Here is a 72,089-nt window from a genome sequence, read left to right on the forward strand (position 1 = left end):
ATCCCTGTCCCCACCACACTCATCGTCATCATCCCCATCCCCATACCAATCCACACCTCTGTCCCCACCACAGTTACCATCCCCATCCCAATCCACATCCCTGTCCCCCTACCGTTATCGTCATCATCCCCGTCCACATCCCCGTTGCCACCACAGTCACTATCACCATCCCTAACCCATCCCCATGCCCATCCCCATTCCTATCCCTGTCCCCATCCCCATCCCTATCCTCGTCCCCATTGCCATCACCGACCCCATTCCTATCAGCCTTCCCTTCACCGCCCCCATCCCCATCTCCATCTCAAGCCAAATCGCTTCCCCCTTCCTTGTCCTCATCCCTATCCCCGTGTCCATCCCGTGTCCATCCCGTGTCCATCCCGTGTCCATCCCGTGTCAATCCCGTGTCCATCCCGTGTCCATCCCATTCCCATCCCGTGTCCATCCCGTTCCCATCCCCGTGTCCATCCCGCCCGCAGCCCAAGGCTGCGCTGCGGTGCCCGCCGGGCCCCGTGTCCCGCGGGGCAGCCCCGCTCTGGGCACGGCTCCGGGGCCGCTCCCGGCTCCTGCCCGGGAGAACGGGACGGCGGAGGGAGCGCTCGGCACAGCGGGGAAGATCCCGAGCTGGCTGCTGAGCCCGGGCTCCTGCCGGTCCCGGCGGCAGCGGGGCCATCCGCCCGCGGCCCCGGTGCGCAGATGGCAGCGGGAGAAGCGCCGGCTGCTCCGAGATCGAGCGAATCTAACGGGGGAATGGCAGAGCAGCTCTGATGGAGCAGAGCTTGCTCCGCAGGCACGGACATTTATACAGCCTCTTCCAAAACTTTAGGATAAGCAAGACAGAAAAAAAACAAATACCACCTACAAAAAAAACCCCAAAAAACTAAAATACGGAGGAACAGAGAAGGCAGGGGAAGAGAGCACGGAGTGAAGAACTAGAGATGGAGAAGTGGAAATGGAGCTTGAAACCAGTCTGTCAAAAAAAAAAGAAAAAAAGAAAAAAGGGGAAGAAGCAAAACCGAAGTGTACAAGACTCTTGAGAAATGTCCTAAAATGCAGTGAGGTGGTGGAATCTTAGTTTCATAGTTATCATAATCTTTACACTCTGTGATACAGAACCTGAAAGCAGTGGCAACTATTATATTTTTCCTTCACTATCAACACACTTTGAAGAGCATAAAAAAGACATATTGTGTAGACATGCAACCTAAATTAAAGCAAACTTTCAAGATGTATATGTTAGTGAATAAGAAGCTGCAAAAGGAAATGCTGGAGAAAGTCTATCAAAAATATTGAATTCCACGAACTTTCACGGGCTTAGATGAAACTGCAAAATCAGATTCTGGTCCTGTTTGGTTGAGTTTTGTAGTCAATGTTAGTACTCTCTGTAGTCAGTGTTGATTACTATTTAAGAATTAAGTTCACAGTACCAACCTAAAGATAACTAGGTGTATGTCACATCTTGCAGATTATTCAGTATTCACCTGCTAACAGAAATAAAGCTTTTGGGAAAATTTAGCTATTACATATTTTGGAAAATTTACAGCAAAAACTGTTAGGGAACAATAGGAAGCAATGTATACACATGAATAAAAAGGTGTTTGTTTGTTATTAGGTGATACATATGACATGGTTGTGAAGTTATTTTAAATGCTACTCACACTTACAAATTGTTGAAATCAAACACAATATTTCACCCTTCCTATAGGTTAGTGATTGAAAGAATCCATTCCCTCTCATATAAAAATGTGATAGCTCATCATCATATATCTGGGTGAGTTTTGCTGCTGGGTTTGAGTTATTCCCTGTAGATAAACAAAAGTTACTTCTTAAAAAAACCAAACCAAACAAAAATAAAAACAAAACAACAACAAAAAAAAGACCCTAAACTTGAAGAACTTTTAGTGTGAAACTCGTTTGTGCTTTTTTTGTGAGCCTGAATTTCATAATCCAGCTGTATTTTAATTTGCATACAGTAGCACTAAGAAACACCCAATAAGTTTGATGCCCCATAAAATTAGTTGTTAGAAGCAGTAAGATGCAATCCCTACCCCAAAACATTTATAGCATAAATGACACAAGGACATGCAGTGAATTATACTCTTAGCTCAAACTGTCCTTTTTTGATGTACTCTGAGTGTACATTATAAATAAAGTATTGATTTGTTCTTCTGGCCTCACTATCACTATTGGACAAAATGAAATTGCCAAAATGTGCAGCATGGTGCCTTCATATGAAATTGTGACTTTACAACTGTCTAAAGAGATTTTAGGTAAATTGAATTTCTTAGACAAAGCTTCAGGAAAATAGCAGTCATCTTGATGGTGCATTCTGCAGAATTCAGAGAAGTTGAAAAATATATACAATATAACAGAAAAAACATGTGTGCATCTCACAGCCTCTAATTTTCTTGGGTCTAGCAGATCTTTGTTTAGTATTTATACAGAGACTCAGTAAACTTACACAGCTTGTCCAAGGTCAGTCAGTTCATCAGCAGCAAAACCTGAAGAGAAAACCAAAGAGTTATGACTACAGCACTGTGACAGAGAAATTGCATGCAATACTTTCATATATCTAATAGTGCCTTTACTAAATAATATATTGAAAAATATTATACATAATTTATATTAAAATGGGGGGAATGTTTTATGTGAAAAAAAAAATCCCTGCTGCATTTGAACAGGGAGAATAAATAAGGGAGCAGGGAAGGTTGAGATTCCCAAGCTCTTACCTAATTAAGAGAAAAAACTTGGTTTGCTGCCCCTGGAAAATGCTTTCCCACAGTGATCAGCAGTAGTGATGACAAAATATCTGCGATATGTAGATTTTCTGTCTTTTTATGCTTTAGTCTCCTTTGACAGTGGAAAGCACATGAAACCCCACCTGAATTAAGAGCAGCTTTCTGGGTGTAGCTCCATGTGGCCGCTCATGTGTGTGAGTTTTCTTCTTTAGGAGGCAATGCAGCAGTTTGCACCTCAATATGGCAGCACAGTTAAATCCACCTTGTTAAGGTTCTGATTTGAAGCATCTTGACTGGGGCAGGCAAACAGGAGGGCACTGTTGTCCTTCAGGTGGAGTGCCAAGATTTCTTTGTCATAGGATGAAGCACTTATACTGTGGTTCCTGGGGAATTTTGAGAGAAACAGGTCAGCATTGTCAAAAGCCCAGAAGTTTGTAGTTATTACACTTAAAAATATCACAGGACTTCTGTATTTTTAGCTCTTGATTAAATAATTTGATTTCTATTGTAAAAGTTCACGTGATGATCTTGTGTCTTCTCTGAAATAAACTATTATGAGAATGATTTGTCTTTTGTTTTTACTGTGCCTTTTCCAGGAATTAGATTTTAGTAAACACATGTAATAGAACAATATGTATCTTGAAAGTGTACACATACTGCATATTTATTTTTCTTGCTGTGAATATTTTAGTTACATGCATAGCATTTTTGTTGGCAAAGCAAAATTCTATTTCCCAGCATCACTGTAATATTTTCACAAGACAAAACATCCACAAAACTTGCAAATCTTCTAAATTGCACTTATCAAGAAAATTTGAATTTAGTTTCTGCTTATATATGTTCTACTTACAAGAACATAAAAGCTGATTTGGAAGAAATAGATCAGATCCCAAGAATGAAACTTAATACTCTATTGGTCTCACAATACAGCTCTACAAAGGAATTGAATCTACTTATTTTAGAGAAATACCTCCATCAAAAGGATTTGGAACAGATCTTTGATGAACTAAATGTTTGTGTTGATGAACAAGGCAAAGCAGCAGAAGAAACTGTATTAAAAATTCAAAGTGACAAAGTCAACAGATCAACTTCTGTTCTCCTTAGGGAAAGGACACAGTCTGAGTGTTCAGGAGTAGTAGCTTGCAGACAGGGGGGTGTTCTCCTGTCCTGTTGGGTTAGACCAAAAGTCCATCCAGCTCAGAATCCCCAGTGTTTCATAATGGATGCCTGGGGAAAATGGTGTTGGAACCAAGGGATTTGTTTCCATGGCACATGCTTCTAGTTTTTAGAAACAAATGGGTACCAGCATCCTTACCTGGAAGGATGTAATTCAGCCAATGCATTTAATAGCTCTGATGGACCCATGAATTTGGCAAATCCCTTTTGTGAACCCAGTAACACCAAAGCTGTTATGGATTTACTGAGGCTGTCTTGTGATATAACAGAAAATGTTTTGTTTTGCTTGGGTTTAGGCCACTGGATAATAATCTTGTCACACAACTTGTAATCCTTGTTCCATTTCATCATCTCTGCATTATTTGAGTTTTAAATGTCTTATATTTGTCCTCAACTGTCTTTGAGGTGTTCTCACATCCTAAGTCCAGCCTTGCAAGAAGCCTCTTGTGACTGAGGGAGCGATTTTATTGCTCAGTTATCCTCACTGCCTTCCTTTCCTTCTGGTCCAATTCTTGAGAGGCTGAAATGAAAACATGAATGCATGAAATATAGTTAGACTGTTAAAGTCATGATTTCCAATCAGTTTTCAGTCCCTTTTCTGTGTATTTACAAACATTTTGTGTTTTTGACCTTGCTGAGCTGTCACATGGCTGTTTTCCTAATGTTTTACCTGATGACAATCTCTAAGAAATCTTAGTGCTTAAAAAGGTATTATTTTGAATAAAATCTATGCTGATCACTATGAGAACTACTGATACTTACAGGAAAACTGTTACTCTGCAGATGTAATACAAGAAAAAAAAGCACAAATATTTTTGTAATTTTTTATCAACCATTACTTTTAATAGCTGTAGAAAATTAATTGGAACTGAGAGCTTTTTCTGCTTCCTACTGAACATTACTTGCAAATATTAGCTAGTAATAAAATTACAGATGAGTAAAACAACTCATTTGGGGAACTTGCCATCACTTACTTCAGTCTCTTTACTCTGCTGATTTATAACAGGAAAGAAAACAGGAAGCTTAATTGACAATGGGATTTCCCAGACTGAAAATTATTAAATTGCTATCACTCAATTATTTTCGGTAGATGAGTTGTGATCATTAATTGTTATAAAAAGGACAATTTAAAAACCATTTGCAAGCCTATTCAAGCAAACCAAAAAGTAAATGGAAAGTAAACCTTTTGGAAGTGTTCTGAATTACTGAATTACCATGCCATTGAGAGAAATCATATGTAGGAGTGGACTGCACGTGTAATATTCATGTGTGTTGACAACCAGAGAGCCATTTGAATGCCAGGGCTGGCAGAAATGCATGTGTGAGCATGAATACCTGTCCTGCTGGAGATGTGAGCCAAAAACACCAAACAGGCCTTAACAGAGAGCCAAAAGTGAGTTTTATTTACACTGAATATCCCTATGAAAGCAACTCTTCTAAAGGTCAAGTCAAGCAGTTCTCTCCGCACAAGTCCAACCAGATGGAACTGCTGATAATGTGACCCCTCATGTTCAGAACACAGAACAGATTTTTACATTTGTGCTTCTGCACATTCCTGGGTGAATAATCACAATGATTCAGGGAGGCACATTGCAACATAAGGTGGTATTCAAAGGGAATGGAAGCATTGCCCAATATGGCAATAGGGAACAGATCCCTTGCTGGGAATGCATAATGCTCCAGAGAGGGCAGGGGTTCTCCTGGGAAGGGCCTAAGGCAAAGGAATCAATGTCCCATGAGGATTCTAACCCCAGTAGCAAGGGAGAACTCCTGTGTGTATGTGGGTTCTGTAGAGAGAGCCCACAAATTGATTAAACCGGAGGCTGGTCTGCAGGAAAACACAAAGTTTTGTGTTTCACTTCTTCTAATTTTAAGACCACTGGTCTTAGTGCAGATGCTCTTAAACTGCACCAAAAATGAAATTTTATCAGGAGAGGAATTGCATGGACAGAGCTACTGGTTTGGGGCTTTGCTGGTGCATTATTTTTAGATCAAAAGGTTTCAAAGTGTATTGCTCATAAAGGTCAAGTCTGTTGCTTGTTAGGATGGCACACCAAATTGAACAGGCATGTAGTGCTGCAAATAGAGATTTTAATGCCCCTATTCTCGCAGTAAGGACTAACATAATTAATGTAAGCTGTTTGTCTAGAAGATTTTGTCCAATTTACATATTTATTAGCATAATTTACCAGAGTGCTTGCTTTTAATACTGTTTTTTAAAGCAGCAGAGTGAGAAAAACACTTGGATACAATGTGTTCATTTTGATATATTTTTGATACTGGACACATGAAGACCACATCATTAAAAATTGGCTGTGGCCTTCTTCAAAGACATCCACATGATCCTTACAGCATCAGACACAGCACTGCAGAACTGCTAATCAGCTTTTATACTTTTTGGTGATTCATTAAGGTATTATTTCAGGAAAATTTCCTACAGTCTTTGAGCAGGACAAGCAATTTTATAGAAAAGAGTTAACATTTTCTTCATATACTACCAAACAGAACCAATAAACCCTGTATGGAGGCACCCAGCATTCAGAAATAGTGCTTTGAAATTGTTTCCATTTTGTATGCAAGCAGCATTGTCACTAGAAATAGATTGAGTTATACACTTATCGAAGAACACAGTATTTTTAAAGTGTTCCACTGCTGACTAACTTAAGTGGCATTGTATATTGTTTCTAAATAAATCATACATCTTAATAAGAAGCTTGGACTGCAGATAGCTGTGATAATTGAAAAAGATGCTGCACGAGCTGTTCATTGCCTTCCCCCAGCTCTGGTGGAGGGAACGTTCCCTGTTCTGTGAGAGAACATTCCCCATCCTGCTAGAAAGAAGGCAGCCAAATAATTTAACCCATCAGAAGGAGTATTTTTAGTTATGTCCCATTTTGTCTAGAGACAACTGGAGAGAGCTCATCCATGTTTCTCTGATAGAGCTGAGGATGCTATAATATCCAGATGGCTGATACCATACATTCAAGCAGCACCCTGCTACAGCCAGAGAAGGACACCTGTAAGTTCAAAATTTTCCTCCTAGCCCTCCTCTCCTCCCTTCATTATCTTAAAGTAAATACAATAAGAGTAATGTGGCACCACGACCACAGATGTGATATAATGACCTTATCACATCTATTGTCCTCTGAAAGCTAATCTGAGGAGTCAACAGTTTGGGTCAGCTGAAGAGAATATATTTTTATCAAAAGTCACACGCCAAGGAGAAATTCAAACACATAAAATATGAGTGTTTCCAAACAATCCTCTTATGAAAAGCAATTTAGAATGAGAGGTCAAATATTAGCAGCCAAACCCTCTCAAAAGTTGATAAGCAATGGTGAAAGCCAGAAAAATGTCTCAGAACAGAAACCCATTTGTCTACCTGTCACACATTCAATTACTTGCAGTTTCAAGTGGGTGGGTAGCAAAAAACCTCCCTGGTGCCACTGCACTCTCTATGACTCTTCATGCTGCTTCTTTTGTGAAATGACCCACTAGGTTCACCTTGATCCTCTTTTCCAATCCACTTTTCCTTGCTCTGGTGCTTGGCACTGTTTTAAGGCTCAGTTTTGCCCTTGTGGACTTCTGTGCTCTTCTGAAAAGCTCACATAACAGTTAAACACCTGCTAAACTGCAAACTGGTGACACACTGGTTTTATTTAGCACATTGCTGACATCCTTGGGAAAAAAAATAAAGGACCACTAAATTAAAAGCTGTGGTTTTACATAAATTTTCGAGTTATCATGGCTTTTACTCAAATTAATGTTCATGACACAGTGAGAGTGGAAGTTGATGAAGGTCAGGCATGCACAGCTGTGATTGATTCAGGTTCTCAGTTCAGTTGAAGTGCATAAGTCACATGAAAAGGCAGCAATCCATGTTTGTTCCAGCCAAGGAAGTAAATAGGTGCAACACAGAACACATAATAATGTTTCTATTACACAAGGAAGCCCAGATTTTCTGATCATGGGCAAACTATGCACTGCTATTCCTTGGCTCCCAGGTGTGACTGTGTGGAGCCTGTGCAGTACAGATACAGCTCCAGGACAGAGGTTTGTGCCCTGCTTTGCAGCTGGAGGGATCCTGATGCCATCCTTCTGCTAGTTCACTTTCAGTGGCAATACAAAGGATTAAGAAGTTATGAGTAAGAACAAATAACAGCATGCAGATAGCCAATTTTGAATGGAAAAGCAAGCTCTAAACAGGAATGCCGTTTCCCTCGACTTTTGCAGATTTTGCCTCAGCCAGAACACCAAGTTCTTAAGGCATCATATTTTCAGTCAAATTATTTTTCTAGGTTTATCTTTTGATACACAATTTGCTGTTATTCCTACCAAATAAAATGGGAAATAGTGGTGTTATCATCATAATAGTCCAAGCCCATAAACAAGCCCCAGTTTATAAGTTTCTCTCTTCCTTACACACCTTGTTTCAGTGTACCAAGGATTCTAGCTGGGTTTTTTTTTCCCATCCTACATTTAGAAAAAAAATGAACTAATTATATTTTGAAAGTTAATGGTTTTAGTGTATCTACATTGAACTCTTGGAGAGCAGCCACATCAAATGAGTTCCTGGTAATTTGCCATGACTTCACCATGTGCAGCTCCATGAAATAACATGCCCCCCATATGGCTGTTGCTATAGCTATGCGAAAATCAACCAATTACACTGCAATCTTGCTTGTGGCCCTTCTTGGAGGAAATCTACACACATGCTTTATCTGCGTAGATAAAACGTTTGGGGTATTTTTAGCTCTCTGTAGTATTCTCTCAACTACTGGAAAACTTATTTATATTAAAATACTCAGAACATGATGGTTAAGTGATTAAACAGTGTACTTTATAATAAATACTTGACAATAAAGGAATATTGTCTAATGGATAACCTAGACATGATTTTTCTTGGCTGTTTCTTAACTTTTGTTGTCATGTTTAGCTGGGCTTAAGGGCTGTTCAGTGTGATGTGCTGGGTATTAAGGTGCCTTTTAAATTCAGTTTATACCAATCTGAATGGCAACATGCTGATCCAGGCATCAGACTCTCAGCCCTCCTGGGCATTTCCAAAATCCTTCCACCCCTGGAACCTCCTTTTGGATTGTTTCTTTTTTCTCTTGCACTTTACTGCACTTTCCAGGCCTGGATCTATATATGGATTCACAGCGTTTTTCTTTCTGCATGTTCAAGGGCAGGCCATTAACTGCATGAAAACGATCCAGAGCGAGCAGGATGCTGAAAAGCTTCCCACACAGCTTAGCAAGGGATTTGTAATGCTTTTGTCTAGGTACACACCTCTTCAGGCTGAGGTACTTGTGTGAAATTTTAATACTTAGCGTTGCTGTAGCTGGTAAACCATATAAAACATCTTGGAAAACTGTGGAGCCCCACGACTGATTTGTATAACACTTGCAGAAAGCTGTCTGCAAATTCCTCACCTCTGAATCAAACTGTTAGACTGCATCTCTGTTTACCTGTTGATTAATAGAAACACTTTCCTCCTGACTTTAATCCTCTCATTCCTTATCCATTTGTATTCATCTGCATTCCCTTGCTCTGTGTTTACATTGTAAACTGCCTGGAGGCAGATGGCAACAGAAGGAGGATGCTCTGCAATGGTAATTACTTCTGTTAGCATGGATGTTTAGGAGAAGATCACCTGCAATCCAGCTGTGCTTACAAACGCTGGACTTGGTGCATCATTGAAGGATGCTGTTGCTGGATTATGTGTGCTGTATAGGATTTCACATAATCATAAAGGTTGGAAAAGACCTCCAAGACCAGCCCAGCACCACCATGCTCATAGCTAAACCATGTCCCCAAGTGCCACATCCACGTGCTTTTTGAACACTTCCAGAGATGGTACCAGATAAAGGCAATTCAGGCTTTTGTTCACTCCAATTCCTTCTGTAAGATTGAGAATATACTAAAACATTTCTTCTACACATTAAAAATTTTGTTTCTGGTACACCCTGAAACAATGAAAAGCTTTTCATAAGACAGGAACTGACTTCTGGCCAAATACGGATGAAAAGATTCAGAAAATTACACCATGAAAACAGACTGTAGGCTTTTCTACTGCTCTTGTACTGAAAGGTTGGAAGTAAAGGTTGGAAAATCTTTCCATGAAAGAAATATACCAATCAGCACAGCAATCCTGCTGGATCTAGCTGAATTTCAGCTTTATAAGCTTAATTTTGTAATTTAAGCACAAGACTTCTGTGCTAAAAATATCCACCAAGATAATCTAGATGCCAATGCATAAAACTACAAAAGGTCTATACAGAAACCAGTATTGAAATTTAGATTGATCTGTTTGAATTTGGATGAGTCAATATACCAAACTTGTGTTTATGGTCCAACAATGTTAGATAATATTGCTTAAAGAGAAATCTTGCCCCTTTATTTCATTGGGCTCGTGCCTGTGTCCACAGCCATCTGCAAACTGCATCTGGCAAGGCTAATAAAATGGAGCAGGAGATCTCATGGCCAGGGTATTTCAACCCCTTCCCTGGCAAAACTGTGATTCATTTGGCACCTTGATACTGAGAGAAATCCTATGCTTTTTGGTCCTCAAATGTAAATTCCACTGTAATTCAGTAAACTAAAATGCACCAGCACTGCTCTTTTTCAATGTCATTCTTCATGCAGACTCAGGAAGAACACACACTGATAGCAAGAGATTGCAAAGGAGTTGCTTAACAGAGTTGTTTCACTTTCCATATGACCTGAAGCACTTTTTTGTTCTGCTCAACCCTTTTGTTCTGGTCAGTGCCCCACCATTTCCCAGAAAACACTTGTACTCACAGGGAGGAAAAGATAAATCCAGCAGCGGCATATTTTCTGTAGAGTGCATTACACTAAGTGCTTTTGGGCGTGATTTAAAATTTTATAGTGAAATGATGCTTCTGCTTGCAAAGTCTCCCACACACTATCACAGCCATTCTACTCTCTGTCCTTTGGCCTTGCTTTTAAGGTTAATAAGACTAATCAAGAGCATTATTTGGAAATATTAGGTAATAAAGGCTGACCAGCTATGGAACACTAATTATTGGTCTGCTTAAATCTCACTGCAGCTGGGTAAATTAATTCTGGTCCTGATCCCCTCTGTGCTGTATGGCCTGGACAGGACCTGCCAGCTCCATCCCTTCCACATGCCTCAGGTTTTTGGATCTTGTTTTGTGCTCCTCTGGGAGGATACTTTAACTCCAGCAGCTGGAGCCCAAAGCTGCTCTCTCATTCCGTGATTCCATCTGCCAGATGCAGCAGTTGAACCTGCTGCACGTATAACCCTGACTACCACGTAATAAAACTGAGAGGAGAGTGAAAAGTCCACATGGCAGTTTATATCCTGACTGTATTTATTTTAGATAAATATTTACCTATGCACACACAGCAGCACATACAAAGGAAAAGGCTATTTGCACTTTCTCTGAAAAGCTTTCAGAGATATTCATCTTTAATATTCCAGCTCACCACAGCTCACAAGCTACACAATATCCTGCAGAAATCCCTTTCATTATCTGTAAAATGTCTCATAATGTTCTAGTCATAATTTGCTTTGACATTAAAATAGAAATGTTAATATTCTCAATATCTCCTTCCCTTGCTTATGTTCCTCAGGAAGATCTGGCAGCCCACAGAAGCCAGATGGTGACTTGAACTTCCCAAACGAACTGCCTGGCTGCTGCTGCTGAAAGGGATGGTTTTGCTCCCTCCTATCTCATCCTGAAGGGCATGTACCTAGTCCTTCCTTTGCTTTGGCACTGACTCCAGTCTATCCCTCCAGTGAAGAAAGGCAAAGAGGCTATTAAGAGATAGCTGAGACCAGATGAGGAGAACATGCTTGAAGAAGGAAGCAGGACCACTGTGAGAATGCTTGGAGGGTTCTCTAAGGGACACAGGGCCATCTGCAGCCACACAGCTCCGAGGTGAAGTCAGGATGTCAGAGAAGAACTAGGAGTAGTGTGGAGGCTTCCAGAGGGACAAGGCAAGTCTAATATCAAAGCAGCAAGCAAGGCTAAGACAGCACAGACCCACAGCCTAGCTCAGACAAAATCTGAAGGGCCAGAGCTGAGCTTAGCTGGGTCTCCACTTCTCTGGGACAAGGACTGTGGGGTGGAGATGCCTGGTGATGCTTATTAGAGCCATTAAGATCCATAACTGCCCACTGACAATTACTCATTTTGATCTACTACCAAGTTTGTTCAAAGCTTGACATCCAATTCTACCATGAAGCTCACACCTTCTCATTTCCAAGGCAGGAGCAGCAAGCAAAGGACTGAAATACCCAGTCCTTTGCTTGCTGCTAAGATACTTTGAAAAAAACCAAAAAATAGTGTATGGCTGCAGTACACCACAGGGCAAGGACTGGGCCAGACCTGGTGTGCTCAGCACTCTGTCCTTCAAAGCCTGAAGGGTTGTGGAAGGTGGAAAGAAAGAGAAAAGTGCACATTATATTAGTCCACCTGACCCCAACAGTGCATTGTCTCCTGCCCTCTTTGGGACAAAGATGATAGAGTGAGTCTGTCACATCTCTCTTACAAGGAGGAACTGCAGGAGCTGGGCCTGTTTAGTCTGGAGAAGACTGAGAGGGGATCTCGTTATTGCACATAAATATCTCAAAGACACGTGCCAAGAGGATGGTGTCAGACTTGTTTCAGTGGTGCCCAGCAAGAGGATGAAGAGAACTGGCCACAGTTTCACCTCAGCATCAGGAAGAATTTCATTATATTGAGGGTGGCACAGCCCTGCAACAGCTGCCCGGGGAGGGCGTGGAGTGTCCCGCACTGGAGACATTCCAGGGGCACCTGGATGCATTCCTGTGTCACTGCATGGACCGAATGACCTCCACAGATCCCTTCCAACCCTAACAGTACTGTGACTGCCCGCGGAGGTGGTGCAGCCACATCCCTGGAGGTGTTTAAGGAAAGCCTGGACGTGGCACGGTCCTGTTCGGTCACCGGTGGGACCCGGTGACCTCGGGGGTGCTCTCCAGCCCGACTGACCCCGTGCTATATCCGCGATAACCACCGACCGAACCGCTCCCGCCGCGCTGAGGGCGCTCGGCCGCTCCGCCCGGCGGGCGAGGCCGCGCCACCGCACGTCACGGGGCGGGGCGGGTCAGCCATCTTGGGCTCGCCGGGCAGCGAGCGAGCGGGCGGGGGCGGAGGCAGCGCCCGCCCTGCGGAAGTCCCTCGGTGCCGCCGAGCGCAGCCCGTCGAGCCCCGCCGGAGCCCAGGGCTGCCCGCCGTCCCCAGCACCGCCGCTACCGACCAGCATGGCAGGGCGGCTCCCGGCCTGCGTGGTGGACTGCGGCACGGGGTGAGACACGGCCGCTGACAGCTCGGGGCCGCCCGGGGCGGGGCCGGGCGGGTTCCGCCGCCGCCGATGCTGCTGCAGATGGCGGCGGGGGTCGCGCTGCCGGGTCGGGCAGCCGCGCTCGAGCCGCCGCGGGGCCGGTGCTGGGAGGGATGGAGAGGGCCGGGCTGGGCCGGGGGGAGCATCCAGCCGCCTTCCCTTCCCCGCCCTTCGCTCTCCGCCCGGCGGGAGCCGCGTCCCGGCGCGGCCCCGCTCGCTGCTCTCGGGCCGCCCTGGGCCGGTCGGGGCCGCCCCCATCGGTCCCGGGCCGGGCTGCGGGACCTTGTGCGGCTGCGGGGCCGGGGGAGGCGAGCGGGGACGCGGCTCCCGCGGCTGCCCAGAGCCCCTGAGGTCCCCGGCTCGGGGGAGTCGCCGCTCTGCCCGGCGCCGTCTGGGGGGATCGTGTGTATTTATTTTTTGTTTTAATGTGCGGATAATGTCATTTATTCTGTGTTACTTCTCTCTGTGGAAGAAAAAAAACCCCTCCCCTTCCATGGAGCAGGCGCAGAGGAACTTCCTTAGTTTTGTCAAAGCCTCTTCCTGCTTTCGGGCTTTTATACCTTATAAGGCAGTTTTCAGTGTCAAACCTGAACCAAATCCGCTTTGGAAACGCTTCTTTTCGTTCAGCAGCTGCCAGGCGGTGGAGGGAACGCGGTGCCAGTGCTCCCTAGCCCCGGGAGCGGTGCGGGAGGAGGCCCCGGGGAGCCGGGCTGGCCTTGGCGCGGCCCCGGGGGCTGGGGCAGGGCGGCAGGCGCGGCGGGGCCGTGGGAAGCGGGGCGGGCGGCTCGGCGGGGCCGCTCGCTGCAGCAGCGCGCTCGGGAAGCGCGGACCGCGCTGCGGGGCCGTCGGAAAGAGGAAGCGGCTCCATCGGGCCGCTGTTGTTCATGGGAAGGGAAAGCGCTGCTGTGTTTTCAAAGCTCTTCAGCTACCGCTGATGGCATGCTGCTGCTTTAACAAGTTTTTTTACTTTTGTTTTACTTCTCATCTGTCTTGCGAAAAATAAAAAGAAAATTTTCAGTGAGTGCTCTGTAGATGCAGATATTTATCGTGCTTTCTTGAAAGAGTGTGTTCTGAAACCTAAGCAGTTGTTTCTGAAAGCACATGCTCGTCATCCCCTCAAAAGAATCTGTTTAGTGTAGGACATCAATCTTTAGGAAGAGCAGATATATGTCTGATGTCTGTATGTCTAACACTTGCATGAAGAAGTCATTCCTGTGGTGAAAGCAGAACTAAAACTTTGAGTTCTGTGGGGTGGAGGAGTTAGCACAGTGGGAATGAGGGTGTGTAGCTGAGTGAGTAGAAGTATATGTGACTTTAACATGTATATATGTGCTGTTTGTCTTTCAGAGCAAAAGATCTCTAACTAGTCTTCCACATGCCACCAGAGGCTTTTTCCCATCCCACGTTTGTGTATCACCAGTAGTCCCATTAAAGGCAATAATTATATCTTTATAGGTTTGTAAAGTGCAGGTTGTGACCACTGCATTAGAAATTTGCTTAAGGCTTTCAGCAATGGCCTGCAGGAGCAGCATGCAAGCTCAGAGCTGTGTAAGAAATAACTTTGTGATGTGAGAGATGTACCAAGGGACATGAGTGTTAAAGCAAGTGTTCCTGGGGAAGATGTGTGTGCAAGTACACCATCAATCAACTTCAGATGATGTACTCTGTAATGTTCTTGAATATGATGTTAGCCAAGTCTTGCTCCTGTTTATTTATTTCCCTACAAATCTTGAGAAATGTTCCAAGATGCTGTTTTGTGCACTGTATTTTTTTTTTAGTGCAGCCCAGCCTATTTTACTCTCCAGGCTTTTCATTTCAGGTGCATTTCATCGTCGAGGGTTGTTCTTCTGTTAAATCTGCTTCAAGAAAGTGGGGCAAAGATTTGTAGTACTGTAAAGATTACAGAGCGTTGGGGGGTTTGAATTATATAATTTCAGTGAATTTACAAAAGAAAAATATGATAGCTGAGATGAATAAGAGACAGCTGGGTAATAGTGCAGTGGGTTATGATAGCATGATCATAACTTTAATTTTTTTTTTATGATAGCATGATCATGGCTTTTATTTTTTATTTGGTATATCCTTCCCAGTCCATCTCACTTTTTTTGTGAGAGCACAAACTGTGTCAGCCCTGTGCTCAGTGCAGATCAGCTGAGGTTTCAGTGTTCTGTCCTGTCTGCCAAAAAGAAAGACAAATTAAATATAGCCCCCTAAAAGAGGAAAAGAGGTTTTGAAAATCCAGCCAAAACAGGGTGAAAGGAGCTGCCTTGCTTAGGACAGGCCTTAAATGTGCACTGGTTTTCCAGTAAGTAGGCTTTTTTAGAGGAAAGGGTTGATAGTTTGTAATCTCAGGAGAATTGACCTCAGTCAGTAAAAGGGCAGGTGTAGAAGTGGTATTGAAGAGTGTCTTCCTATGTCTTGTGCTTGTAGCCACAGCTCAGTTCGTTTATCTGAGTGTTAAATTTGGGGTTGTTTGTTATTTTTTTTTTTATGTGTGTGTGCGTTTTTGCCAGCTAAGACAGAGGGATGAGAAAGGCAGCAGAGTTGTGCTTTTCAGCATCAGTCTGCACAGATTATAGAAATGATAAGTATTTCTTTCAAAGCATAAAGAGACAGAAAACACAGAAGAGATTGGGGAGATAATATGATGACTGTTGCTTGAGGTTTTAACAGCTCAGTCAAACTTTTTAGGGGTCATCTAAGTACGTGTCATACAGCTGGAGCTGGGTTTTATCACTGACACGGCAATCTGATGCAGCTGAAATTCTTCCAGTGTTACATTTGTACCCTGAAATTTGCATTCTTTGCTTAAGCAAACTTGATACCGAGAAAATAAGGTAATTGATAGGTAGTAAGAGTAAGTAAATACTTGTGGTTTTAGAAGCTGCTTGTCTGAAGCACTGTCCTTTTATTTGTACATATTGATATGAAAAATCTGAAGAGCCCAGTTGGTTTAACATAACTGCTAAACCCACTATTATTTATTTCTATAACTGATGGCCTTGTCTAGTTTAGTTTTAAGTATGTTATTTGTTGGGTAATCTGTAGAACAACACCGTGGACCTTATTGTCAGGAAGTCTTTTTCCATGTTGGTAGTGAATTTGACTTCACTTGGCTGCTGAGAGCACCTCTCCTTCTCTCCTTTCCACAAAAGATAGGTACCAGGTCCATGAACAATGAGCTATGAATCTATGTGCTGTTTATATCCTTCAAACACTGGCAAATTTTTGATTTTCCTGAAGTAAGTAGATAAGCTGTGAATGTGACTTACTTCATACTTGATGTATCTAAGAATTACATTCATTTTAAAACAAAAATTAAAAATAGAAAAATGAGATGGAGTTCTTCCCATGAAGTATGTGAGCAACGTACCAAAGAAAGGAAAAGGCTGTTAGTCATTTATTAATCACAGTAGGCTGCAGTCTTTTGCTCTGTGCCTTTTGGGTATTTGAATTGTTCTTGCTGCCTCTTCTACAGGCGAGCACAGCACTGCCTGCGAGTCATGATTAAAAGCTCTTCCTACGCCACTTTGGAATTTAGCTTGATTAGGTTGACAAGTAGATTTTAACTGTGTCTTTCTGTGTGAATGCACTTTTTTCCTTCAGTGTGACTTGTATAACATTGAATTAGCTCATTTGGGGTGGCAGATAATTGCAAGTGTTCAAATTAATGGCTCTTCAGCTGAGCTGCAGTAAGTGGCTATGCAACTACTGCACTTCTAAAATGAGAACTTAGTTATAGCACTGAAAGGGATTTACAGAATATTATCTGTATTTTCTATACCTGAGCTTTGTTTTCTGCAGGTTTGTGTGCCATTTTTCAATGGCTGCTAGGTGGATCCATTCAATACTTGAGTGTCAGTGGTGACCAGCTTCTCTAATGTACCCAGGAGTCTTTTGTTGGGAGGGTCATGTCTGTTGGTAACCTTTTCTTGGTTATATGATTGTGGAGAAAACCCAGCCTGTTGTCATGGGTCTTGTTTTCTGCCTTCTCCTATATCAGGCTTTTTATTTCCCTTTTTTATTTCCCATGCACAGGTTGCAAAAAGTGATGCATTTTTTAAACTTCTTTTTCGCATACTGGGGGTGAATGAAAGGTTTTAGGGTTGACTGGAGAAAGATTTCCTGTTCTTGATGGGAACTCAGAATTTCTTGGGCACCTCCTGGAAGTCTGGGTTCCCGCTGAGCTGAGAGCCAGGAGGATTGAGGCTGCTCAGGATTTCCAGGGTTTCTTGATGTGGAGTTGCAAGCTGTTCTTTGGAATGAGTCACCTACATCTCTGAGAGTTTCTTGGCTGTTTGGTCTCTCTTGCCAGTGCTGTGAATGAAGGAAGAGTAAATTTGGGCGCACAGAAACTCTGGCTGGAGTGAGCCTTGCTTTGGGGAAATTTTCTACAAACCCTACTGCTCTAGTTAATCTTCATGCAACACCTCTATGGCTCTTAAGGAGAGCAAAGTGTTTGAGTTCATTGTCTTCTGATGTGATAAGGTATGACAGGATAATGTCATTCTGTTTCTCTTCTGGGTTTTGACCTGAGAGTGTAAATGAGTACAAGATCCATGAAAAGCAGTAATCTTCAATAGACAGCAAAATCTGTGAGGTGAGAAATCCAGAGCTTTAAAATCAAGCTAGGGGGAAGTAACAGTCTGTTTTGTGAGCTCTTGAACTTTTTACTATCTTATACTGTGCCTTGAAATTATTTTTCTTTCAAAATGTTCCAGCCATGGTTTATTTCTGCAGTTTTTTCAAAGCCTAACTTATGTTTAGTATAAAGATTTCAGCACCGTGATATTTTTGCAGTTTATATTTCAACTGGATATCTTGTCATGACCTTCTATGGGCTCCAGTCTTCATGAAAATTTTCTCTTTTGGGCTGAATTTTCTCTGTGTTGTGTCATCCCAGAAGTAATTTTTCAATGTGGAAAGCATGGAAAAAATATTTCCTTGATGGCATTTGGAAAAAATCCTCTTCCAGGGTTTTAAGAGTATCTTTTGCTTGCCAGTGGCTGAAATGTGGTTAGGGAGGGAGGGGGAAATGTCTCATCCTTCATGTGGAAAAAGGAATTGTACTAGGTTAAGAATTGATTTAATACATTTAAAAAAACCTTTGCAAGGACACTTGGAAGGCTGATGATGACCTGTGGTGTCTCTTGGATGATTCTAATACATCACAGTCCATGTTGCAACACTAAATGCTTAGAGTATGCAATATAATTAGGAATAATAGGAGTTCAGTTAGGAGTACATAAATTTCTACTGACACTTTTTTTTTTGTGTAATTCCATCATAGGAGTCAGTTCATCTCTTGTTTTATTTAGTGTAATCCAGAATCCATTCAAGATGCATAGCACCTTCCAATCCTTGAGTTTCTGCTCCTCTTTTTGTGTGTCTCACTTGTGCTTGATACAGAGAAAAGGGGCAGTGGCATTTCAGGGCAGAGGACAAACCCACTTGCATCCCTGGACTGGATCTGTTAGGTTAAAGATTAATGAAGCTCCTATAAACTGCAGGGCCCCTGCTTGGGGCAGGGTTTGAGGTGTACCTGGGACAGGCAGGTGCCATCCTTCTCCCCTGGTGTATTTTGTACCTGGCTTGGACTTTCTGCCCAGTAAGTGTGTTGGTTGCATGACTCCTAGGGACATTTACTGGTCTAAATTAATTAAAAATGCAGTTTTTATGAGTTCAGAAATATTGCAGCAGTTCTGAGTAGTAATCCATGTTCTCTGTTGTTTTATAGGCACATTTAAGAAACTTTGCAGTGGGTCTGTTAGTTCATGCAGTTGGAAAGTTTCAACATAATGTCTCAACATTTAGTTTCATCATTGCAGACTTTCTTTGGGACATGCTAAAAGGTTTCAACAATTTCACACAAACTTTTTTTAAAAGAGTTTTGAATGAATGCTTGTCCAAAATTAGAAGACTTTGGGGAGACAAGGTTAATTTCAAAGGTAAAATAACTAAAAGCATACTTGGGTTTGTCCCCAAGGAAATTCCAAGTTCTTTTCTGCTCTATGTAAGAAAAGGAATCTCTGTTGCTTTAATCTTTAATTTTTGGGTTTGGTCAGTGAACTAAAATACATTTAGGTGTACCAGTCTAACAGAAATCATCCTTGGGTAGATGTTTAAAAATACGAATTGGATTGCAAACTTGTTAGTTCCCATAGCAGGATTATTTAACCATCAGAATGAAGCATCAATCCTTTCCAAGTGCTACTGGTGATGTATTGCTGGGGTTTTGTTTATTCACTTACATCCAAAATTGAAAAAATAATCATGTTATCCGCTGACTTAATGTAGGGTATAATATGATTCATATATTTTTATTTTTGTTCTGATCATGGGTTTGCATTTTTAAGACTAGACGGAAAAACTCTAGATGAATGTACTTTTAACATTTTTTCTGGGATTTCGTTTTTCTCTATTATTCTCTTGTGGTCAGTGCAAATGTTTGCAGCTGTGCACAGGATGTGTTTTGGCATGCTCAGGCTGTGGACAGCAAGATGCAGACAGGAGGTTGATAGTTTATTTTGATAAGTAAATGCTATCAATGGATGAATCCAGATTGTAATTCTTTGCTTAACACGGTACCTCTTATCTAGGTTTTCAGTATTAGTAGGTTTTTTTGTCGTGACTTGCCTTTAGATACAGAACATTGTTTATCATCTGCAGGAGCTTTCACAACACCACTGCTTGCATACTTACTGTCAGACTGCAGAATCTCTGTGATCCTGTTAAATGAGACCTGCTTTTTATATTAAACAAGATTTATTGGTATGTTTTTGTCCACAGCTGAGTTTTTTTCTGCAAGCCAACTGTTTCTAATTGAAACAGTCTTTTATTTATTACGAATGTGGTGTAACATGATAAATATGTAATCTGGTGCTTTAGGTGCAAGTGTGCTCTTGATGGAAAACATTTGGGAATGCTGGGACAATCCCTTGGTGCTTGCTGGGTGCTCCTGCCCTCCATACCTGCTCTTCCCGGCTATTCAGTCTCATCCTGCCCTCTGCACAGCTCCTGGGTCAAAGCTGGAGCTCTCAAGTGCTGAAACTGTGCAAATAGAAAGCACAAAAGCTCAACTTTTTTCATTTTTTCTTTTTTTTTATGTGGAAGAACTTTACAGTTTTAGCTTCTTGGTACATTTGCTTGAAGACATTTTCAAGTCAAGTCAGGCTTTTTCTGCATCATAAGATTTAGATTTCACCTGTTTAATTTCTTCAAATACAGGATTTTGTTTACTTGCAGGTGATGTATGTGTTCATTGAATTGATCACTCCTTGCTTTATCTGTTGAAAAATATGTATAATTCATTTATTTTCTTGTTTTTTTCTTCCTAATAAATGTCTGTGCAGTCATAGGATATTCTGAGTTGGAAAGGACCCACAAGGATAAATGAGTCCAACTCCTGATGTTAGATTATTTTGGGTAAATGATGTAGAAAGTTGCCAAATAAATCTCCCCCTCATACTAAATAACTTACACTGTTAAGTAATTATTAATGTAAGACTGCCAAACTTTTGGGCATTCTTTCCTCAGTATTTGGAAATACTGCATGAGTAGGCAGGCTGTGAAAAATGCTCAGAAAGCCTGGAAAAATGAAATACAAATCTGTTAAAAAGCCTATCAGTATAGGTGAGTGCTGTGTGGGTGTGGTGTAACACAGAGGCACTGTTAAGACACTTGTTAAAATGAATTAGTCTAGAAGTCTCAAAGGAAGCAGTGAGTAGAAAGGGAGCATTTTTCCTTTGCCAACACAAACTACTCTACTCTCATTATACAAAGATAATATCCAAAGCCATTTGCTCTTCTTATTTTGAGGAAAGTGCAGTCACAGAAAAGCTTTAACTTTTTTGTTATGTGCCAGCATTAAATATTAGAAATGGGTTTCCAAATACAAATTAAATTGTTAAAGACTATAAGTTTATGTGGTAGTATCATCAGGATGCTACAATTTGGATTTTGTTAGTTGAAAGCACTCTAAGTATGGGCTGGTTTCAAGTCCACTTTTTGTGGCTCAATTATAAGCCAGTTTTTTGGACATGAATGCATCTTATCTTCCTCTTTGCTTTCAGGAGAACTTCTCCAGAGCCAGCTTACCAGTGTTGTTCATTTTTGGGTGGTTGGTTGGTTTTCCAAGATTTGGTGGTAGTAAACAGCAAAATAAAGTTGTTGCTCTTCTACTCCATCCAAATGCCAGTCAAGTTAGAAGCAGCACAGTGCAGTAGCTTCCTCTGTTCTCCAAACTGGTGTTAAAAATATCACCTGGAGACCTGTATTATAGTGCATGTGTAATTCATTGTGAGTGCTGTGCAGCACAGGCTGCTTTTGTCCCCTTGTTCCTCTTGGTCATTCTGGTCTGACTGTGCAGCTGTGTCTTTGTGGTTTTCACTCCCCATTTTAGCTGGATTTTACTAGCAAGCAGTACAGTTGTCTGTGCTCTGAGTTGTAGAGGTAGCTGCTGATAAAAAGCAGCACTGGATAATTTCTACACAAAAATAGAGATGCCTTTAAAGATAAATCAGCCTTTTTTAAAGATGGTTTTTGTCTATTTAGGAAATAAACCTTTGCTAGAAGCACTTCTCTTTCAAGCTGCTTTTAAGCTCATTTATTAAATTGCTCACCTATCTTCTTATGGTTTGTTTTACTGTGATAGTTTCAGTGTGTGGCACAGAAGTATTTGTTGCCAAGGTAAAGGCTCTTGCTCGAGTGGGCTGATATTTTTGGAGGGAAATACTGTAAAATAATAGTTTCAAACAAACAGTAGTACAGCTAATTCCAAGGTTGAGCTTGTAGACTGTGAGATTTTTAACACCTCTGCTACCTAGAGGTTCCATATGTCAGTGAAATACTGTACTCCCTTTTACCATCCCTTCATGTGACTTATCTACAATTGAAGAAGGTTCTCTTTACCTGAGAGTGCTTCTAATCTTGTGGATTTTTTCCATTTCTAGAGCAATTTTTTTGGTTTCCACTATTGATTACTTAAAACACTTGTTGATCAAAAATGTTTTCAAATTTGACAGAAGCAGCTGCTATTTCAAAATGCAAACTAGTAATGTGTGAAAGTTAAACTATATTAGCTAAAGATGTAAAATATGAAAAACACGGCTAGTTTCAAAATCTTGCTGTCTTATGTTTTATCAAGGACATTAAAAAAGAGATAGTCAACTAATTTATTAATGCAAGTCCCATTTTCCTAATGTAATCAGTCCTTCAGGGACTTCTGCTGCTGCTTAACCAATTTGTGCCTGATGCTAGAGCTGGGACCTTTTTAAACAGGCAAGACAGCTTTCCTCTTTCACTGGAATTTTCTCATTATTTCTCTTCACATGATTTGAGAAGTAAATACTTCCCATATGGAAGTTCAGTCCCATCTGGATGAGAGAACAATCCTGATACAACAAGAATGATAGAAGGAAAACAACAAATAAAACCATGAGGGCTTATTCAAGCTTTTCAGTCGCATGAGGCTCTGTGTATGAAGACTAGGAATTCATCCATATTTGAGAAATGTTCCATTTCTTTTTAAGGCAGCTATTATCAGAAGACATCAGACAGTAAAAACATGGTATCTATTTTATAATCCCTGTCTATGCCAGTTAAAACAAGAAAGCCCTTTTTGATAAAGTCTTTGATGGACAGACCATGTGTAAGGAGCTGTTATTGAAGAGCAGAATCCCTTTCCATTCTGTTTAAAATCTTGGAGTTTTTCCCATGAGATTTATTTCATGCCCTTTTGAATATATTATCAGGTGCATGTTCTCCTTAGAATCTCCACAGTCTGAGCTTTTGTGTAGTGCATTCTGTATCCTGCTTTACTTAATTACAATTTTTTGAGTTAAGGTCATTTAGCCAGCAATGAACTTGTGTTGAATGATGAGTGTTGCAATCATCTTGCTTTCTGGGTTTGGCCCTTGTTTCTTGGAATCTTTTTGCCACATGGTTTCAGTAAAGAAATGCAGAGCACTCCTGCCTCAGGAGAGTTCATAAACACATGGGAAGAGGCTCTCAAGGGAAATGGGAGATTGGCTCCAGACCCATTTGCATGGAAGGGGATATGGAGCAGAGATCTCCTGCTGCCTGAGCAAGTGTGACACCTTGCATAAAGGCACTATCAGTTTACATTTAAGAATAAATGCATTTAACTGTGTAAAGCCTAATCCAATCACTGGATGTTAGACTTGCTTGGAGCATCACCACTTGGATGTGTTCTGCATAGGAGCTGAGGTGTGTTTAGGTAGGGAAACCTTGCTGGGCTTGATGTATAGGCTGTGGTACACACGAAAACAGAATTTTAGCAGTTACACACATGTATTTCCCAGGCACCATAGCCTGGACAGTCCATTGCATCTCCAGGGTGAGATACAGGCAAAGGATGTGTTATATTTGGAGTGAGAACTTGCACTGTCGTTCAGTGGGAAGGACTGTGGTTCAGATGGTGAACAGTAATTCAGAACCATCATGAAGAGAGCAGTTTGAACAAGAAGAAAAAAATAGCCCTCTGAACAAAATGCCCTTGTTTTGCTGATGATGCACCTTGAAGGTAAAGCAGAAAGAGATCATTTTGATTTCCTGTCAGTTTTGGATTTTATACTCCCACTTGCTTTACTTTTCCCACAGAAAAACTGTTCCTTTTTTTGTTTGTTTTTAAGTTGCTTTGTATCTTTCCAGTGGGACCAGCATTGCAGGTATATCTTACTTCTGTTTGTGTGTGCATTTTAAATGTGTGACATTTCTGTTAGCCCAGGTCATTAGGAGTAGCTGAGGAATAGGCTGCAACCCAGATTTGCTCTAGGAGTTGGAGATCAGGTGATACTTGTCCTCAAGTGCTCTTGTCTGCTTGTGCTCAGTTAACTCCTGTCTTTGTGTGGAGCTGTCAGAGAAATGACACAATTTGTGTTGGACCCCCCCAGCTCTGTGGTACTTCAGGAGCAGCTGGACAACTGCATTGCTCACAAAGCAGCTGTCCCCCTGTTCCTCACTTTTGCTGGAATTGCAGTTGTGCTTGAACTGGGGTGTGTAACCTGGGAGAATGGCATTTCTTGTGGGTAGGAAGGCAGTGGAGCAGAGGCATGTGGTTGTGGTTTGCAGATGGAGGTTCTGGTAATGACATCCTTGTTACAAGTTCTTACCCTCAGCACTGTTTCCTCTTGGCTTTAAAATTGTCTGCGTGACTAATGCACAAGTAACCTCCCAGTGACATTGCTTTTGTGTCACAGCCTCAGAAACATCTATTCTAGGTGAGAGAGCACATGTAAGAAATCCCATTAGTGCTGCTGAGAACATTGTGGGAAGCCCTTTGGCTGTCCTTCCAAAGAGCTTTGGGCAGAGAGTGCAGAGCTGCTCTGCACTTTCAGGATGTGAGTTTTTGAGGGTGATGATCACATGCTGAAGATATTTCTCTGCTGATAGGTGAGGTAGGGATTAGTAGAGTCAACTCAGAAGGAACCTTCATTAGTTGCTCTCCCAAACCTGTTTGTGCTATGAATGTCCATTACAAAAAGATAATGTTTTATTTATCACATATCTCCGTAGACTAGAGAGTGGTGCTGCCTTTTGGAAAAGGTGTTACAGGGAAGTCACTGGGGAATATCAGCACAATATATATGTGTGTTTGTGTGTGTGGGAGGGGGTGTATATGGTTCTCCATGTACAGACATGCACATACGTATAGAGAATGTGTACAGCTCTTGGATACTCTGTAGCTGATTTTCTGAACTAAAGTTTAAGGCCATGATTATCCAACAAATTTTTTGCCTGATTGTTTCTTTGACCTTTTTTTCCTTTTTTTTTTTTTTTTTTAAATGAGCTAGTCAGCCTACAGAAACACTTCAGGGAGCTGAACACAGAGAAGTAGGAGGGAAACACCTGAACAGTCCAGGCTTTCACCTTTGGGATTTTGTAAATCAGTTCTGTGTGCAGATTTTAATAGAAATCAGCTTATACCATTACTCTCCTGTGTGCAGTGCTTTGTGCCCTTACTGCTGAATGCCCCAAATTCCATGTGGGAAAGCTGAGTCCAGGTCTCATTAATGGGGTCTGCCTGCCTGTCTCCATGCAAGTCCCTTCTGCCACTCTTCAGTTCTGAGTAGCAAGACCAGGGGTGATTTATGGAAAATCCAGTGTTGGTACTTCCTTATGATATCTCTACTATCAGGATTCTTTTTCTGTAGCAGCATTCCTGCCCTGGGGAAGCTGGGGTGTGCCTTGTTCCCCTGTGAATCATTGATTAGTCAGAAACACAGTGCTATGTAAGAACTCCTTATGGAAACTGTATACTTGTGGAATCTGGATTGCCTATAGTAACCTTCTTTTCATGTGATTTAAATATTTACTTCAAGTGAGTGATAGATCTGATCAGTCTGAATAAAGCCTCTTATCTGCAAAAGTTAATTTGTAAAGAATCCCACAGTGACTAGATTGTACACTTATTATCAAAGATTTTTATTGACTTTCATTAAGTTTTACCTTAGTTTTTTGCTTCACCTAGTACATTTTTAGACTCCATTTTAACTCAAGAGTATCTCTATATGCATTTCTTTATAAAAATCAGGTTTAGTGATTATAATGTGTTGTGCTATGGTCCCTGGCTGTGCTGTGAGCCCGAGGCTCTCAGGGCAGCAGGGGGTCCATCCCTGGCCCATGTGCCAGTGATGCTGGAATTCCAGGGGTGCAAGGAAGTCTTGTACATGAGAGGTGTGAGGTGTTGTGTAGGAGACTGCACTGGAGACTTGCTGATACAATGCTCTAATATTCAGAGATATCATGCAGGGTTTTTTCCCCTTTCTTTTCTTGGAAGCTTAAAAATGCACTACTTTTTTTTTTTCCTGAGTCAGTACACTTCTTGCTGAGTAGGCCATAGTATTTTTATATATGCTGATTTTATGTCTGAATACGCTCTTTTTATGTAAAATGCATCTTTCATGAGATTATTTTTCTTTCAGTCTTGCTGGCTGTGTGTGTGCTGGGCAAACTCCCACCCACAAGCAACTAAGCTGCCAGTTACCTGCAGCAGTTCAGATTTTGCTTTCTTTGAAATACTGAGTTTAATAATCAAACAGTTTTAACTTTTTAAACTGTTAAAAAACACTTCTAATCTCGTTGTAGGTTTATGTAGCATTCAGGCTCCAAAGTTCTTGTGTAGATTTAGCTTTAAAATCTGCATGCCACAGTTCTGGTTTGCAGGGGAAGGTAGAGGGAGTGAGTCAGTGTTTGCTGGTTCACTTAGTAATTGTGGCACTAAAAGCCTCTTAAAACACTATAAATATGTGAGCAGCTGTACTCTGCATGATAGGTTAAAGAAGCACCAGTTTGTGGTATTCTTGATATTTCTCTTGGGAAGTAGATGTTTAAGAAGAAAATCAAACTTCAATTAGCAAAATCCAACTTGTGTGTCCTGAGTTGAGGCACACACAATGCCTAATGTCCTCATGAAGTGTGAAGTTCTTTCTGATAGTTTCTTTCTTCATTATTTGTCATCTTTTATCTGCAAAGTTTTCTTTCTCAAGAAAACATTCCTGTTGATTGGTGTGAAGTCAAGTTTCTGTGCATGGTTGCTCACAACTGTTACAGTGTGTTAAACACAAGATCAGTTTTGAAAATACATCTCCTGCAAAGCATTTGTGGTGTCAGATGAGGTCCTGTGCTAACCACTTTGTTATTCAGAGAGAAACCCACCTTCCCTGTGAGATCTGGTGTCTTGGCCAGCGCTGATGGGTGCAGTTAGCATCAGGGATGGAAATTGTGTAGGTGTTCTGCTCATGCTGCGTGGGGCATGGCAGCAGAGCTGCTGCAGCAGCACTCCCAGCCTGGGCAGCCCAGCCTCCTGCTGTGTCACTGCCATGAATTTATGGTTTGTGAGAGTTACTGCTGCCTTACGCCTCCTAAGATCTTCCAGCTTTACGTCAGAGTGCTGAAAGCTGTAGAGGTGCTACTACAGCCTTCATGCCTTTGCTGATGGTGCTAATTCAGTACAGCTGCACTCAAATAAAATGAGAACTTTGTCACGTCTGTGTTTGTTAAAAACATGTGGGTAAGTTTTAACTCTTGAGCTAGAGCTGTGCATTTTGGTCTACATGGTTTAGAATTTGCCTGTGCTGCTTTAGTGACAGCATTTCTAGCAGCTGGTTTTGGTACCCTGAGTTTTGAAGCTATTTTTCATGAATACATTGTTAATTTCTTCAGTTTTCTTGCGTCGTGATGATGAAGATAATGTATATACCCATAGCACATTCTGGAGACTCGGTGAAGGCATGTAGTTATTTTCCCCTTGCTTTCTTGATTCTTATAAAACACATTTTGACCCCGTTTCCATTTGTGAAATGGAATGGCTTTTGCTAGGACTTGGCATTATCAGCTGCTTGTGACATGAGCATGACCAGCCTGCCTCATGCCCAGTTAGCAGTCCATGGGCAGGGCAGCTTTTCTTGCTATAGTGGAATTACAAAAACACTTCTTCCACCAGCATTAGCTAGATGAAAATATTTCGATGGAGATGCTAGCTGCTGAGCAGGGAGGAATAAAAATTATCCTCCTAAACACTGATAGATTGAATTACATACTTTGTGTTCCTTAGTAAAATATTATTGGAGTAGAGGTTAGCAGTGTTGCTTGATCTGTGGCTGGAGTTTTATATTTTAAAAGATAAATTCTCACTTTGCCCTAGTTTTTTTTGTTTATTTTTGTTGAAAAGTCAGTGTGGTGTCCTTCTGATATAGGAAGTGGAGTCTGTTCATTAAAAAAAGGAGATATCTTTGTTATTTATGGCATTAAATATTTCAAACAAATCTTTTTTGCCTCAACAGGTATACAAAGCTCGGATATGCGGGTAATACTGAACCCCAGTTCATTATCCCTTCATGTAAGTATTTGTTACTTGTGTACTTGTGTATCAATGCTAAAGTTATTCTTGGACTTTATTAACATACCATAAAAAAACAAACCAAAGGAGGAAAAAAAAAAACACCAGAAAAAAAACCAACATTAAAAGAGAATTACTTGTTCTCTGAGTGATGACAGAGTAATAATGTGGCTTTTTTGTTTTGCTACGGGTACTCAGTTTAGAAAGATACATTCATTAAAAAAAAGCATATTAATAGTTGAAGCGGATTTTTTTCTGGACATTGAAATAATGTAAAAGTCCAGTAGCATGGCTACATTTACCTTTTAGGAGTGTTTTCCCCTCTATTTATTGATTTATCTGGTAAAACGTTGAGTTGATTATAACTGGAAAAAAATTAAAATTGTATGATTTAATATCTCTAGGGTTTAAAATGTTCTGCTTGCCTGGAAGTTGTCAGTATTACAGCTATGTTAATTTACTGTATTTTGCAAATGTAACAAGAAACCGTGTCAAGTTTTCCCCCACTTAGGGCAGCTTATTTATTTGCTCCCTGGCTCCTGAACTGTTTCTCCCACTTGAAGAGATAAAGTTCAGCTCCTGAGAGTGGAGCTCGCCCAGCTTCCCTTAGAAATGCTTCACCTTTTGACCTCCTACACCACTTGGCAGTTCCTCATTGTTCTTCTGTGCCAAAGTAATCATGGATTACATCCTGGTGAAAAGGAATAATTAGCACACCCAGTTTTCCCTGCAAATACAACAGGAAGAGAGCTGGAACTAATACTACTTCAGCACAGTCACTGTGAAATAAACTTGGAAGTTCAAGCTCTGTGTTGATTTTTCAAGGAAATGTGGTTCAAAAAGTAATTTTCATGGAAAGATAAGGCTAATTCACTTATGTGAGAACAGAAGAATGCATTCAGAGAATCCATTCTGTATCTCCTATTTTGGCTTCTAATAAGTATTTGTTAGATTATTTGGTTTTCCAAATTAACTTCATTAAGTTTATTTCAGTGTCATATAAAACACTCTACAGTTTTGCTTTTCATACAAAAGCTAGTTTATATTAAAAGTTTCTAAACATTGAAAAAATGCTTACAGTGCTCTTTAAACTTCATAGCACTCGTTAAAATACAAATGGGCAAGTGGTTATTTAATTTCACAGACATAGTGTTTACATACTTTTTCTGCATCTTTAGATTTGGTTATTTAATTTGAAGACCACTTTCTTGTTCCAAAAAAAATGAAATATGATATTTTAAACACTGGAAATGAAATGACCTGTCAGATCATTAAGCAGGGAAATTTGTCCAACAGGGATGCTATTAAAGTAGAAGAGAAGGAGATGAAATGAGATTTTTTCAACAGCCTTTTGATGCAGTGTGGTGTACAGAAAAAAGGATGCTCAGTCTGGATGCTCCTGCAGCTGAAATGACCCTTGACTGCAATACTGTCAATAAAAAAGGCATTTTTCTCATTTGTGTGCAGCCCAAGCTAGATAATTACAGTAATGGCATGAGTTTGTGTTAATCCTCTGCCTGGAATGAAACAAAATAGCACCGGGTTAATCCACATTAGAGAAACAGAAATAGAGTACAGCAGTACCTAGTTTCAAAGTAAAATGTTTCAAAAAAGAACTTTGGTGTCTATAATTTCCTTAATCCTATTCCCTGTGGAAAAATGGTTTGGTTTCTCCTTGCACTTCCAGCAGTGGCATTTTATCAGTTTGATTCTCTAAAATTAATGTTTGCTGTTAAACAGGTCTGAGCAGCATTCCTTGTGCCTTGTTCACTTGTAGCTTATCTTATTCACTCCTGCTCTTAACAAATTTTTATCTCCTTATGAGGTGTTCTTGATTTTATTCTGAATATGTTTCTGTAGAGATTATAAATGCTTACTGAAAAGTGAAGTAAATGAGAATATATTGGGCCAGTGTTTTGATGCAGCTTGGGTTCACTACTTTCTTCCCTGGCTGCTTTATAGATCTTAGATCATTAATTTTGTTTGGTTTTTTACTCACTTTGGCAGGTTTTGCCTGCTGTTTGTTAAAATGGGAGTCACCTTCTTTCCGTTACTCAGAAGTTCCCTTGATTTCTCATTGTTTCAGTTTATCTGTGATAGCTGATGGCTTTTTCTTCTAAAAGAAAAAAACTGGTTTGAGTAGTGTCAGCACAAAAATTGATTCAATGCAAGGATGTTATTTTTTTTCCCTTAAAAGCTCTTAATTCTTGTGCCAAACCAACCAAAGGCAACTGCTCTGAGTATTGCTGGGGTGCTGCCTGTCCTCAGGCACAGCAGCTGAGGTTTCAGCAAGATTTATTTTCTTGTCTGTATTTTCAGGATATGATTCTTGTTTCAAGTTGTTTGCTCCTAGTTTGTACCTTTCAAATGCAGGGCTGAACAAGCTGGCCCTGAGGGCAGCAAAATATTGGAGACCTCCCATCTTCTTTTGGGCTTGTAACAGGGTGAAACCCATTGGGTTGGAAAGTTGGTGTAATCCTGTGGCAAGTGGTGGATTTCACTTTAAAGTTCTTGAGGCTAAGGCACATCTGGACAGAATAATTCCCCCAGATGTGTGAGCTCTGTAACAATGACCTGAAAATATTTGAGTGTTCCTCTCTGCACTTGCAGCAAGCACCTGCCTTGCGACATTTCCTTCCCTGTGATTTTAGCTTCTGCTTCCCATCTACCCCCCTCTGTTTGGCTTCCCCCAGCCTTCTGCTTCCTCTCTGCTCTCCTGTAAGCAGCTACAGAAGTTGCAGTATGATTCAGTTTTCTTCCTGAAGAGCTCAAAATAATGACTTGTGTTCCATCCTGTTCTGTCTTTCACAACACTCAGCTTCTTGGTTCCCCTGGCTCTGCCTGTGTTGCTTGGTGTGGGAAGGGAAGGGGGGAGGATGAGGAGATCTGTGAGCTCAGGGTGCTTTACCCCTTAGCCAGCTGCTGATTTCCAGGTCCTGTAGCTGTGCTGCCCTGCCTTCTGGGCTTGAGACTGCAGTTTTCACAACTTGTTACAATCTTAATTGTGAGCAAACATAACTTCTTGCTGAAGGTGAGAACTAGAAAAATACTTCTGCCATTGAAGGAGCTTTTGGGGCACAGCCTTAGGACAGTTGAGGCTGATTTAATGCTGCTTGGATATGTGAATTTCCTCATCTACATAAAAGATTCTGTTTAAAGGCAATAAGATTTGAAAAAATACAGCAGATATTGCTGGTGCTGCAGCCCTGATGGCTGGGGAGTTATTCTTTTTAAAAGAATAACAACACTAATAATAATACTTAAAATTTTTGTTGTTATTATTGAAGTGTGGAGAAAATTAGAATGCTTGTTGAATAAAATGAGATATGTGGGGATGCCCTGTTTTAGTGTTTCTGGATATATTTTATCTTTCTGATTGCATGTTGAGTGTCTAACAATTAAATTTGTATTTAAGCCTGTTACTGTGTTACTTTTTAAGTCCTTACCATGCTTCCCCATGACTGGTAGTCAAATTATCTGTTTTCTATGTAGCTTTTTTGAGTTACACTTGAAACAAAGGATGATTGTGATCAGGGTGTCTGTTTTTCCAGTGTAGGTTTTCTTTTTTTGGTGCAGGATATATGACCTGCAATAATGTTTGTATTCTCTGTTGAAGGTATTGCTATCAAAGAGTCAGCAAAAGTGGTGGATCAAGCACAAAGGAGGGTTTTGAAAGGTGTGGATGATTTAGACTTCTTCATTGGGGACGAAGCAATAGAAAAACCAACTTATGCAACCAAGGTATTAAGAAAAATTGTAAAAATCATTTTTCAATCCTGTTTAGCAAGCATCACGTGTACAGTAGATATAACGTTAAGGATGCTTTTTGGATAACTTAAATCTTTTTTATTAACTTTGTTTAAATAGAAAATAAACTTTGGTATTAGTTCTGTTGATCTTGGGTAGCCTGTGGGTATTTGCAAAACGCTGGTTTAAAAAAAATGTATATATATAAAAACATATATATGTATAAAGATATATATATAAAAAACCATATATATATATATACACACACCCCTATATATTTTTTTTTTTTCTTCATGAGTGAAAGGAGGCTGAGAGGGTGTTAAGTGGAAATGCCACATTCTCTTGTTCTTGGCAGCTTCTATCAGCAGCATCAAAGTGGGACACTGGGCTGGGGGAACTTTTGATTTATCCCAGTGCCACCATTCCACTGTACTGGGAAAAATGCCAGTGTGTTGTCTCTGCTACTCAAGGTTGGAATCAGAATTTTCACATAGGAATAGGGGAAGCCTAAATTGAGGTGTCTTGCCTGTGTAGATCACATACCTCTAATGCAGTTGAAAACAGATTTTTTTTGGTTGGTTTTGGGATTTTTTGTTTCTTTTTTTTCTTTCTGTTTCCAATTATAATTTGATCTTTTTCTCCACCAGTGGCCTATCCGCCATGGTATAGTTGAAGACTGGGACTTGATGGAGAGGTTTATGGAGCAAGTAATCTTTAAGTATTTAAGGGCAGAACCTGAAGACCATTATTTTCTTTTGGTAGGTAAATTTATGCCTTGCTTAAGAACTTCTGTGTGATGAATAACAATGTGTTGATTTATGTAAATTCTTAAATATAAATATGCATATTTTGAAAGCAAAAGTAAATAAATTACTTGGAGCTTTCTTGACCTGCCTTAAGCCATCCAGGTTCTTTAATTTTCTAAAAATGTCAGTGTGTTTGAACAGCAAACATTTTTCTGTTCTCTTCTCATTTCCCTCCAAATTGTCTGATTCATCACTTTCTTATTTTCTTTCTCCACTGAATTCAGTAATCTCAAGTTTATATGTTTGAGACAAAAACAATGCTTGTGTTTTGACTTTACATAATTGCAATTATTTTGTTTTTACAGTACTGCCATCTGGATGAAGTATCTAGAGAGTAAATTTCTGTCTTTTATTTTCTGTGAAACTGGAAGGGTTGTTTGTCATATTTGGGCTGATTAGTTCTCAATAAAGGTCAATGTTATTCTGAAGCATCTCCTATTCCTTAGTATTTTATTTAGGGTCATTGAAATAGGCAGTTTGGTTTAGTGTGATATTTGTAGACAAGTTAGGAGTTAGAAGTGTTGGCCACACCTGTTTAAATGTCTTCATCTTTTTGAAGCAATAAGTAAGTCCAGCTGCTCAAGGCTGTGAATATCTCCAAGGATCAAAATGCCATTGCAACCCTGGGTCCCTTTTCAGTATTTGACAACCTTTAAGTTACCTTTTTTCCTTCTAATACCTACTTAGGATTTCCCAAGTTGAGTTTTGTGTCCCTTGCCCCTTGTCCCAACACCTTTGTGAAGAATCTGGCTCCCTCCTCTTTTTACCCTCCTGTTAGACAATTGCTGCAATGGAAGAATGTTTTCTTTTCTCAAGTATTCTGTAGCACTATCCAAAATGCTCCTTCAGAGCAGAGCCTTGAGTATGTTTGATATTTCAATGAAAGCTATAGCACACTATTATGGTATGCTTTATGTTCAGCTTCTCTCACTTGAGTACATTCCTATAGCTGAGCATATCAACTTGTGTTACAGTGGCTGCCTTCTGAAGGAAAGCAGCTCTTTTCACTGAGAAACCTAAAAAATGTCATTCTTTGAATGAAAGTGCTAAACTGAATCCTTTGACATATTTTGATAGTCCTTGATTCTTTCAAGTGAAATCAAAAGTTGTAATGAGCTAACGAGCCCACAAAAGGGGTCTTGGATGCAAATTCTTAAGCAGTAACTGATGTAGTTTTTATTGCGCTTTTGATTTTCTTTCTTTTAATGCAATTTGCATAAATTCTTAAAAGCACCCTTAGTCCATTACTATTTTTACATGCTATTGTTGTTGAATGACTCAACTTAGGAGTTGGTGGTTCTTTTTTAAAGTCAAATGTTTGGTTTGATTGTAAGTAAAACTTTTTTTTTTTTGTCTCACAGACTGAGCCTCCATTAAATACTCCAGAAAATAGAGAATATACTGCTGAAATCATGTTTGAGTCTTTCAACGTTCCAGGGCTATATATTGCTGTTCAGGTAAGGGGAGGGCTGTTGAAAGTTACAGCTGCAGTATTTTTCCTTGGGCTAAAACTAATTTAACTGTGAAAAAACTGTGTATGTGGTGTTTGGAATATATTTATGTCCTTTTGGCAGTTCCAGCACTGCATGTTTGACATGCTTTGGTTCTGTGGGTGGTTACTGGACACTGTTCCTCTGTTACCTCTACAGGCTTCTGAGCAGTAGAGTATGATATCTGTTGCATCATAAGTAAATAAAAAAACACACCACATCATAATAATTCTATTAATCCAAGAACTGAATCCCTTTCAGTATGAAGTAACGAAAAACTATGTTTGAGCATGGCTGAAAAAATATCAGGCAAGTGTCAAAAATTACATTTTACAGCCTCTTTTTCTAAGCTGTTGTGTATAGACATATATAACATTTTTAAATCAATTTCCATGCTATCAGTTACCATGGGGGTGTCAGCCTGTCCTTGGGAGGAGTGGTGGGAAGTGAGGTCTGCAGGCAGATGTTTTACCAGTATTTGATTTTAGTGTGTTTTTTTCCCAAGGCTGTCCTCGCCTTAGCTGCATCTTGGACATCAAGGCAAGTAGGAGAGCGAACACTGACTGGCACAGTTATAGACAGTGGAGATGGTGTCACTCATGTCATTCCTGTGGTAAGTGTGCCTCAGAGCTATACTACAGCTTCAGTGGAGAATTATTTGTCCTCTAAGTTCTCTGAATGTACACCTACAGGCACTGAAATATCAGGAGTCTTCAAAAACACTAGATAATTCCCAGGGCTGTGGGTGTGAGTTTTGGTTCATTTTGTAGTGCAGAAACTCTTGAAGAACTTCTCTGTAACCCTGAGTTTGGCAGGGCTAATTGTCTTTCAGTGACTTACCTTAAAAGGTGAATTGTCAAGGCCATGCTAAGTGATGAGTGAAATTGCTTTAGTACATTTCCAGTTTGGCTTGCTGGTAAGAATGAATAGGCTCTTTACAGTACTCAGTACAAGAAGTTTGACTTCTTATTTTCATTTAGCTCAATCCATTTTATATATAAAGTAGAAATAATACAAAGTATTAGAGGCCAGATGTAGTTAGTATTGTTTATAGTTTTTCTTCATCTGTTCCCAGTATTTAGTAGTGCTTCAGCCATACAAGCAAAGGCAGAGTTCCTGTTAGACTAGAAGACAACAACCCCTGGGGCTGGTTAGTGTTGAATATCTGTTCCAATACATCAAGTTGCTGAAGCAGAAACTTGGATGATTCTCTGATGTTTTATTAAATAATGAACACCTAGAGCTGCAATAATTTTCTTTACTGTCAAATTATTGCCCATCTTTCCTGGTGGAACTAAATTCATGTCTATGTACCAGTTATATTTGTATTTTCAGAATGAAGTTAGATTACAATTTTTAAGATAAAAATCTGTACAAAGCTTTATCATGTGACATCAGATTTTTAAAAGCAGTAGCATTGGTGGTAGTCAAACTGTCATGTAGCAATTTCTTATTAATTTTGGGAGAATATAGTGGCTAAATCTTTGTTTATACTGTTCATCCAAGTTAGTGTATTTTTAATAAGATTTAGGAAACAATTGACACCACTGACCTTCTATAAGTAAACTTTAAAAATTTTACTTAGTAGTTCAAAATTACTGTTTAAAAGAGTTGAACTTTTCCTGATTGTGGGTTAGGGTTTTTTTTCGTTGAAATAAGAGCAGGTAGTCTATATAATTTTAAACATTGACCTCCTTTGCAGAATGTCATTTGCTTCTAAAATTTTTAAACATGTTGAACAAGTTGTCAACAATGTTCTACCACTTCTGTTACAAAATACATAGAAAGGAATTAACAAACGTTTATCTCTGAAGTAGTGGTAGATTTTTTTAATGACACTATTTTCTGTGTTAGTAAGACATTTTTGTGTGAATATGAGGTGTGTGTATATAGGAAAACTTAAACATTTTATGAGTGTGATACCTGAATTCCTCTGTTTGGATTTAGCAGGTCTGGTAGGGTTGAAGGCCAGCCTTGCGCACTTGACCATTTTTTAGTGTATTTACACTTGTCCCCAGGATGAGTGTGACTTGTAAGGGTAGATTGATGGATGAGGATGGGCCAGTCTGATGTTCTGAGCAGTCTCAATTAATGTCCTGAAATGATGCATTTTCTCCCTGCTTTCAGAAAATTAATTTTGGTTCATGTGGATTGTAACATCTTACATCAGTGGCTGTGACTGCAGGGCCACATCAGTTATTCTAAAATAATATTTCACCAAAAAAGGTTCCTTGACCTTTTTGGTAAGAGTAACCTCATTTTGAAGAGAAAATAAAGGCCAAGGAATAGTGAGTAAAGTGATTTGTCTGCCTTATGTACTAGCGACCTTTCTGTTCTTCTAACCTTGTAAGAATTATGAACCAATGCCATGCAAAGTAAAGTAAGGCTATACTGTGAAGAATTGGATTTGTGGTAATTAAATGAGCTGGTTTTAAAGGGCTTTAGCCTCAGAATCACAGGTAGTGGGTAGGAGTTTAGACTCCATGCCTTTCTCTCTCCCTCTGAGCTTTGATACATTCATTTTGTTTACAGGCTGAAGGATATGTGATTGGCAGCTGTATCAAACACATTCCAATTGCTGGCAGAGATATCACATACTTCATTCAGCAGTTGCTGAGGGAGAGAGAAGTAGGAATTCCTCCTGAACAATCCTTGGAAACAGCTAAAGCAGTGAAGGTAATGTGAACGTTGCAGATCTTAAAGTTACTTTATATCACAACTTGGTATCTGATTTTAAAGTACAAGAATATGTGAAAGTAATTGTACTTCTGAGTAATGGGGCTCTGATTCTAACTAATATAAAAATGTCTTAATGTAGTAACATGAAATAACAGAGTTTGCAGTTGGGTTATACTCGTTCAGTCTGGCCTGGAATTTCACTCTTTACCTGTTGTCTCCCCTTTCTCTTCTCCTCCATTATCATTATTGTTGTTATCCTGTTGCTATTATTATTGTAATGTTCTGTAGGAAATACTGTTGGCTAGATGTGTCATATAAAGAGCTGTAATTGCTCTTAAATTCTTTCTGAATATTAATGTGTTCTTTTTTGTAATACACATTACATAGAGAACAAAGCTATTCTGAAAGACATTCAGTTTAAAGTACACTTCAATTTTGTTTCTCTGGCAGTTCTTCAATGTATTTCAGAATTAATTTCCCACAGTCTTGGAAGTTTAGGGGAAAAGCAGAAGAAAAGTAATTTAGCTCAGCCAGAGCCTTCAGTGCTGCACAGAAATGATCTGTAGTAGCAGAGCCATTATCTGCCTGTGTACAGTAAATGTCAGTTCAGCTGTTTTGAGGCCTATTCTTTATCAGCCAATTTAATACTTATTCTTAAAAGTTTAAATTACTGTATTTTTTTAAAATTTCTTACCAGTTTTCTGTACTTTAGATAGTTCTAACTGTATCTATTCAATTTTCAGGAGCGCTTTAGTTATGTTTGCCCTGACTTAGTAAAAGAATTTAACAAGTATGACACAGATGGTACAAAATGGATTAAACAATATACTGGAATTAATGCTATCTCAAAGAAAGAATTTACCATTGATGTTGGTTATGAGAGATTCCTGGGGCCAGAGATTTTCTTCCATCCTGAGGTAAGTTGATTTGAATTGTGTAGACTTTGTTTCAGGTTATAACCAAGAAATCCTATTTGCAAAATTGTAAAGAAGTGGTTATCTTTACTTAGTTTTCTTCTTATTTATAAATAGATACTGGCTATTATTGCAAGTCAGTGTGCTTTGATTCTTGATTGCTACTAATCTTTATAAAAATCCAGCTTGATACACAAAGCACGTAAAATGGCAGCAAAAATATTTAACAACTGTTTCCATTATTAGTTTTCATGACATCTCTACGATAACAAAATGGTTCTTTCCTTTTTTTACTCTTTTCCTTTGGAATGTGTGGTCCTCCACAGTGACTTGACTTGATTTTATTCCTGCTTGCAGTTTGCTAATCCTGACTTCACGCAGCCAATCTCAGAAGTAGTAGATGAAGTTATTCAGAATTGTCCCATTGATGTTAGACGTCCTCTATATAAGGTCAGTAGCTATAATGTCTATTTTTTATATATGGGCTTTAGAAGAATTGGGATTTTTATCAAGGTACATATTTGAAACTCTTAAAAACCAATACCAAATGAGCAAAATTAACCATTTTCCTAGAAACTAATCCAATATGCAGAAGGGTTTGTTGTTCACTTAGACATTTTCAGAATGTGCTTTTTCATTAGGGAAACAAAAAACTGAGCAAGAGTGGTGAGATGTAATAAGGTATAAATGGATTTTAAAGCACAGACAATTTTAATGTGGCAAACTCTTGGTGAGTTCATGTTGTGGCATGCTTGTAGGCTAGATCATTTACAGTAAGAGCATACCTGCTAACTGTAGCCTTTAAAACTGTATTTAGACATTTAGAATTTAGGAACTGGGTAATGTGGAGACTTGCATTTTCAGATGTACTTAACAAATTTTGTTATTCAAAACAGAATATTGTCCTTTCCGGAGGCTCAACCATGTTCAGGGACTTCGGTCGCCGTTTACAGCGAGACTTGAAAAGGACTGTTGATGCCAGGCTGAAACTTAGTGAAGAACTTAGTGGTGGCAGACTGAAGGTTGGTTCTTAACAAGCATCTGTTACCTGGAAATGTGCAAATAACACCTTGCAATGATCATGGTTTTTGTTGAAATGTCTTTATTTTAAATTTGATGTTCATGTAGAGGCTTTTCAGAGGTTCATCCATTACACTGATCACATACCAGCAGTTGCTGTCTTTGTGCTTGGTGTTTATTGATCAGTTACAGCTCACTGTGCTCAGTCTCTTGAGCTTGAAGATAAGAGAAATGAATTGAGCTCATTGTTGAGCCACCAGGAGAGTCAGGAGCACGTGTCCTGTGAGGAATGAGGGAGCCTTGATTAGAGAAGGGAAGGCTTTGGGACTCCTGATAGTGCCTCAGTACATGTGGGGAGATTACTGGTTTTGAGATTCAGCTGGATAAAACCCTAAATACCTTCCTCTGGCTTCATAGCTTACCCTGCCTTGAGCAGGAGGCCAAACCAGAGATATGATGTGGTCCCTTCCCACCTCAATTACCTCACAGTCCTATAAGGGACTTCATGTTTTCAGTAAACTGCATGATCCTTAATCTTTGCTCTTTCCACTTCAGACCTCTGACCTAACTGTTGCATCTTTCTGTTTTCTCTGCACGAAGAAAAGACCAGCAGAGAAAAAAAAATTGTGTTTTTTTTCCTTTGAAAGGAAATTGATTTTCCTTATTTATTTTTCAATGTCAATCTAGCTAGGTGAGCTCAAACAATCCTTTAAAACCTCAGCAGAGTTATAATATGTCATGTAGACAACTCTGAAATTTCAGTCATACATAGTTCTCTGGCCCAAGAAACATCATTTAGTCTCTGTTTTTTTTCACTAGGCTTGTAGCCCTTAGTAAGGAAGCAGAATCTGAGTAGGGGAGTTGGATGTGATTCTTCTTCTATTCTAAGTACCAGGCATGGCAAAGAATCACTGGCTGGAGCTTTGCACAGAACATTTTTAGATACTGTTTCAAATTTCTGCAGGTTGGGCTGGAAAAATAAATTCTGAAACTGTTAGATATACTGGCAGTTTTGATTGGCACAAGTAAGGAATAGGTTGTGTGCCTGTGGAGGGAAAGGGAATGGCTGACTGGAATGAGTGCTGTAGTTCAGAAAAGCATGACTGACTGTATTGATCCTGGATAAACTTCCAATCTGCAACTGATGCTTTGTTAGAATAATCACATGAAACTTGAAACTTACCTTCCTAAAGTGTGGGTTTTTTTAAAGTTTAGGTACTATGGGTCAATGCTTATAAATGCATAAATAAATAGTCCATCAAGAAATTAATCAGAACATAGTGTGAAAAAATGGGTGTGAATGGAAGTATTTCTGTCTGATGAAGCAGGTAACTCATCTATAAGCAGGAGCTGTTTCTTCATTGTACAAGGGAAAGTCTGATAAATTTACATTCACAGCTTTTATGAAAATACTAACTTATGAAAAGTAAGCTTGGTATATACACTCCTTTAAAACTAGATCTGTTTTTACCAGCAGAAGTGACTTCTAATGTGGTGCTTTTCTCTCTTTTCTGCAGCCCAAGCCCATTGATGTCCAAGTCATTACACACCATATGCAGAGATATGCAGTCTGGTTTGGAGGATCCATGCTGGCTTCCACAGTGAGTTTAGCTGTAAAGCTGAGCATGTTTGAGCCATTCTGACTGGGCTTTTGGAGCTCTCATCTCTCCCTCATTGTATATTAAATGTGATTGGGGAATTTCTGATAGGCTTCAGGTGATAAATACACCTTCCCTGGTTTTGCATTAGACTTTAAAGTCTTGGAAGAGCAAAAGAAAGCCGAATTAAAGCTTTGTGTGAGTTGTTAAATGGCACATTTTATTTTTGTGGCAGAATATGTTTTTTTTATAGGTGTTTAGCCACGCATGATGTAAATTAATTTTAGGATTTATGTGCTATCTTTTTTTTTTCCACTGGCTACATAAAAGTTAATATTGTTAATTAAGGTGTCTATACCATACACTAATGTTTTTTCCCTTCCCTTTACAGCCTGAATTCTACCAAGTATGCCATACCAAAAAAGATTATGAAGAGATTGGCCCTAGCATCTGTCGTCACAACCCTGTGTTTGGAGTCATGTCTTAAAGATGACCCTGAAGGGGTCAGGGATGGGGAAGTGGGGAGGAGGAAGAGTCTTTCTGATTACTTGTTTGTCTGATGGCTGGTATTAAGATAACAAACATGACTTGACAATAAGAAAAAGACCAAACACAATTAAGCAGGATCATTTTAATAAGTGTCTCAACATGCGGATGTAGTGGAAAGCCAAAATGATCGCGTTTTTTCTTTAGATTGATTATTTGAACCTGTGCGTAACAAAACAAAAAAAAAGTGGATTTTAGTTCTTTCTGTGCCCTGATATTTTGTATATTAATGAACTATCCAAGATTTGGTGGGATTTGATGGTGTGTAGATAGTCAGCTCTCTAATGCTTCCATTGTACCCCTTCATGGGTGCAATACAGGAGCTTGTTTATATTTCATACTTTTTTATACTTTGAGGAAAAATATGAATAAAAGAAACTGTAATATTTGAGGAAAAAAATTTACCAGTGACCAACTTGAAAGTAAATTAAAAAAAAAAAAAGAAAAAAAGTCATGACTCATGCAACTAGCTCTTGCAAATCATGACCAGTCTAAATCCTGGGTTCCATACAATGCGAGTGCTTTTGGAACTAAGAAGCTACTATCTTGGATTAACCAATGCCTGCTAGTGCTTTCTGATTACTTGGTGCATTTTCATACTATCTCTTGCTTTAAAAAAAAAAAAAAAAAGAAAAAGTAAAGACAAGACTGTTGGACCAGTATTGCAGTTCTGTAGTGTCATTTCTAATTAAACCAAATAATCAGGTTATCAAAATTTGGTGTATTTAAAGCCTAACACCATTCCAATAAAGGCACAAAATTTCTTTTTATGTTGGTGTCAGACTTGTTAATCTCATGACATGGGAAGTTCTGAGCATGGGTCCCTACGTATCCGCTGTGGCTTTTGAGGAGTGAGGTTGGTCTGTGAGGTAGAGATGTAATGTGCTTTGTGTAACTCAAGTGTGAGCATTTTAGAGCTGCAGTTTGTGTGTTCAGCTAGCTAGCACTTACCTAGAGAAGCCTGACAGCTCCTCCACTGTTGGGTTTGTTCATCTACTTTGTTCTGTAACTTTTTTCCCCCCACTTTCTTGCAGGTGGTGCTATTCAGGAGTCAGCACTGCGTTTTCAATCTCTGTGGTTTTTCTGCAAGAAAATACCATGTAGATAAAAATAAAGTGAAAACAATCTCTTTCTCATTCTTTCTAGGAAAAACACTTTCTGTAGTGACTGGAATTGCTTACAGTTTGTTGATATTTGATGAGAGAAAACTCTTCTTTAGGCACTTCAGAGCCCACAGAGGAGTTGAGGCTGTTTGCATAGAAAAACCACAAGAGGGAGATATCCCGGTTTCTTCCGAGTTGCAAAGATGCCTCACATTTTCATCAGAGAAGCTTATCTGTTTCCAGAGCTTCAAAACTTAGTAAATGTGACTCCAAAACAAGGATAAATGGGAAAGTGTTTTTACAGCAAGCATTGTAAAAAATTTACATGCTGGAATCAAGCAGAACATAATGCAAACAAGAACATTTTGAACAATTTTATTACAAAACTATAAATGACATCTCCCTAACAGTTGATACAGTGTTTCAGTTTTTTATAAATCACTTCTTAACTCAGTTTGGTCACAACTGTAGACTGATTCATGTGGTAAGGAAGACCAATAGGGCGAATATATAAAAAATAAAGTTGTGCTTTTCCAGCAGTCCTGGTTCTGCCACTGTATCAGACCCTAGGGACAGGATATTTTGATACACTGCAGTATCCCTAAGGCAAGGATGATTTTCCTCTCTAGGAAAAAAATCTTAAAAATTCACTTGAAAAACTTAAATTCATAACACACATATATATATAACAGTGAGCAAATGCAAAGAAGAGTGAATTTCTCTTCCTGTCAAGCACAGCTGTAGAGACACCTTGAGTGTTACACAAATTCTGGGTTCACCTTCCTGAGGCCCCAGGGAAGCTGTTCTAAGCTCCTGTTTGTTGTTTGTGTAGAAGGGAATGGAAGGCAACCATACCCTTACACAACCATTGGGGTTTTTTTCGTTTGTTTTTGTAGCTGTGATCTAAAATTATTTTAATTTTCTCATAGAATGAAGTAAATGGGAGGTTTTTATTTCCTTTTTTTTTTTTTTTTTTAAATACTGTAGATGTATTTTTGGAGAAGTTACACAGGCACAGCTGATTTTGAGTGTGTTAAAAGAACTCAAAAAAAGTTTGAGCAGCTCCTATTAATGACTTGGACTGCATAGAGAGTCATCAATACTGAAACACACCAGACATAATGGTAAATTCAGTCTGTTACAATGGGAATGGCTCACATCAAGTGTTCTGAACCTGTAACACCAGATCCAGATCAGATCTGCTGGTGAGTGGTGAAGGGCTAGCAGCCTGTGGGTCAGTCATCCCAGGGATGGTGTAAAGCACACACTGTACAACATAGAGCACAGGCAATTCCAGGAAAACCCTCTGCAATCTTGAAATGCAGATTTCCCATTGTTGTTCTCTGTGGGGTTGGGCTTAAATCATCCAAAAGGTTCATTGATGGCAAGTGTTTAAAAAAACCCACTTAGAATGAAATTGTGGGGTTTTTTCCTCCAAATGCTTGTTACTGGGGAGGTTACATGAAGGGAGCAATTTTAAACCCATGTAGGAGGATTTAAGGGGACTGATGTCACAGCCTAGCTTTGTGTCCTAGGTATGAGACTGGCTGACAGAATCCCTTAGGAGACCATCCTGAAGGGCAGTGAGTCCAGGCAGGCTGGGCCTTCTTCAAGAAGGAAATCTCAAAGACACAGGAGCAGGCTGTCCCCATCTGCTGAAAGCTGAGCTGGTCATTTCCAACCTCCTGATTTCATAGTAACAGTCTCTATAAAGGAGACTTTCACTTTACTGTCCTGCTGCCTGCAGGATGAGCAGGAGCAGTGCTGGCTGTGCACAGAAAATAGCAAAGAGCACTAAAGATCTGCAGTCTGGCCTGCCCAAACTCTGCTTACTTTACCCTTCTCCTGGAATTTGGTTTTATTCCAGTAGATGAGGTAGGACTCCACTTTTAATTGGTGTAAAAGCTGGGAATTTCATGCAGCTGAGCTTGGAATAAATCAGAGGTCACTGCCGAGTCGGTTTAGGCTCATCTCTTCATTTTGTGCAGATGTTTGTACCAAGTGTTAGGGATTGTTGGGATGGATGAGTTATCCCTGGAAAAGCTGCTGGGCTGGCTGAGCTCCTGCCAGCTGGGGGCTGGTGCTCTGCAGCCTCCCTGCCTGATAACTGGTGTCCTCAGCGTAGGCCAAAACTCCTGTGGCAGTAAAATTAAGAGAAATACGTTGTTAGTGTCACTTAATTTTTGTTGTTTTGTTTCTTTTTTTAAAAATTCCCCCACAGAAGCAAAGTGCTGGAATTAGCAGCTCCAAGTTCCCTTTTCCATTACATGCCTATGAGTTTCCTATTTCAAACAGGACAGAGATCCCAGCTCCCATGTGGATGCTGCAGATGTCTCTCCTCAACATTTTTATCAGAAGCTGGGTTGCCAAAGGGAGGGCAGAGCCTGGCCTGTGTTCTCTGCAGGTGTCCCTCCCCTCCATGAGGAGCAATGTCCCCTCTGTGTTTGGGCAGTGGCTGTGGGTTTTTCCCCCAAAGCTGCAGTATAAATATAAAGATATATCTTTATTATGAATGCATTTACGGCTGAAGGGAGGCCCAGAGAGCGCAGCAGCAATTAGTTTGGAGGAGCTGAAGATGTAGTGCTTGATATGAAGCGTGTAACACTGCTATGGCTAGGAAAGGAGCTTTTTTTTCTTCTTTTCATGAATTTAAAGATCAAGAAAGACATTTTGTTTGAAAGACAGACGGACACAGAAGAAGCCATTCATGAAAGCTCAGAAGTTGACCAACATGAGCACCCAGGACTCACGTCTTTTAGCATGTTGGAGTTGTTCCAATTTTTTAATAAAAGAATTTTACTGGACAGGGGTTAAAATATATTTCTCCTTCCCAGCTAAATGCCCTGGCTACTCAACTGTATGGAAAATTTACCCCTGGTTTTTTTGGGTCTGCCCATCCCTGACTTGTTGCCCACAGCATGGCAGGGCTCTGTCAGCAGGGACTGCTCTGAGATGCACCCCCCAAAGGTGCTGTTTACTTGTGGGTTGGTTTTACTGCCTTCCCCAGTTTCCCAACTCTGATTTAGCCAGACTGCATTAGTGGTGAAAAATACTAAAAGTTGTGCCCCAAACAATAATAACAAATATGAAGCAACCTGTCTATCTCCCAATGAACCTAGAAAATCAGGAACATGCATGAATCTGATGTAATGCAGAGCTGCAGCTGAAGCACAGTGAAGAGGGGAGGGGGAATTGGCCTTATTGCAGCACGTTTGCAATAATATTATTGCAATTGCACGTTTGCAGCACGTGTTTTAGTTGAGTGAGGCTTTGCCCGGCAGGCTGTGCAGGCTCGCTGCAGGCAGGGTTTCACACTCAGCCACACGATGGCATTTTCCTACAAGAAATCCTGCGCGGCTGCAGCCTGGAAAACCTCACAGCTCAACCTGCCTGGGGAAAGGCAGCTGACTGAAAGCATCTGATGGCGAACCTTCCCGGGAAGGCTGGTGCCTTGTAGTCACAGCGGGTGAGGCGGATTAGAGCCTTGTCTTTCCATCTGCAGCCATGCAATCCGTGTCTCCCTGCAGCTGCTGCAGCCAGAAGTGGAGAGATCTCACCTGTGGGTGCAGAGCAGGACTGAGTCCCTCGGACAGGGAATCCCAGAGGGGCACTGGAAGGGAATCCATGGCACATGCAGGATGAGACAGCCCTTCAGGGGATAACTGCGATGTCACATGCGGGATGTGACAGCCCTTCAGGGGATAACTGCCAAGAGGTTTCTGCACTCTCATTGCAATCCAGTTCTGAATTACCTCAACCTTTCCTTGCCCCTGGTTGTAGGGAGTGCATAGCAGATGGCACGAGCATGCACCCATCCCATAAAGGCAGGGAGAGCTCTGCTTGTCGTGGTCCTGACAGAGACTGGCTTTTTAGTGTGCTGAGCTTGTCCCCCACAAAGTGTGGGTAGTGGTAATCTTACCCTGCTGTGGTGATCCTGCACAGAAGTCTCAGCACTGCCCTCAGCATGGCTCATCAGGCACTTCTGAGCAAACTGTGCTGCTACCTGAGGGCTGATTTGGGGAAGAGGAAAGTTTTTACATTGTTTTGGGGAGCTGAGCCACAACCAGGCTGCTCTGGGGTAATCACAGTGTTCATCCCAAGGAGACACCCTGAAGTGGTGCTGGGCTGGAGCTGGGCAGCAGCTGTGTGTGCCTCTGGTATTTTACAGAGCTATGAGTATTTATAGAAGAGCTCCTCTAATTATTGCTAATGCACTATGATTTCTATGACCTGCCAACCTGCTGCTCTTCTCTCACCTCCATTAACTCATCTGACCTACAAAATGTCTAATGTGGTTTATCTGCCCGATGTGCAAGCTGACAGTGAGCTCAAATAGGGCAGATTCCCCTTTCCTCAGCTGTGAAACACCCTGAGGGAGGGGATGATTTTGTTCTGCTTGGGCAGCCACCTCTAACTCATGGTCCTTTCACTTTCTTGGCCCTGCATGCCCTGCAGCACCCTGGCAGCTGCTAAAACCTGTCCAAGTCAGACAAACACGGAGCTGTCCACAAGGTAAAGGAGAGACAGCTCCTGCTGCATCAGGTTATGGAGCAGGGGAATGGGAGGTGCATCCCACAGCACAGTCTGTGTGCTTTCCCAGGTGATCTTGGGGCTCCTCAGGTTGTTCTTGGTCAGTTTATACCTCACTGCTTTGATGTAGAAAAAGCCATTGAGCCTCTGTGCTTGGAAACTCCGTGGTGATGGCAGCTCTTTGCTGGCACAAATACTGCCCACTGAATACCTCTGGTCCCTTGCTCCCCCTCCTCCTCCTGTTGTGAGGAGGTTCTCATTTATTTTCTCATCAGGGAAAGGGATTCTCATTTATTTTCTCTGCCCTATAGAGCTAAATAGATCAGAACTAATGATCAAAGGGATGACAGGAGACATGACCTGTGGGGTCAATGTCTCATTTTGTAGCACTCCACAAATTCTGTCCTCTGTTTTTTTTTTGGTCCTATTCCATTATGTCCATAATTCCCCTAATGAATGGGGTGTGTTTGCTGTGGCAGCAGAGCTGAGCACCAGGCTGAGAAACCAGAGATGTCATGAGGACTTGGGGACTCTGTGCCATTGGTGGTGATGCCCAGACTGTGGCCATGGTTCAGGTGTGCTGCCTGAGCACAGCCTTCCCCTTCATGCCTGCTCCCACCTCTTCCCAGCTGGAGAACCTGCAGGATAGCTGTGGTCAGCTGCTTTCTGCAGGGAATGGCTGCCAGGGCCCAGGTGCTGTGACCACTCTGACCCTGATGAGAATTGCAGCTCTTCCATCCTACAAGAAACAGGGAAAACAAATGGCACACTAATTCCCAATCCCCTAAGAGTTAAACCATGCTATAAATGGGGGTGTTGGAGGGACAGATAAAGTACCCCTGGAGCTTGTGCAGAGCAAGAGGTGGGTTTGAACTAACAGACCTGCAGCTGGGGTCTCCCTGGTTTTCCTTCTTGCAGCAGCTCTGTTCAGCCTGGAGCCCTGACTTCCACTTGGAAGGTTAATTATCCTTTAAATGAGAAATGTGTTTGGCTCCAGCAGTCAGAGCAAGGTTAAGGACCTGGGCAGAGGGATTGAACAGGGCTGAATCCTGCAGATCATTGCAGATCATGGGCTGGGAAGAAGGGGCAGCTTTCTTTTCCTGCTCCTTAGCCCACCCAAACATCTTCCCTGCCAGCTTTTGTGACCACATGCATGCCTTCTGCTGGGTACACAGGCTGCTGGTCATAGAAATTTTGTTAAATACGTAGCTGTGTAGCAATTTATTAATTTTCACAGGGTTCTTGCTCTGCAGAAGCTCAAGCAGGTCAGAGTAGCTTAAATAAAAAAAAAAAAATCTGAGGGGAAATTCACTGGCATAAAAAAATTGCTTTTAAAAGTTTCATTCAAAACACACTGGAAATGTGAAATTTTCTTGGCAGTAAACATTTGCACCTGTCTGATCCTATCTGCAGGATTTTCCTTTCCCTGGTGGGCAGTGCTGGCAGCTGCCTCAGCCCTGATCCTGGCAGAGGAGGAGGTGCTGCTGCTGCAGGACTGTGGATGTAGGGCTGCTGTGAATCCCCAGGTGCATCCCCTGAGTCTCAGATGTGTGACCCCTGCCACCAGCTGCTGCAGCCAAAGCCAGGAAAGTGATGGAAATCCCTTTGCTGCTTTATTTGCTATCTTTTCCAAAGGAAAAATTATTTTCCTCTTCATGGGTATTGATGACAATGCAAGATTTAAATTGTCTCTCTGCATTTAAGTCCTGATTCACCTCAAATTCACCTCAAATACCATTTGAGGGTTTTTTTTTCACTGTTTAGCATAGGGATAACTTCACATACTTAATTTTGGGTGCGTTTGAGCAGCAGAGGAAAAGAGAGGAGGATTGAAATTCCTGAGGCAGGACAAATGTCTGGACATAAAGAGGAACAGGGGCTCCTCTCACTGTCTGGGGTGCTGGATCAGGAAAGGCCCTTCTCCAATACATGCTAAACAATCAATACCTGGTGAAGAAGCAGAAGGAAGGAGCTGCAGGGCTGGGAGACTCCTTTCTTCAAACCTGGAACTTTTGGACAGCACCATGGTGTGGCATTCACGTTCTCTGAAAAAATCCCTTCACCCGGGATTTTTCGCCTGGGAAGCTGAGGAGCCTCAGAGAAAAGGAAAACAATTTTTATCTCATTTGCTTCTCCTGTGTTGTGCTCATGTGGAATGTGTTTGGAGATTGTTCACCCACAGGTGGTTGTTTCATTGCATCCTGCTGTGAGTTGTTTTCACTCTTTGGCCAATTGGAGGCAAGCTGTGCTGGGACTCTGGAGAGAGTCACAAGATTTCATTATGATCTTTTTAGCATTCAGTAAGTATCCTTTCTCTATCCTTTAGTATAGTATAGTATTCTTTAATATAATATAGCATTATAAAGTAATAAATTAGCCTTCTGGAACATGGAGTCAGATGCATCATTCCTGCCTTCGCTGGGGCATTCCCTGCAAATTGAATACCTGGCCCAGCCTGGTGGCCTCCATCACCTTCCACCCTCACCCAGGCTCTGGCAGCAGGATCCAGACTCATCTTCCTGAGGCTTTTCTGCTGCAATAAAGTTATAACTGGAGGTGCCAGCATTTCAGCAGGGGGATGGTGTTCAGCTTCACATGGGGAATAAAAAAGGAGCAGGAGAATATAAAATAAGAGGCAACTGCAAAGATATAGAAAAACTTAATTCAGTTTTTATAGTGTTTGTATTTGCCTTAACAGCCTTGGCTTGTCACTGACACAGTGCACTGGCCTAAGTGAGCACATAAAATGTGCACATTAACTTGGTAAACACAACTGACTTTTCAATATTGTCTTTATATTGATGTGCACAGGCAATATTGAAAAGGCATTTTACTCATTCACAGCTGGATCGCACACTGTGAAGCTGTCATGAACATTAGACTTTAGACAGAAGTGGCTCAGAAAACTCCAAATCTGCCCTTTAAAATTAAACAATTAAGATGTGATGTGAAAGACCATTTAACAGCCAGGTCTTTGTGTGATGAGTGCAAGTCTTGACTGACTGGATAATATTTTTTTATATGGTGTCCCTCTGCCATGATCTGTAGATACTACATGGAAATAATGTGAAAATTAAAATCTGGTGTGTTTTTTGAGTAAGTTACAGGACAGAGGGATGGTCACTTATGGCACTGAGGTGCCTGAGCTCTCTATACACCAGTGGGGATTGTACCCCTGCAGTGTGGGGCCCCTCGGCCCAGGGGTTACTGCCTGTGTGCTCCACATGGGGTTTTGGATAAGCAGCTGCACAGTAAAAGGGTGGAGGCAGTCAGGAAAAAAGGAGGGGAAGGACTCACAGGCTCTTGCTCTTAGCAGCTGTAATATAATAACAGGAAATAGAAATTTAAATTAGATTGCTCTCCAAGATTATTACCCAACAATTGGTCAAGGAGTCATATAACTCATCAAATTGCAACACTTTATGCCTATAAAATATCTGTTGATGCATTTTCTCTCTCCTCTTACTTGCAGGAGCATTGATCATTTTATTGTTAAGTCTGATGTTGGCTACAAGTGCTAATACTGCTGCTGGAGCCCTTGGTCTGCGTGTAGCTGTGTTTGGGGGAAAACCACAAAGCCTTCAGTGCATGATTTACTGGAGCAGCAAAACTTGCTCATCCCTTCCTTGGCTCACCTGAGCTGAAAATACAATCTCCTCTTAAAACAGCCCTGCACACAGCTGGGTGTAATTCAGCCCGCAGCTTCTGCTGCCTTAATTCACAAAGACCAATTTACAGAGGGAAGCCTCCAGCTAACTGATGCCAGGTGGTGGCTTTGGCTTCCTGAGGGGGAGGGTGACAAATACAAGTGGCCTGAAACAAATCAAGGGCTAATGCTGTGCCACAGGACGGCGCCGGGTGCCTTCTGTCTGCGGGTATCTAATACAGCTAATAAGCAGCTAACATTACTGCCTGATTTGGCAGGAATTATTACCTGCTGAATGGCTTAATAGATTTCCAGTCCCTCTGTGTGTAATTTTCACTCGTTCCCCAAAGGAAAGCTATACAATGTTTGCCGTGGTTGTTTGTAGAATTGGGATGCACTGCAGGTGTACTTTGAACTTCATAAACCGCTCGGTGTTACATCCCATTATGCTTCTTGTGGGGCTGTAATTACTGGGAGCTCTTCTGGGGCAGCGACTGCTACTTGGGATGTGATTTTTGAAAGCAGGACCTTACACTGTCTAGCCTCCCTTTGTCACTGCAGTGTTTGCCTTCATTATCTGTAATGCACAGACATTGGTAAATCTGCCCAAGTTACTCCTGGACAGCTTAAAATATGTTTAAGTGGTTGCATTCAGAGGGTTTTTTTATGAGGCCTGTGCTTTAAATAAAGCAAGACCTTGAAAAATGGTTTTGACTAGCTTTTTCAATAGCTTTTAAAAACAGTGTATTTAAATTAGCAACGTGGTCACAGGTTTAATCATTTAGGTGCCCTATCTTATAGGAAACGAATTCACTATTTCAGATTCTAGTTCAAGAGGAAGAAATAGATTTCAGTAATGCTTAGAAGTTATAAATTAGATCCTGACAAGATGCCCTATACCCATGTCCCTATATTAGGAGAGGAATGATGTGTTGTGGGTGTGAAATGAAGAGAAGGACCCAGGCATTGAACACAGAGGGGTCCTGCTCACATTCATTAGCCAAGATGATTGCAGCAGCCAAATATTTTATTAAAGGGTATATAAAAATACCCATTAAATAAAATAAGCCTGCATGGGTCTTTGGCTGCTGTGTCTGAAAATGCCATAACCCTGGAATTGCAACGTGCAAAGTGAGGGAAGACTCTCTGAAATGCCCACCTGAGGGACCTGTGAAAATTAATGGCACAGCAGAAATGCTCTGTAAAGGTCAGCCAGGACTGTGTGTGGAGCCTGGGAGCTCAGAGCACTTGTTTGGCACAGGGCTGCCTGGTGCAGTTGTTTTTCAGCACAGAGGGGTTTTAATTACAGTAACACTTTGTGCATCCCCTGGTTCTTCTGTCAGAGGAAGGGGGGGAACTCCCCACCCAAGAAAACAAACCAAACCTGCTGCCTGCTCCAGATAGGTGCATTACCACCATTTAGCAGGGAGACTTTAAGGGGGACAAAGGATTTGGTTCATGAGGCTGCAGCCCATCAAGGGCTGATAACAGCGCAGGAGTTTTGCTTGTCATGTCTAAATGCCCTGGCTGGGTGGGAATCCCTGTGATCCCAGCGTACCACCAGGTACAGCCAAAAATACACATGTTAAAAAGGGGTACTGCTTGTGAAATATCTTTTAAAAATATACCATAAGTGTAATATATCCTCAGTAATACTGCCTTGTACAAGCAAGCAAAAATGTTGATGTTCTCCAGGCACAAGTAAGGAAAATCAGGGTTTTTGCAAGTAGAAAATGTAACAAAAATCCAAACAACCATTTAATGGTGAGAACAGTCACTATTTCATGGGAAGAAAAGTGTGTCTTCTTGCTATGCACAAAAACTAGAAGTGCCTAAAAAGATGTCACTCCTGTTTGTAATGCTGAAGCTTCAGCAAAACTGCAGAAAAGAGCAATCAGGAATGTTTCTATTTTATCTTTACTTACATGGGAAACTGCTGGAACGGCACTGCCTTGCTGGGGTGGGAGGTTTTCTCTGGGGCAGCCCAGAGGAAGTGGCTGTGCCTGGCTAGCAGTGTCTGGGGGAAGCTGTCTTGTGCTGGTCCAGGCTGGGTGCAGGATGGGAGCATCCTGCCTCTGGAAGCTGTGGCACTTCACAGGAAGCCTGATCTGGCTGTCAGGGAGGGTTTCCTTCTCTTCCAGCAGGCTGATTCACATTCTCTCCACACACAGCTCTGTTGAAACCTGCTTGCATTTCTTTGGATGCTGCAATTTTGCCAAATCCTCAAGTGTGTAGCTGTCATGCCTCCTTCTTCCTGATCCTCAGCAGTCCTTGCTGTCCATCCTGCCAGTGTATCCAGGGCACTGCCTGCCTCTATTCCCTCTGGAGCAGCGGAACCTGTGGCTATTCCAGGTAACAGCCCTGAGCCATGGTCACATTTTGATGATATTTACCAGTTTGTGCTCACCTTAGACTCACCTGATTTATTGCCCGCTCTCAGGCTACTTCTGCTTTGTTGCTTTCAAGGCTTCATTCTCTTTCTGAATAAAAATTCCACATTTTGGATTGTATTTCTTATATATACGAGGTGGCCTTTTTCTTTTCTCATTTAGATGATACCTGTCTAACTCCATTATCCTCTCTGGACTTCTCAGCCTCTGAATTAGTCTGTTCTACAAATGTCAGGGATCTGCCACTAACTCCCCATGGCACACGGTGAGTGAGGGAAGTTATTAAAATATTCTGTCCCTAAGTGGTTCCCTTGGTGCCCCAGTGCCACTTTAGCCATGGAGCTGGTGTGCAGTGTGCTGCCTCAGGGTTCTGTCCCCATGGCTGGGTGATGTTCCTGCTCTGAGTCAGAGGGGGATGCCAGGTTTTATTTGCATCTTGTTGTGGTTTAACCCCAGGTGACAGCTCAGCCCCACTCAGCTGCTCACTCACTCCCACACAACGGGACGAGGGAAGGAATCGGAAGAGTGGAAGTGAGAAAAGTGGTGGGCTGAGATAAAGACAGCTCAATAGGTGAAACAAAAGCTGCTTTCTCAAGAAAATCAAACCAGGGAATTCACTCCCTATTTCCAGTGGGCAGGAGGGTGTTCAGCCATCTCCAGGAAAGCCAGGCTCCATCACACACAGAGGTAACTTGAGAAGGCAAACATCACTGCTTCATCTTCACCTTCCTCCTCCCCTTCCTCCTCCTTCCCCCAGCTCTGCGTGCTGAGCTTGTTGCCCTGTGGTCTTAGGTTTCAGTGCAAGATATCACCAAAAACCTGTTATATAACCTGTTAAAACCAGGTGGGGCAGTTATCCTCTGTTAATGGGCCAGCTGAGAAAGCCAGGAGGGGCAGGTTTCTTTATCTCTTCCAAGATCCATCCTCCCTCCAGGAGATCTCTTCTGCTCATGGGCCAGAGAGTGTCACTGCACAGTTGATAAAATTACATCATCCCACTAAGAGGTGCTCCACCCAGGGGGAGGGGCCAAGTGTTCCTACCTGGATATAATCTGATGTTTGGAGCACCCCAGCAGCCTTTTCCCACTGGATTCCCACAGGAAGACTGGATCCATCTGCACCAGCGCTGAACATTCAGAGGAGAACTCCACTCTTGTGCAGGATTTCTTCAACAGAACCACACTTGTCACTGCAGGAGGACTGCAGCTGCCATTTAACCAGACTAGTACCAACACCCAGACCAACAGGTTATGTTCTGACTCTGTCAGTGTTGGTTTTTTGGGGTTTTTTGTGTATTACTGCATTTTAATTTTAATTTTCTTAGTAAAAACCTGTTATTCCTATTCCCATATCTTTGCCTGAGAGCCTCTTAATTTAAAATTATAATAATTTGGAGGGAGGGGGGTTTACATTTTCCATTTCAAGGGAGGCTCCTGCCTTGTTAGCAGGACTTGTCTTTTCAAAGCAAGACACCTGTGATCTGGGACATCCCTGGGCTCAGCTGTCCTGTCCCTCCCAACTCTCTGTGTACCCCCAGCTGCCTCACTGGTAGGGCAGGATGAAGAGCAGAAAAGGCCTTGGCCCTGTGGCTGCACTGCCCAGAGATGAGGAAAGCATCCCTGAGTTATCAACACTGGTTCCACAAAAAATACAAAACAAAAGCTTTTCTGTGAAAAAAATTGACTCTATCCCAGCTAAAACTGGGACATACCCGTAAGGCCATTGCTTCCTGCTTTCATCTGACCCCTTCTACCCCTTCTAAAGATGTTTTTGTTTAGTCCAGGTGAAAACAAGAGGAAATCATGAAGCCTCATTAGTTCCCTCAGAGGAAAATCTGCCTGATAAAAAGGATGTGAAGGGGAGAAGATAGTGGTGGGATGAGGCTGAGAGATGGGATATCTGAGACGCATGGGGGATGGGCTGCTCGCTTCCCTACCTACTAATTGACTACATTTCTTGTGCAGTTGAGCTAGAGGAGAAATCTTGAGGCCAAATAATAATAATAAAAAATAATAATTCAACAAGGAATACAAATCATGTGAATGTAAGTAAAATGTAGAGCCTTTTTGCTAGATAGACTGCAGAGCCCCAGTATACCCTGGAGACTTTCATAAATCTAATGAAGCTTTCACACCTTCAGGGACAGGACTTGAGCTGCTGGGCTTCCTATCCATCTTGGGATCAATAGTGCAGTTAAGTCAAAATCACCTGCAAATAGAGAACACGAGGTTGGGAGTGCAGTTCATCTCTCACAGAGGAAGCAGAATAATGATCAAAAAGTCCAAGCCAGCGAGTTTCAAACTTTCAGCATCATTTGCGATGCTGCTTTTTTTGGGATAACCCAACAGTAATTCAGGAAAATGGTAATGTGGGCACAGATAATTTTGCACATGGTAGGACCCACCAGGCACCTTTACTTTGGGGGCCATGGCTTTAAGGCACTGGGTAAAGACCAAGGTCTAAACCAAGTCTCAAACCTGGCAGAGCTGGTGGGGGAGGTGAGAGACATTACCTTGTGTTTGTTGTCACCTGTGTAGGGGCCAGGTGTGGCACTTAGTGGGAGAATATCTGCAGGCATGGACAGAACCTCTGGGGCACAGAAACACTCAGCTCTTGTTGAGGTGGAACTCACCCTTCCACCTCCTCCAGCCCAAACACAAAAGTAATTCAGGTAAATTATCAAATGGCTGAGGTACATTGCAGCACAATTGATTTTATTCTCTGTCACTTTCTCTCACTTCATGCAGTGGGTAAGTGCCAATAAAATGGAGTAGGAAAAGTCCTGCTTGAGGAAAGTAAATTAAAATTTTGCCTTTGCAAGGGTGGAAGAGCTATAAAGGTATTCATCTTTAAGAGGTGATTGCATGGCAATGTGTTGCCTTCTGCTGGAAGGAAAAAGAAAAGGTTATGTTCTGAAGGGTGAAATTAAGAGAGCTGACTGCAGTGGTTAAATACACCATATATCTTGGGGTTATGTAGTTGACATGAGCCTGTGTGATGCCCAGAAGTGAAAACGGAAGGTTCTGGAAAGGGAGAAAAGAGCAGAAAAAGGGGACAGCAAAATAGAGGACAGGTTCTGGGAGTGGACAGCTTCAGGGGACAGATGACCATGGGGGAGGACATTGGTGAGGGTGCTGGGACCTCTCCCAGGACCCCTTTTTTTTTCTCCCAGGCTGGCAGCCCAGATGAAAGTTAAGCTTCAGTTTTGCTGGGGTCATGTAGGAGTGAGCTCTGATGGTCTGCCCACTCACACAGGGATTTGGGGAAGAAGGGATGTGCTACAGGAATGACAGTCCTGTGTCTCCCTCACTAGAGGTGTGAGCTAAGTGGGCTGGGGAGGGAACAGACAGCTTGAAAAGAGGTGGAGGTGTTAGAGTGCCCTGCTCAGGGATTTTGCAGGTCTCACTCTTCCCTCTGCATGCTTTGCACCTCAGAGGAAAGCAATATTCTCATGCTTTCATTCCAAGTAACAATCTTGTGTTGCTTTTATCACCCCTCAGGTCCTGAATCTGCAGAAAAAGAGTGGACTGCTAAAAAATTGACCTTTGTGTTAACACTGGCTTTGTTTATGGTTGGTAACTCCAAAACCTGCCCTTTATGAATGATGTCTATCTCTGGAACTGGAGTGAAGGATGGGAAGTTAAACAGATCATTGATAGAGACTCAAATTTCATGGCCCATCAGTGTCCCTTGGTGTGTAGGGCTGCATGGCTGAAGTTGTCACAGAAGAACATGGGGCTTAATCATCACTCCTTCTGCCAGCCTGGGCTGTCTGCAGACAGGATTTAATCTTAAGATACAGATTTAAAAATAACTTTATTTTTTTCCCTTCTTTTTTCCCCCCTTTGCTTTGGTTCTCAGCCTGGCAGTAAAGCTCAAACATCTCCAGCTTGTCACAACATCCAGGGAGGGCTTGTGGGAGAGAAATGACCAAAAAGCACAAGATCTGCTGGAAAATGCTTAAAATCTGAATCTGACACTTCCATTTTTTATTTATTGGATGTGGAGTACATGCAAAGAGAGTGTCTTTGGGACTGCATGCTGAGCCCTGGGACATTTACAGATCCTAGCTATAAATCTGGAATAAGGCAACACACCCCCACTGTGATATCATTACTGCTGTAATAAACATGAGATGTTTCCTCTTTTCTCTCTTTTCCTCATGTGAGATACTGCAGATTTCTGCTGTCTGGTCTAGTACAGTCATCCTTTGAAGACATCTGGGTTCCCAAACTGGCAGGTCAGCCCTGAGCTACTTGTCTCCCCTTAAAACTGCTGGAAATTAGGGCTCAAGTTCTCAAAAGCCCCTAGTCACCTAATCCATATTAACAGCAAGAATTAATTGGTTAATTGACACCAAAGCCTTGCCAGCAAAATAAATGAAAACCAATCAGAATTGGGGAAAGCAGAAGGTGAAATGTGATCATATGAAAAATAGGATGATCATATAGTCAGGTCAGGAGAATAATGTAAAACAACAGGACTAAGAGAAATGGCAACTGCCTGGAAATACAAACTAAAGGACGTGGAAGAAGATTAGGGGATAGTATGAGAACCATGTGTAGGATGGTGTAAGGCATGATGAAGTCCTGCCTAGCAAAATCAAAGAGACAATAACATGTAGGCTGGTGTAGATGTGACAGACAAGACGGGCGGGGGAAGATTTAATGTGAGGATTTCTTGGGCTGCAGTAAGAATGGAGAGAGATGCTGCAGCTGACAGAACGAGACAGAAAAACTATGTTATGCAGAATTATCTATAAAGCAGTATATTGTTATGGTCATTCCAACTATGAAGCAGATTTAAACTTCACAGCTGATCACCTCCAGAATCTGGAAATGTCTATGAACCCCCTCCTCTACAGACACATAAAATGTCATCCAGAAAATCCCAAGCAGTGAATGTAGCCTTTGACTCCAGTGCCTGTGGTGTGGGCTGACCTAGGTGCAGGTGTTCAAGCTGTGGGCAGGGCATGGCATTTTTGTTAATCTTGCTCTGCTTTCAGGGCTCTCCTCTAAGCAGTTTCATTGATCTTTCCCAATTATTTGTGAAGGTGACATGGAAAACTATGCATGAAGAGAAATCTTTGCTCAAGGAAGACCTGGACTGTGACCACATCTCTTGGGTAATTCCCCTTCTCTCTATCATCTGCCTCCTTCCCAGCTCTGCGCTGACTGAGCACAGTGCTGGTGATTTGGGACAGCTTGTGGAGCCTTCTGCATTCCAGTGACTCAGACATATGCTCTTGTGGAGATCCCCCACCCTCACAGGAGTGAGCTGGTGAGGAAGCTGTTTGTATATTATTGCAGCAGGAAAATGCTGACGGGAGATTCCTCCCACTTATTTGTACTGAGCAAATGGATATTGGGAAAATTAACAGTGAAATTCATTTGGAATTTAATTAAGAAAGAAACCCCCAAAATTCTACAGGCAGATTCCCTTAAATAGGAAAATGATTCCAGCTAATAAAAAACTTAAAGAGATAGGATATTCTCAGAAATGACATATCCAAAAATTAATAGCAATAAACTATATATCATGTTGTAGCACTTGCTGTTTTCCTTCAGAAAGGAACAAACTGCCAACTGCATTTCAGAGGAAAAGGAGGGTTGTGTCTTTGAAGGGATTACTGCTCATGTCTTCACAGGGTGGCTTGGATCATCAGAGACTGCCTCAGCTTAGAACAAAGTGCTCAGAAATGTCACTTGGCAGCCAGGCCCATTGCTGAAATCCTAAAAGAAACAACTTACAGAAAGTTACCAGACTGAGTCTTAATTGGCCCAGCTGAAATGTCTTGCTGGGAATTGTGACAGGCAAAGTAGGCACTTGGATCTGTAATTTGTAACCCAACATGACTTTGGAATGATGTTAAGGTACAAAATGTGCATTTTTGGCAGCTGTGCTCCCACGTTGCAGTCCAGTGGGGCAGAGGCTTGCAAGGCAGTTGCTTAAACACAGGGATCTGGTGCCATTTGAGATCCCCATGGTCACCTTGCTACACTTCACATCTGCCTCAAGGAGGTCTGTTACCCTTCTGATGTCCTCAAGTCACCCCTCAGGTGGCACTTCAGGCAACTGGAGGGAGCCCTTGGCATCCTTGCTGGGTGGAGCAGCCTCCTGAGATGACAATTTGCCTGTGCATCATGTGGTGAATCTGTTTGTGCTGAAACAGGAGTGGTGAATTACTGACAAAACAGAAGGGGGCAGGTTCAAACCTGTCTGTGCCATCTCCTCTCCCTGTCTGACATCCCTCTGTCTGTCCCCAGAACCTTTGTGCTCCCCTCTCCATCACCAAGCCCTCCTGCTGTCATCCAGGGAAGCATTAACCCTGCCTCTGGCCCTCGCCTTGATGGGGGAAACGGAGGAGAACACCTTCTGAAAAGGAGAAGACACACAAGGCTGCTGTCTTGTTCACTGTAAGCTGTACATTATTAAAGGCCCAAGTTGTGTATCCAGAGCTCCTTGCTGGAGCTGCAAGATGGATAGAAACAGGAATGAGGGCACAAGAAACCCTTCCCTGAGGCAGCCCCAGGGCTGTGTGTCATCTGTGCCCCAGCTCTGACAGGATGTTGAATTTCTCTAGTGCTTTCCATGAAAGTCTTGCAAAACCTTTATTTAAGACTAAAAATCAGGCCCACAGGGGTAAGAAAACCCCCTTCAGTTTCCAACAGCGTGTGACAGGCATGTCCAAGGAGCAGGAAAGACAGTAGGGGGAAACAGAGGCAAAGCATCATTGCTGCTGCCTGATCACTGTACCACCTTCAGCAGTTTTCAATGGCCAGAGCACTTCTTCATATGATTTTTGAATATTTAGAGAAGAAACTGATGTCTTTGTCAATGCTAGTCTGGGGCTCTCCTTTGCTGTGCTCTGGCCCTTGTGAATGGATCTGGGAAGGGTAACTGAGGAATGAAGAAGTTTCCCTTTTCAAAAGGTGATACCTGCCCATCACTCTAAGTCAGGCAAAGTGCCCTGGGGCATTGGGGTTTGTGGTTGGAGGCACTTTTTGGAGCCACCATCCTCCAGGTGGTCACTCAGAGTGCCTCATTTGGCTTCAGCTTGGAAGTGTCCTCCTGCCTAGAAACCTGCAGGAAGCTCAAGCACAAATGTGTATTTAACAGTGAAACCCAACTCTCACTCTACAGCCCATCCAAAATATTCTGAGTCAATGACAATGTGGGGCCCAAGGGCAGCAAAATGGGACCAGAAATGAGGAAAGTTGCCATGGCCTAGCTGAGCTGTGCCTCTTTGTGTGCATGGTTTGAACTACTGGAAGTACCAGATAGGTGGATTTCCCTCATCCTTCCATGTTCCAGAGAAAACTAAATCAACATCCTCCTGTTTGAGTCATGCTAAAAGCACGGACATAGCTGGGTCCTGAAGCCCAGCTGCTCCTTTTAAACTTCCCAAGCACGGTAACTTGTTTTTGTGTTTGACCCCCTGTTTAAAGTCCAGTGTTTTCTGCTTACCTCTATTTCTTTAAATCCAAGTGTGCTGTGTGAAGGGAATGAGTCTACTAATCTGTAACTGAGGTCTGCAGAGTGAATTAAATGTGCTGACTGCTGCTTGGTGATCTTGCAGGAAGAAAAAGCTGAAAAACACAGAGAGGATAAAGAATGATCAGACTTGATATTTTAAACAATTAACATTTTCAAGCCCTTTAAAATGGAAGAGAACATCTGTTAATAAAAGAAGAAAATGGAAAAACCAAAATCCCTAAAACCAATTATGTGAATCAGCAGCAGAAGCTCAGATCTGTCGTATGTTACTTTGAATTTTCTAGTAACTTCTAAAATCTTGAATGAGCAGTCACAAATGCATGTATTTGCATCTAAAGCAATTTCCAAAATGTGAAAGGTGAACAGCATGCACAAAGGCAGAAAATTAAATGGAAGCTAGGCAGGACAAAGCACACAGTATTTGGAGAGGAAGAGCTCTGGCCACATTGAAAAATAAAATAAAAGACAAACTCTAAGTTCATCAGTTCAGTAGAACTGATAGGAAATGTAAATTTTCATCCCAAATAGAAATCAAAGTTTCATGGAAAATTAACTGGATAAAAAAATACAACAAAACAAACCTAAAAAACCCACGAAGTGGTACCTGCCAAAACACATTGAAGTGTGGATCTGATGATTGCATCCAAAGGGAAATCACAGCAAATTGGTGTCTCTGTTATGTGGCTGCACCTTTACAGATTGTTTCCCCCTCAGCCCAGATATTTTCCCCTGTCCCAGGGAGCTCCCTGAGTTTTGGCCCAATTATCAATGAACAAATGAGCTGCCCCAAAACACAGCAGTGGGGCACCTGTGCCCTCCCCAGGCTTTCTGCCAGAGCTTTGCTTATTGCCACCTTTTGTTTTTTGGCTGCTCAAGTTGCGCATTTCTTGTAACTGCTGCTCTTTTGGAAGCAAAGAGAGCTAATTTCTATAGCTGCAAAATGAAAAATATGTTCCAAACTTGAGAAGACAGAAATGTAATGGTTGCACCTTTCAGGCTGACCTAGAGGTGGAGTGATTTCAATTAAAAATCAATTCCAGTGAGTACCAGACAGAAAAGAAAAGGAATAAAGTCAGAAAGACGTTTGCAAACTGTTAAAAAATTGCTTCATTCGTATTTGAAAGACTAAGAATGTTCAGACTTGCATTGAAAAGTGATAGTGAAAAGGAAATATATTATCTGTCTAGACAAGGATGTCAGGTTCGCTGCACAGGTACCTCACAGAAAGACCAACCCGACATCCAGCGTTCCCCCTGCTGTGCCGCACGCTCAGCACCCCAGGGAGGGGCGATTCATCCAGCATTAAAGCTGCTGCTCGCCGGTGCTTCGGCTTCATTCGCAAATAGAAAGGCAAAATCATTCCAGATGGGTCGTTGGAGGGGGAGGGAAGGGAAGGAAGGGAGTTTAAGTATGTTCATGCTGCAGGGTAGTACAGAGATGTGCTTAAATATTGCTTGGCTGGGCTGGCTGCTTGTGCAGCCCCTGGTGATGCTCCGGCCGGGGGAGCGATGGAGCCGCGCCCGCTGCGCTGCCCCGCACAGCGACGACAGCGACGACAGCGACGACAGCGACGACAGCAACGACAGCAATGACAGCAATGACAGCAATGACAGCGGCCAGCCCAAGGCAGGGACAAACCCAGCATCTGGCAGGGCTTGCTCTAGGACACCCAAACCAGAGAGCAGCCGTGGCTGCCCATTTTCACTCCTGCCATACCTGCTCCCTGTTCTGGGCACGCACAAACCTTTATTTGCCAGATTATAATCGGTGGCAGGTCCCTGAGTGATGGCTGACCTAACATGAGACAACATGAGAAACGAGGAGCTCTAGAGAACTTCCTACAGAGGCTGTTCCCCAGATGAGTTCAGTGATGGAAAGATGCTGTCCTGTTATTTCCCTAAGGAAGCCCAGCAGGTTCTATCTGACACTCCCATTTACAGGAGCTGCCTTCTTATTAGAATGGCAATTGTGTTTCCCTGGCACTTGTTTTATTTTTATTATTTATTTTGTCTCCATTTTCTAATTCTACAGCTGCAGATGCCATAAAATGTAGAAGCCAAATCATATTACTCACTCTTGACTCGGGAAATGCATTAAGGTGAATCTTGTGAGGGATTTCACAAGACACATTTTGAAAATACAAGCAGATCTTCCATTGTAACCCCATTTTCCTTAATTCTCCCAGAGACAGTCAAAACTCCATTGAATTATAAATGCCAACCACGGTGGGATTGTGTCTGCAGACCCACAGACATCAGGGCGTGGAATGCACATCACTTTTATGCAGTTGAAGTTCTAGAAGGCCAGGCTTGTTGGCCATGGCCACTACTGGGTCTGTCAAGCCCACGGCTCTGGTGCAGTGGGAGGGATTGCACGAGGGGGTGGGGGTGAAAGCCAGGTGGCTTTTGCTGCCCCCCTTCCTGCAAAGAGCACCTGGTTGTAAATAACAATGTTATTTAAGCTACTACAATTAATAAAAGAAATATTTTACAAGCTTTTTGTCTTGGACAGGCTGGTCATACCAACACTACTGGAAAGGAAATAAAGATAAGGCACATGTAGAATTTCTGTGATAAAAAATTATGGCACATATGGTGGTTCAAAAAAGGGGTTTCCTAAAATGTTGAACAGCTGAAGTTGGTCTCAGCTTCACAATTGCTCATTTCACACCTCCCCATGGGCAAATGGGTGTTGGAACACAGCAGTGGGAGCTCTCACTGCACCAGACATGAGCAAAAACCCTGGGTTGCCTGCCTTGCTTGTTTTACTTATCATGCTGCCTGCAGAGAAAAAGCCTCAACAAATGTAGAGGAGTGTAAAGAAATTGCACTACACTTGTGAGAGAGGAGGGATGGCTGGAGCTGGTCCAGAGGGGTGCAGGGGCCACAGCACCCCTGGCCCAGCCAGCTGCACCCTGCGGGTCAGGGGCTGCCCAGCTCACTGCCACGGGGGGGACAGGTCTGCACTTGGCAGAATCAGCCTGGGAAAAACACTGAGAACTGATCAGAGTGCAACATTACAGGAGCTGCCACTTGCCCCAGGTGGCTCTGGGGTCCGAGAGGAGCCCCCCTGACACTGCTGCACTCCAGCAAAGCAAATATAACAACATGGATTGTAAACCCATGGTTGGTACAAAGTAAGAACTAACATGAGGAAGGGGAAATCTTATTAAAGTCATGCAGATCACTTGGGAGGCAAGGCTTATTTGGGCAAAATGCATTTTAATCTGATTTTAATGAGACTGATATTTTAAAAAGGATGTTGAAGAACACTATTGGGGATATAGAAAAAAAGAGCTGTACACAGAATTTCAGTCTGCAAAGTAGGTTTAGGCTCTGTCTGAAAGTGGCAGCATTAAGGAGTTTAAGTTTTCTAAATTATTGAAAAGGAAATTGAGAGGTAACTTGATTACCCTGGAAATCCACAGGGAAAGAGTATAGTGGTTTATACAATTAAGTGGCTCAGGTTAAAGAAAGGTATAATAAGAAGGAATAACAGAAAGCTGAAGCCAAACACACTCAAATGAAAAATCCAGCACAGTTCTTAGCAGTGAGGATGATTAATTACTGAAAAAAAATTACCAAATTAAGCAGCTGATTAACAGTCTCACAGTGTTTCAAATTGTGACCAGTTGTCTTCAGCCCTGAGTGGACATCTTCAGCTGAATAAAATGGTGCCAGAATCCTTTCAGTGGTGCCAGGGACATGATGAGGAGCAATGGCCAAGAAGTTTCATCTCACCATGAGGAAGAACTTCTTTACCTTGAGGGTAGCAGAGCACTGGAACAGCGGCCCAGGCAGGGTGTGGGGTGTCCCTCTTTGGGAACATTCCAAACCCACCTGGACATGTTCCTTCGTCCCCTGCTCCAGGTGGCCCTGCTTGGGCAGGGGTGGGTTAGACTGAGTGATCTCCACAGGTCCCTTCCAACCCTGCAAGGTCCCCCACACCTCCTGCAGCTGCTCTGTGGCTCCCCATGACATCCCATCCTGCTGGACACATCCATGAGCACAGTTCTTGAGAGCTGCCTGCCTCAGCTAGCCCAGGAATTGTTTGGAAACAAGTCTGGGCTTTTCCTCACTGTTGCATTGCTTGCCACTTTTTGCTGGGTTTGTTAAACACAATTATGTTTTAAATATTGCACAGAAATTTGGACTGAAATTCTCTCTGGCAGGAAATGCACACAAAATGCACTGAAAAAGAGAGATTCCCACATACAAGGCTGTAACTGACAATCATTCCTCATTCCATCATTCCTCAGCAGAATTGCTACATTTATATTGTTAGGTGAAGCTACACAGAGCCTGGCACAGAGTCCATTAAGAAATCCCATTGGCTCTCTGGAGAACACTCAAAGCACAGGCACTAAGATGCTGCATTTAGAAAGATAATGGATAAAGATGAAATCAGCTTTTCAGATGAGTCTTCCATTTCCATAGGGGCTGTCTTTACGGTTTCAATGATGTAGAGTAAAAAGAAAGAGTATTCACTTCCTAATGAAATGAAAAATTTTATTAATTTGGGGATATTCATTCCTTTAAGAGCTTCACTTCTGGAGTTCATTAACTCCTTGAATGTGCCTTGAGCTGATGCTGGTTTGCAGTCCTTGCCAGGATTTTCTTTCTGTTCCCTAGTCCAGGCCAAGACACAAAGAGTTTGCCAAGCCCCAACGTAACGCCTGCGGTTACTGAGCAGAGAGATTTCCTATCAAATGAAAGAAATCTCCTCATATTCACACCCTGATACTCTCAGCTATTCAATCTGGCTGACTCTTGTAGCAATTACATATCTCATCCTGGTCCTGCAAATCCTGTAGTGTTTGCAGATCTCACCCTGGTCCTGCAGAGCATCCAGACCCTGGTAATTCATGTGACTTTCAAGAAAAGCCATGTGAGCTCATTTTTTTTGAACCAAGTGAGATGTGGCAGCAGTTCTAGCTGGACCTGTGTGCAAGTGCTCTGCAGAGCTGGGGAGCAGCTCCTGGAGGCTTTTTGGGCTCCTGCAGAGTCTCAGTCATACAGAGACCCATTAGCAGCACTGAGCATTGGCTTTTGGGTTATTTGGGTTATTTGGGTTATTTGGGTTATTTGGGTTATTTGATCTAAGTAAACACCAGTGTGCATGAGGTTTCAGCCGCATATGAGGCTTGGAGAGTCTTTCTATTTACAGCTTCAGGGGTCAGCCATAGCATGAGAATAAATTATTCGATTACAAAACATGATTTCTGAAACTATTTTCTCTGTATGTCTCAAAAGGAAGAAGGTGTTACAGCAGCTTGAAAGTGAATGTCTGGTTTTTTTTGCCTTTCTTCTCTGTCCTGCTTCCCTTAAAACATTCAATGCTCTTGGCACTGCATGATGCTTTCTTAGTCTTAATTAAACATTTTTGGTGATTGAGATGTGTCCACCTGCAAGTTGATTAAAATGTTTGCATAGCTTTGCATTGTGGAAATCATCTTCACTGTAAAACTCTACAGAAAACAATCTCTGAAAATCAAACCAAATACCGTTGTGGACTGAAACCTGCTATTCTTCCCTAAGCAAAAATGTAACCTCATTGAGTGGGCGTCTACTGCCACAAGGTCAGCAGCATCTGTTCTTATGTATTCAAAATAACTGCCATGGGACAAGCACATGACATTTTGCAGTATTTTTGGAGTTTGTTTTCTGTAACTAATAAATTATGAAAACATGCTTCCAGGAAGCTTGACTTTGATCTAAAGAAAGTTTATCTGTAATAAAGCCAAAGGAAAAGAACAGTATAGAGGCTGATAATGAACAAGATTTTGAATCTGTTAATTTATAGTTCTATTTATCTCTATCTATACATACACATAAATCTCTTTCTATACCTACACATTTTCTATACTTGTTCCATCAACATTCAAAAACCAGGAAGTGTTAAACAAAGTTCTTCTGGTTCCAAAGCACTGTGATTATTTGCATTTTGCTAAACAACATACTTACGAGAACCTGCCCCCTTCCATCAATTATCTAGACCAGAGTGGTTCAACCTGTGGAAAAAAGGTGATGTGAAAATTAAAAGATGGTCTGAACTATAAATAATGGGAAGAGTATCTTTGGTTGTAAAATTGGTAAGTAGTAAATGAGATTTGTGAGTGAAAAGCTGATCCTTGAAAAAAGACATGACAGGAAGAGAGGTGGTGATGTGAACATGTCAAGGTACAGCACGGGGAAGGAGGGAGCTGTATAACTACTTTGAGGTCCAGAAAAGGATGAGCAATTTAAAGTCCCTGGCTGGAAGTGAAAGGAATGAAGGATGAGGATGCCAGTTATAGGGGCCAAGGTAATCATCACATGGCTGAGACCTCAACAACAGCAAATAACATCGTTTGAAGGGAAGACTGGGCTTGATGAGACACTTTATGGGAGGGAGCAGACTGCCCAGGGACACAGGCAGAGGTTCCAGAAGAAACCTGGATACAACTTTGGACAGAGAAGCAGAGAAAGCAGGGAAAAAGGATTGTGTGGCATTGACCTGATCAGCACAGGGTACTTCCTGAGAAAAGGATGGTGAAAGGCACTTTTTTATAATCATGATCATGAAAGTGTTCTTGGGGAGGTGAAGCAGGAAAAGGTAATAAAGACAGCACATTCTGGTTCTCTCCAATAATAGGTAAGATTTCCACATGGAAAACAAATCTACAAATGAAGGGTATTCCAAAGGCGTTGCTGTTTATTAAGGAATTTGAAAACAAAGTATTGTGCTGTGGAGATTGGGTAGGAAGTTGAGCTGTCAGCTTTTTAGTTACCTGAAGTTCTAAAATTAATTTTTATAAAAAGTGACAAATTATGTTTATAAAAAGGACCTTTGAGTCACACACAGTTATCCTCCAGCTATCAGGAAAATCATGAACATTACATTCTTGTACATCTCCAACCCCCAAATACTGTAATATGTAAGGAGCAGTGTGGCATTTGAAATGTTTGAAGTGATGGATGTACAGCAGTCTAGGAAGGGTCACTGGTGATCATGGCACTGTTCTCAATAACATGAAGTGGACCTGTCCCAGGGAGTACAGGGCTACCAAAAGTGAGATATATGAGCTAAGAGTGAGGGGCTGGAGCTGTGTCCTGAAGAGGAGAGCCTCATTGAAACACCTCAGGCCGAAAATATAGCTAAAAAAAATGTGCAGAGAAAGAAACTGTTTCCATGACTATGACAGCTAAAGGAAGAAGTACTGGACTTAAATTGCAGCAAGCAGGACCTGGGCATTATAAGATGTTTGTAGTTCTGCGCTAGCTAAGCACAAGGACACTCTGATTCCATGAGGATTCTCAAAACACACCATGGTGTACTAAAATACAGCCCAAATCAATCAGCACTTCTCAGAATGGGAGCTAGCTAATCTGCCACTCTCCCTTGGTGAAGGAGCCATAGGCAAGGATTTTCTTCTTCCATGTCTCTCTCTTTTGAACCACAGTGAAAAAGGCAGTAGGATTTCCATTGCTGAGGTTTAAGGGACAGATTAGGCAGACATCTGCCAGGGTTTTTTCTGCCTGTGTGGGTTTGATATGTGGTTTCAATTCCAAGGGCAAACTTTCAACCGGAAATTTGAGGAAAAGATCCAAACACCCAAATAAAGGATGCTCTTTTCTATCCACAATTCCACTTCTGCAGCAAGAATTTGGAAACTGTTGGAGCCCAAGTCCATTCAGCACTTATGGGAATTACTAATTTGCAGTGCTGGAAGTCCATTTTCCAGACTATAGGGCAGAAATTAAAAAGTCTTGGAAAAGCTGACGGGACTTGGAGAGAGCATTCCTTTCCAAAGGAAATCTGCCTTGTGGCAGATCTGGCTCAGATCGAAGGATTCTGGCAAGGTTTGCCTGGAAATCAGCCTTGCTCTGTGAGCCAGGCAAAGATTCGGCAAAAGTCCTGATCTGAGCTCAAGATGTTGAGAGGGAAATAATTCAGCCTCCATGGCCATAGCTGTCTCTGATGAATATTTCTGATTAAACTTGGCCAGTTTGTGGCACGAGCTGTGTCTTGCCCCTGATCTCAGAAACGTATTATTTCACAGCACTGAATTCCCTAAAATTCTGTTGATGCGAGAAAAGATCCCCAGGCCACTGAAGCACTACGAGGGATGCGCTCCTCAGGGTTTCACCACAAAATTGTGTTCTGAAATGTGGTTTTCTGGGGGGGCCCATGGTGTTGCTGAGGATGATGTTGCTGAGGGTGGAGTTGCTGAGGGTGGCATTGCTGAGGCTGGCGTTGCTGAGGGTGGTGTTGCTGAGGATGGCGTTGCTGAGGGTGGTGTTGCTGAGGGTGGCGTTGCTGAGGTGCTGTCACTGAGGGTGGCATGGCAGAGGGAGGCACTGCTGAGGGTGGCATTGCTGAGGGAGGCAATCCTGAGGGTGGCATCACTGAGGGTGGCGTTGCTGAGGGTGGCGTTGCTGAGGGTGGCATTGCTGAGGATGGCGTTGCTGAGGATGGCGTGGCTGAGGGTGGCATTGCTGAGGGTGGCCTCGCTGAGGGTGGCATTGCTGAGGATGGCCTCGCTGAGGGTGGCATTGCTGAGGATGGCGTTGCTGAGGATGGCGTTGCTGAGGATGGCATTGCTGAGGATGGCATTGCTGAGGATGGCGTGGCTGAGGGTGGCGTTGCTGAGGGTGGCATTGATGAGCATGGCTTCGCTGAGGGTAGTATTGCTGAGGATGGCGTGGCTGAGGGTGGCGTTGCTGAGGGTGGCATTGATGAGCATGGCTTCGCTGAGGGTAGTATTGCTGAGGATGGCGTCGCTGAGGGTGGCGTTGCTGAGGGTGGCATTGCTGAGGGTGGTGTTGCTGTGACCGGCCATGGGTCTGTGGCCGAGAATTCTTGTGGGAATCTCCTCACAGAGGAGCCTCACAGCCAGCACCTGCACACAAACACCCAGTCCAAGGCTTGGCTAAAATATTTGACCCTTTATCCCTAAACACGACAGAAATGAAAGAGCGAGGAGGGAGCAAGAGAGTCGAGAGGCGGCAGCTGCAAGGAGCAAGGCCCCACAGGCCCCGCCTCCCTGTCCTGTGCTGTAAGTCAATTTTTATTATGTTTTTCACTTTTCCCTCCAGTGTTTTTAATTATTTGATGATTCACAGCCTAGCTTTTCTCTAGGAACTGAGTTTAGGGAAGGAACATTTCTTTCCCAGCCACACCAGGGCCTGAGGGGAACTCAGGGATCTCCTGTCCCTCAGGGTGAGACCCTGGTCATACCCAGTGCCAAAAGTGACATTTTTCAGCTCTACCCTTCCTTCAGGTGCATCTCTATGTTATAGCAAAGCTTGCTAGTCTTGGTGGAGGCAATTGTTCCACCTTGCTCAACTTCTTCCCAACTTGTACACACTGGAGTGTTCCTTACTGATGATAGTCCATATTACCCACAAAAGATGAAAGGCCACAAAAATGCCATTGTCAGTCAAATATGCTTGTCCATAATTATAAAAGAGGCACAGTTAAATTGTCTGTGGGTAAAAATATGGCTGAAAGGTTGAAATTAACTCTTTTGAAATTTAAATTTGCCTGTGGGAAAATTTGATCCTTTGTTTATTTAATAATTGTGTGGAATCAACCCCTTCAGATATTCCCTGTGTTTTCATGGGGAAGATGGTACCATTATATGGAAGGAGATTGCTTGTTATCACCGCTACTTTAATTAAACTCATAACTTTTTCTAATGTTGGATGTGGTCTAGCATCCAGACTGGGTAGTGTAACAATTTATCATCAGTCTGGACATTTCCAGTAAAATAGCAAATGGTTTATTAAAACCATAATTATTTCTTGGCATTGGAACTGCTATTGTGAAATCACTATAACAGCCACTGATTTCTGTATTTTAAAAACTTGCAATATTTGTTTAAAAACAAAAATGTTGTCAAAACAATTTCCCTTTAAAATCTTAGGGTTTTTTTTCCTATGATACTGGGGCAATTGTGGTAAAAGGAGTTTTGGTTCTGAGTGCCTGCAGTGAAGCCCCAGTTCAGCACAGACCAGGGCAGCAATTTGTTTCATACAGCTGGAGAAAACAAGATGCCATTCAAATAGAAAATAATATAGTTGGTAACAGTTTACTAGCTTATACCTTTTTGGATTTTTTAGCTGGTAAATTTTTCTTAAATATTTTCTTTCTCTACGTGTTCTCATCACTATCTACAAAACAGCTGCAGCTTTGATCAAGCTTTTGCTTTAGCTTCAGTTGTGGTCCTCTGCAGTGGGGTGCTAAACAAAGCTTTGAACAGAAACCAGTGTGAAGATGCATAATAATAAAATCAAGTTTCAGAGTCCATGAATCTAGGTGTGAAAGCTGAAAATCACAATTTCATTTGTTTAAGGGAAGCACAGATTTCACGTTAAAGGTACCCAAAGTTTTTACATATGCTCTTTTAAAATGAATAGAAGTGTTTCAGGCCTGCTACCATCTGAATGCCATTATTCTGAGGATGTCAATTCTGCAAACATCTCTACCTGCTGCTGAGTACTGCAGGATTTAAGCACATACTGGGAGCTAGCAGGCACCTGCTGTGAGCTTTAACAACCTTGAATTGCCTTTCTATCAGAGACGTGGTGATTATGTTACCCATACCAAAATTCCCTCTTGACCATATCTTAACAAATGTGTATTTTGTGCTAACTGGGTGTGATAGCAAAAGTAGCTTTCCCTGTAAGACTGCTCTTCCTTCAGTGAAAATGGTGTGTTCATCTAAAAGCAGTTCTAGAGAGAAAAACCTTCTGTCATTTCCTCTTTGTTCTTTCAGAGACTGTAGATAAATGTAGCTGTAAATGCTTTTATTTTGTGATTTTAATGAAAGTGATGGCCTAGGTATCTGCACAGAGAGTCTTTGTAGCTCCTTCTGGCTGTCAAGCAGTTAGAGTTTTTCTGGTGCTGCAGCAGTCCTGGGGAGGTGGGATGTTAATGGGATTGCAATGTGAAAAGGAGTTTACCACATTGCTGCAGGGAAACACTTTTCCTGCTAAGGTTATTCACCAAGTGAATATTCTGCAGAAGAGATTGAGAGGACCCCACTTGTCCAGCAGGGAACACAGGCAGCAGCTGTTTGATTTTCCACTGCTGTGTGGGTGCACGTGCACATAGAGGTCAGTTCCCAGTCTGCCAGGATGCAGGAATGAGAAGTCATCTGAAGAGACTTTCTCTGAGTTTCTTTAAAAACAGAAAGGGAGGGAAGAGAAAAAATATTGTTCCTAAGTGGTTGCTTGGAATTACTTCTGGTAGGGGCCAGATTGCAATTACAGATGTGCTGAACGCAGTGTCAGCTCTCTTGACAAATTCAGCGTTTGTGCTGCTGTCCACAGTATCTATTTCACACAGCTTGAGCCATAAAGTGTTCTGGCTGTAAGATTGAGAGCAGGAGTAGAGCCTGCAGATGCTGGCAGAGCCTCGGGTTCGTGTTCCTCACGTACATTCACACTGATTGCTGTAATGAGGGGACCAAGTGGTTTTAAAATCAGGGCACCACCAATCTGCAGTTTTTCTGCAAGCCCTATGCCCTCCTGTAGAAGCAGTAAGAATTGAGTTTATAACTTCACCTTTGCTACTCATCTGCTTTCTTTACATTCTGAAAGAGTAATATTGATCTGAGGACATTATTATAATTTCACTATTTTCTATCATGTTTTCTAGGCATCCAATTGTTTGATTAGATTTTTTTTGACCATTGCTGTGCCTGAGCAGAGAGTTTTATTGAGCTACTCTGGATGATGCTTTGTGAGTTTAGAGTTGTGCAGCATGTAGAGATAGCAATCTTGCAGACTGTATCTCTTGAATTAGATTGATTAGAATCTCACTGATTCTTATCACTTGGCCTATGTAAATAAAAAGGGTAGCTGAGAGCCTGAAATCTGGCTTCCAACAGCAACTAGTCTTAAGGGATACTCAGAAATGTAGAGGAAAGGTAAGTTTATACTTAGTAAAAGCCAGTTAGGGAATTTGAACTAAACCTTGTCAGCATTGTTTATTTGATGTCTTCACAGCTTGT

The 72,089-nt window shown here is 41.9% G+C and overlaps 1 protein-coding gene across 1 annotated transcript; it reads left to right on the top strand.

Annotated features, from left to right (window-relative positions):
• The first annotated feature begins 13,055 nt into the window (after window positions 1-13,055).
• On the top strand, window positions 13,056-42,378 carry ACTR3 (actin related protein 3). The gene is made up of 12 exons (XM_084208869.1): window positions 13,056-13,229; window positions 28,070-28,125; window positions 31,742-31,866; window positions 32,520-32,630; window positions 34,040-34,135; window positions 34,674-34,781; window positions 36,701-36,844; window positions 37,591-37,764; window positions 38,119-38,211; window positions 38,658-38,783; window positions 40,299-40,382; window positions 40,771-42,378. The coding sequence occupies exons 1-12, from the start codon at window positions 13,186-13,188 to the stop codon at window positions 40,864-40,866; spliced, it is 1,257 nt and encodes a 418-aa protein (XP_084064995.1). The 5' UTR covers window positions 13,056-13,185; the 3' UTR covers window positions 40,867-42,378.
• The last annotated feature ends 29,711 nt before the right edge of the window (window positions 42,379-72,089 follow it).

Source organism: Fringilla coelebs, assembly GCF_963513975.1.
Source record: "Fringilla coelebs genome assembly, chromosome: 7".
NCBI classification, from domain to species: Eukaryota; Metazoa; Chordata; class Aves; order Passeriformes; family Fringillidae; genus Fringilla; species Fringilla coelebs.

Bases quoted from the DNA above. Each gene is read 5' to 3' on its own strand.
- ACTR3 (XM_084208869.1), top strand. From the start codon at position 13,186: ATGGCAGGGCGGCTCCCGGCCTGCGTGGTGGACTGCGGCACGGG. The intron at 36,845-37,590 runs GTAATGTGAACG...TTCAATTTTCAG, and splicing joins AAACAGCTAAAGCAGTGAAG to GAGCGCTTTAGTTATGTTTG. The intron at 37,765-38,118 runs GTAAGTTGATTT...TCCTGCTTGCAG, and splicing joins AGATTTTCTTCCATCCTGAG to TTTGCTAATCCTGACTTCAC.